The 72089-nt window shown below is 47.1% G+C and overlaps 1 protein-coding gene across 1 annotated transcript; it reads left to right on the top strand.

Moving 5' to 3' along the window:
• Window positions 1–39013: 39013 nt before the first annotated feature.
• On the top strand, window positions 39014–61560 carry SLC30A8 (solute carrier family 30 member 8). The gene is made up of 8 exons (XM_066578881.1): window positions 39014–39033; window positions 39088–39269; window positions 43160–43306; window positions 51265–51418; window positions 53137–53320; window positions 55471–55576; window positions 58611–58745; window positions 61415–61560. The coding sequence occupies exons 1-8, from the start codon at window positions 39014–39016 to the stop codon at window positions 61558–61560; spliced, it is 1074 nt and encodes a 357-aa protein (XP_066434978.1).
• Window positions 61561–72089: the final 10529 nt, after the last annotated feature.

Here is a 72089-nt window from a genome sequence, read left to right as displayed (position 1 = left end):
CCAATTTGGCAATGGGAGTGAAGCTAGTTAGGCCACTTTTGGTGCCATCTGCTATGATTAATATACGGCCTGCTGCACTGGCAGCCGATCGGCCAATCAGGTGATCGCTGGGGAACCTGTGAAGCAAATAGTTTTTGCCCAGGAAACCCCTTTAACTTAAAGTGTCTGACATGTCTGAAGTTTTGATCGATGACCTCTGAGAACTGAGACGCCCCCACCAATTGATAAAACAAAGGTCCAGAAGCTCTCAGCTGAGCGCTGCGCCCCTTTGACTGTACCTGGTGAGTGATGTGTAAGCCGTGTACCGGGGTGGGCTCCCCAGGATACAGCGAAGTCACAAACAAGAAAAACAACTCTGACACCAGTTCAGGTGCAAACCAAATTTTACTAAAGCTCTGTGGCCCACGTGACCACAAACAATGGGTAACCCAACAAAACTCACATACACTCAGCCAGATGGCTGAGGCCCTTGTGCTGTACAGCGCTGTACTCCCCAAAGGGCGCTACTATAATAGACTATGCTTTTCTCTAACGGGCAGGCCTAAATAAACCGGCCCCTTGTTACCTATTAATACCGCTACTAAGGAACAAAGGAAAGGGAGAGTGATCTGAGTACCGGCGGTGCAGCACAACAGCTTACAAACTTACCCACACTGACTCTATCCCCACAAACCCAATATAATAAGGGATATGTATAAATAACAGCGGCTATATAGCCAGGGGGATGTTCTCCAGAAACTTCTTAGTGACGGCTGAAGTGTGGCCTACCAGCCACTATGCCGATCCCGCTGAAGTGTGGCCTGACACGGTCCATAACCCTACCTAATCTAACTACAGGCCAAGATGCAGTCCCAAGTAACTTGGCGCCAAAATATGGTGTCTTGCGTGCACGTAGACCAGTCTGCTGTTTGATCAGCCAAAGAGTCTAGACTGATGAGGGGCTCCTCCAGAAAAGCGTGCGGTACCTCAGAGAGCCGTTACTCACTTCCTCAGCGGCATCCAATATTGTCCACACAATATCCAGTCTCGCTCCGGTTGTTCAGCAACATCCCCGGCAGCAAGTCTTCTCCCATCCAGCGGGCATCTGGTCGAAATCTGAATCCGCTGCAGCTCCGGTCCCTTCAGGATACGACCTCCTTTCCTCTTCCGTAGCTCCACTCAGATCGCTTCCTACACCAACTGACACCTCACAGTGTACGCACGCTTTTAATTTTCTCTCCTCCCGTGCGCACGCTGTAACCAGGCAACGGGTTCTCCAATCACAGGCTACCATGGTCCTGTCACCTCACAGCTTGACCATCATCTTTTCTGCAGAACAGCGACCTCTTGTGGACAAATAATAAAACACACAGTAGTGGACTATTTACAGTAACAAGAGCAATGTACACATATTGGAGGCTGTCTCACCCTCTCACATGCCACCCCACTAGAGGTTGACGCCCCCGGCAACCTTCCCCAAACAAACTCGTCCTGCGCATAGCGCAGTGGAGGTACGCCAGCGTTGGACCTAGTCGTCCTACGCAGAGTCGTAGAGTCGAGGGAGTTAGGCACAGTCACTGAAGGATGCACTGCTGATTGTGTAGCTCCCTCCCTGGGTGTCAGATTTGTCTCAACTGGAACCTCCGCTGGAATAGGGACTGAGATGACCCAGCTTTCTTCTTCTAAGGGAGGTTCCCTAGTACTCATGGCGGGGGTAGACACCTCCTTCTCAGCTGCGGCCTCTTCAAAGTTACAACGTCTCAACATATTACGGTGCAGACTCCGCGAGGGTCCCCCAGTTCCTACTGGCTCTACTTCATAAACTGGTATGTCAGGATCTACCCTTCGCTTCACCATATACGGAACTGCCTCCCACCGCCCATCCAACTTTCCAGATGGCCTCTTGGCCCTGACTAACACTCGGTCACCCGGAGTGAACTCATCTCTCTGCACTGGTCTTGAGTTTGGATGCACCACTTGCCTTAGGCGTTCTCCCACAACCCTGTGCACCGCTCTCAACCGACGGCGGTGTTCTTGTACCCATGCTGTAGTATTCCTCGGGGGTGGCCCCATCGGGTCGGGCATGTGGAGATCCTCAATCTCCTGGCCTGCTCTCCCGAACATCAGCATATGGGGAGAGTAACCCGTGGTGTTGTGTACCCTGTTATTATAAGCCCACATCAGTTCGGGCAAATACTCTGGCCAACGAGCCTTTTGGCTATCCTCCAAAGTTCGCAGCATCTGGATCAAGGTGCGGTTGAAGCGTTCGCACGCCCCATTTCCTTGGGGGTGGTATGGGGTCGTGCGGGAACGTTCAATCCCATAGAGCTGATACAACTCGCCCATCAGAGTACCGTGGAAACAAGCCCCTTGATCGGAATGAATTCTCTGTGGACACCCAAACACCTGTATAAAATGTTTACAAACTGCTTTTGCGGCCGATTCTGCCGTTTGATCTCTGGTGAGTATGGCCACCGCATATTTAGTGAAATGGTCTGTCATGACTAAACAGTAGGAATGTCCTGATGTAGAGTACCCAATCTGCACATAGTCAATCATCAAAATCTCTAGGGGGGCAGATGTACTGATAGTTTGTATAGGAGCCCGTTCCTCGGGACCCTTGCTCAGTCCACAGGGCCGACACTTGAGACAGGCCTCAGTCACCATGTCTCCCAAGTCAGGGCAATACACCAATCGCTGGAGCCATTTGTATGTCTTATCGCTCCCAAAATGGGCACCCCTGTCATGGGCCTCCCGGGCTGCCGCCGGCCCCAGCAACATGGGAATGACAATCTGTTGTCGGTACTGCAACTCTGACTGTAGGTATATGGTCCTGCACAGGACCCCCTGGACAACGCTCAATTTATCCCACTGTCTTAGCAGCCTTTGACCCTCTGGAGTTAAGCTAGCCCGCCCTTCAGGCCGAGGCCATATTTTGCTCCGGACCCACTGCTTGACTTTCTTTAGGTCCGGGCAGCTGTTTTGGACTGTCTCCCAATCTGCTAACGTCTTTCCCAACACCATCGGCATTCCCGAAGCCACCCCACTTGAATGTGTTATGTTCTGAAAAGTGGGCGCCCTGCCGAGATCCGGGATTTCGATGTCCTCTAGCTCCTCATCACCACTCTGGGTCGGCAATCCTACGGGAACTCGGGAAAGCGCATCCGCGTTGCCATTTTCTCTCCCCGACCGGAACCGGATACGATATTGGTACTTGGAGAGGCGAGCCATCCATCTCTGTTCAAGAGCCCCTAGCTTGGCATTCTCCAAGTGCGCTAACGGGTTATTGTCCGTCATCACAGTCACTTCGGCACCCATCAGGTACTCCGCAAACTTTTCGGTCATGGCCCACACCAGTGCCAAAAGTTCCAACTTAAAAGAGCTATAGTTGTCGGGATTGCGCTCTGACTCCCTTAAAGACCGGCTGCCATAAGCAATCACTCTTTCATGTCCATCTTGAATTTGAGACAGCACGGCCCCCAGACCATGCAGGCTTCCGTCAGTGTACAACAAGAACGGGGTGTCAAACCGTGCATAAGCCAGGATCGGGGCACTGGTTAGAACCTTCTTTATCGCCTCGAAAGCCTCTTGTTGCCGTGACCCCCACTCAATGGGGCGATTCTTGGGTCCTCCGGCCGTGCCTCTCAGCAGCTCATTTAGCGGACTAGCCAGGTGAGCAAACTTGGGTATGAACCTTCGGTAATACCCGGCCAACCCCAGAAAAGCCTGCACCTCCCGTAGGGTCTTTGGTCGGGGCCACTGTTGGATGGCCTCCACCTTACTGGTAGTCGGCTGCACCCCCTCTGGGGTAACCACATGCCCAAGGTACTCTATCTGCTGCTTGAATAGTTGGCACTTTTTGGGCTTGACTTTAAGCCCATGGTCTCGCAGCCGTCCTAGGACCTGTCGCAGCTTCTGAAGATGGTCTTCAAAGGAGGTCCCAAACACTACCACATCATCCAAGTAGATCAGTACCGACTCAAAGTTGAGGTCGCCCAGACAATGCTCCATCAACCGCTGAAATGTCCCCGGGGCATTAGTCAGGCCGAACGGCATCCTGTTAAACTCATAGAGTCCCATAGGTAGGATGAAGGCTGTTTTTGCCTTGTCCTTTTCGGCCACGGGCACTTGCCAATACCCGCTGGCCAAGTCGAGAGTTGAAAAGAACTTGGCATGACCTAGGGAGGACAGCGACCCTTCAATCCGCGGAAGAGGGTAGGCATCCCGAATGGTCTGTGCATTTAGCTTCCGGTAGTCTACACAGAACCGAAGACCCCCGTCTTTCTTCCGCACCAGGACCACTGGGGCAGCCCAAGGGCTCTGACTCTCCTGTATCACCCGGGTTTCCAACATGCTGGCCACCATCTCTTTCACTTCCTGGTAAATCTTGGGTGGGATCTGTCTGTACCGCTCCCTGATTGGCACGGCATCGCCAGTAGGGATTTCGTGTTTGATACCAGAAGCACACCCGAAGTCCTCATCATGCCTTGAGAATGCCTCCTGGAATTCCCACAGAGTCTCCTCCAGAAGCGTCTGTTGCCCCGGAGTCAGTGCCCGGAGATCCACCCCCATCAGGGCCATAATCACTCGACCGTTCCACTCCGACGTCGGGGCCTCTCTTTGCTTGACCTCTACTGCAAAGGTCCAAGCTGACCTTCTATCTGGCTGTAGCGTGAAGCCTCTCCGCCGAAGGATGTCCCCCTCAGACACATAAACTTCGGCCAACAGGGTATTTCCAGGAACAGTCAACCCACTGTCTGAAACATTGATGCAGCGTACTGGCACACATCCATCTTTAACAGTGGCAAGAGCCCGAGCTACCAGGGGACGGGCTGATCTTTCTCCTTGGGGGGCGGGCTCGATTAAAACCTCCAGCCCATTCAGCTTCCTCCCAGCTCCTACCGGCAGCATCAAGATTTGTTCCTGTCGTGGAGGGATCTTCAATGGGGCCCTCTGTGGTACCTTCACTCGCCCAATAGCCTTATCGGACATGGTGCTCTTTTGCAGACTGCAGCTCCTCACCATATGCTGCAAAATCTTCTGAGTCGGACGATGTGAGGTGGCCCGCTGCCAGTATTTAGGCCCTTCCTTGGCATAAAGATGTTGGTCTAGGTCTCTCAGCACGTTCATTCCCAGCGTTACATCTAATCCTTTCCTCGAGGGGTGATCCACCAGTACGACCCCCTTCCTCCCAATATCCTGGCCAAACAGGCGGACCCGCATCCAGACTATGCCTCGTACATCCATCTCCCCGTTATTTGCAGCCGTCAATCTGATGACACTCCCATCTTCCGGCTCTATCATGTGGCCGAAGTGTCTCTCAAAGAACTCCAAAGGCATTAGGGTGCACTCCGACCCAGTATCAACTAGGCAGCGTACTTTCTTGCCTTCCATCTCAGCTTCCATAACAGGGCTGTTAGCATACAGATCGCGATCATCGCATACAGGACTTAGACCTTGATGAACCGCCGCAGGACGCCCTGTTACTGCAGCGGTCGGGAGTTTTAACGGCGGCTCGGGCTCCACCTGCATCATGCACTCTGTGGCGATATGGCCATACTGTCGGCAATACCAGCAGAGGGGTCCCCGCGATCTTCGAACACTAGAAGGACCTCTGTTGGTGAACCCACGCACCTGGCTTATCCTTGATGGAGCTAGGTGGGGTGGTGGGACCATTTCTGGAGCCTGAGGTGACCCCGCTTTCATATGGGACACTTCTACTCGGAGTTCTCTCAACTCTGTCCGCAGGGCCTGGACTATATCCTTCAGGGACTCCGAGTTTTCCAGACCCGATCGACCTCTGGTCACTCCGGTGCTACTTACTGCTTTCACAGCCACAGGCATGGGCTCCTCTTCCCTCTCTACTGCAGCCAGGTAAACCTGGTAGAACGTCAGTTCAGGCGTCGCCCAGGCTATCTCTTGCATCTTGTCCTGCAAGAACTTATTGGATAACCCTATTATGAACTGGTCGCGTAATAGCCGGTCCACCCCCCGGAAGGCTCCCATAGCCTCTGGGTCCCGCCGCTGCACTTCATTCAATGTCTCCTGTAGGGCGTTAGAATATTGCATCAAAGTCTCGTCCTCCCGCTGTGACCGATTGAAGAACTGGCTTCGCAATTGTGCTACCTTGGTGCGTCCCCTTTGAGCTCCTTCCAGCAGGGACAATATTTTGTCTACGGTGTCCCTTTCTGACTCGGGCCGCACCATTACAGTCCGTCTTACGTCACCCTCTAAGGCCCCCAATGCTATTTCCGCATGCAGCTCAGGGGTTAGGTTGCACATTTTAACCATGCTCCGCACCCTTTCGGCCCAGTCCTGCAACGTCATGTTTTTTCCATTGAATTTGGGGAGTTGCTGCATTAATGCCCCAACTGACAAGTATCCTACCTGGGCTAAAGTAACAGGCGGGGGCTGTAATGGCAGTGCTGGGGCACCCTGAGCTGAACCCTGGGTCGGCGCCACTGGATTAATTCCCGCCGCTTTTCCGTCCATAACGGTCGCTGTATCCTGCCGACTACGCCAAGTTGTAAGCCGTGTACCGGGGTGGGCTCCCCAGGATACAGCGAAGTCACAAACAAGAAAAACAACTCTGACACCAGTTCAGGTGCAAACCAAATTTTACTAAAGCTCTGTGGCCCACGTGACCACAAACAATGGGTAACCCAACAAAACTCACATACACTCAGCCAGATGGCTGAGGCCCTTGTGCTGTACAGCGCTGTACTCCCCAAAGGGCGCTACTATAATAGACTATGCTTTTACCTAATGGGCAGGCCTAAATAAACCGGCCCCTTGTTACCTATTAATACTGCTACTAAGGAACAAAGGAAAGGGAGAGTGATCTGAGTACCGGCGGTGCAGCACAACAGCTTACAAACTTACCCACACTGACTCTATCCCCACAAACCCAATATAATAAGGGATATGTATAAATAACAGCGGCTATATAGCCAGGGGGATGTTCTCCAGAAACTTCTTAGTGACGGCTGAAGTGTGGCCTGACACGGTCCATAACCCTACCTAATCTAACTACAGGCCAAGATGCAGTCCCAAGTAACTTGGCGCCAAAATATGGTGTCTTGCGTGCACGTAGACCGGTCTGCTGTTTGATCAGCCAAAGAGTCTAGACTGATGAGGGGCTCCTCCAGAAAAGCGTGCGGTACCGCAGAGAGCCGTTACTCACTTCCTCAGCGGCATCCAATATTGTCCACACAATATCCAGTCTCGCTCCGGTTGTTCAGCAACATCCCCGGCAGCAAGTCTTCTCCCATCCAGCGGGCATCTGGTCGAAATCTGAATCCGCTGCAGCTCCGGTCCCTTCAGGATACGACCTCCTTTCCTCTTCCGTAGCTCCACTCAGATCGCTTCCTACACCAACTGATACCTCACAGTGTACGCACGCTTTTAATTTTCTCTCCTCCCGTGCGCACGCTGTAACCAGGCAACGGGTTCTCCAATCACAGGCTACCATGGTCCTGTCACCTCACAGCTTGACCATCATCTTTTCTGCAGAACAGCGACCTCTTGTGGACAAATAATAAAACACACAGTAGTGGACTATTTACAGTAACAAGAGCAATGTACACATATTGGAGGCTGTCTCACCCTCTCACAGATGTACAGACTCATAGGCTTTCTATTGAGCCTATACACCACACCAGAGCTGAAAGGGGACAATTGGGCACAGGGTCAAATCAAAAGTTTTTGAAAGTTTACTTGTCATTTATGCTAGCGATACTCTACAGATTTTGAATAGCTGTAAACACCAATTTAGATCATTTTGTGCTGAGCCAGCGGTGTAGCTAAAGGCTCATGGACCGTGGTGCAAAAGTTTATCTTGGGGCCCCCCAACTTCTCTTAACCCCTTACCAACGGTAACTTTTTCATGACATGAGTGTTCTCAAGGGGCCGATGGCAGAATCATTACTCAGCTTTATTAATGAGCCAGATACATCTTATTTCTAACACTGTAGGGCATCATACACAGCAGAGTTGGTTGCACGAAGCCTGTATGGTGGCTTTTTCTGTTCTGGGTGACAAAGCCCAGTACCATAAAGCAGGGGTTCATTTTGATCCTTGCTATGGGGTCTTCTTGCTGTACTATACACCACTGTATTAAAGATCTCTAGGCAAGATCTCTGTAAGGCGCTATAGTCAACCAAAGAAGAAATCTATCACACATTAAAGCGACCCTCTGGTTTTGGGAGAAAATTCTGTTGTCCTAAAAGGACAGAACTGCACTCAATATATAAACGTGGAAAACACAATATATTTATGATGAAACCATAAAAGTAGGGGAATAGGAAATCTGACCTTAACCTGCTAATGCAATGGGACTAACTAAAAGTGAAGGACTCGCCCTGAGGAATGCGACCCCACGTCAAGAACTTGGGGCGACCTTGACTCTCCCTAGCTGGAAAGAGGCATATAGTTTGATACAATAAACAACAATATTATGTACTCTGGATGTAACAAGCATGCAATGAAGCAGATGAAATACCAAAGTAGAGATTGCAATAAGTTAGATGAAAGATGTTTCTGACCCTCAAATATCCTTAACATCAAATAGACTTATCTGACAGCCAAGGAGGACAGCAGCCGCCGACTTGACCCAAAACATTTTTAGTCTAGAAATATAAAAGACATCGTCAGTGAGGAGACAGTCACTGATTAGACTGCTGGGACACACACCTCTCAGCCGACCGATCCATCCACACACCGTCTGAGCAGTGCTCACGTTGGCATCCCATACCAGAATACTACTGAGCATGTGCCAGTGATTGGACCACATGGGTCGGGGCTGGTGCTGTGATGACACCCCCTTCCCGATCTGACGCAGCCAGGAAGTAGTGACATCTGATCTGCTGGTTCGGAGTCCCATTTTGAGCTGTAGAAGATGTCTGATAGAATCTTCAGGTTACCTAATCCTCGCAGTGCATAGACTACCAATGCACCTCTCTGTAATTGGGCAGGGCTGCTTCCATGAGCAATGCTGGCCAATCATAGAGCAGTATACAGTGTACAGTAGACAGGTAGGAATTTGCTGCAGTGATCTCAGATGGCCGAAAGTGGGACCCCGGAAGCAGTGAATTGGAAGACCAATAGAGTAAAACAACTAAAGGTAATACACCCCCTTTGGTACTGGAACAGAATTGTATTCCGAATCTAGAGAGTCACTTTAATGATATTTTTAGTCATACAAAATTAATTTAATTAATTTAGATAAATTTAGGTGGCTGCATTATAGCTGTGACTGCCTGATCTCCTACTGGGTCTACAAGAACTGCATTTCATGCAGTGTTTTAAATGGTTCTACACAGAGTTCAAGTATTCTACCCTTACATCTCCTAAGCTGCCGTCTAAGGCAACATCTGACCTTTTAGCAGGGCTTGTATATGACGAGATCTAAAAGTCACCCAGTAAACATATTCACTTACACAAGTGCTGTGGATGCTTCACTTGCACAGCACTGTATATTGTGTAGTGGCTGTACCTGGTATTGCAGTTCAATCCCATTTGCTTGAATGGGAGTGAACTGCAGAAAAGCCATGTGACATTATAAACTGAAGACTACCATACAGTGCTTGTTTGAGGTCCCTTGAAACAGCTGATTAGAGGGAGTTCTATGAGTCGGATCCTCATCGAAAACACTATTCAGTCACTTTTATCAATTGTATAACTATTGATAAGGTTTTTGCTTTGTAATATAGTAATTACCTAACAGCTTTTCATGTGGCCAGTGTAGAGTACTGAAGCCCTATGACAGGAGGACATAGTACATATTAGTCACTCAATATAAAAAAACGCAAAGCTTATGAACTAGTAATGAAATGTATGCTTGGACAAGAAGGCATTTAAAGTGATATATTATATTCTCATAATTATGGGGACCCATCTAAGTGTCTGTGGGAAACATCAACATTACCCCACAGGCTTAAACTACATCAAATTCTTCTGCATGAGTAATAATTAAGATTGGAAGATGCAATATACTACGGAATACCCTCAGAAATTGTTACGTATGAGTCTGTGCCACCCAAAGTGCTGTTGGCATATATTGACATCTTTTGTAGCCATAGGTATATGTTAGAGGGTGTGTACGGACATTTAAAGTAATATATATGTATTAGGCCTCATGCACAGGGGCTTTACATATAAGCCCTTCCCTGAAAATAAATCCTAGTTGTAGTAAAAAAATAAAATACATACTTACCTCTCCGCCGGTGCCGGGGCTTAGGCGCTTCTAGCCGCTTGGGTCCCATCACTGCAATGAATGCAGGGTAAGTAAAAAAGACTATCCGCGCTCCAAGGGAATACAGGGCTTCGGTACAGGGAAACAATATCCTTCTTTATTAATATTCGTGAGCAACGCGTTTCGGTAGGAACACTACCTTTTTCAAGCTCTATACATTTACAAATGACTAACACACATAAATAGGCACTCACATGTCCTCGGAGTTGTCTACAACACGGTGCAGTGCAGCTCCGTAATTAGCGGGGGCGTGGTACACACCTCCCAGGTAGGTCGAACGTCATACAGGTAAGACACCTGGAACGCTTCAGTCTGCGTTCCACGGTCTTCAATAAAACTTTATTTGGGTTGCTGGGAAACAGCAACCTTCATCCAAGTTCTGTGCACACCCGCTATCCGCTGGTTATAAATTAGTTAAAATTTCAGGAAATATACTTGAAGATATACAATATTCAATTCAGAGATTGAATGAATAAAATTTGCATAAATAGATAATAAACACAATGCATTCTTACTCACTAAAAATATAAAGATAATTTCTCGCTCCAAAATACATATTAGCGCAATGCTCCTCTACATATACATTATCACTAAATCTCATATAAACATAAAAGACAGTGTAAAAAACAAGACCCCTATTAATACAATGAATACAACCATAAAAAAAAACGGGGATAGTCATCTTGGTAGCGTCTCACCTAATAACCAATCCCCGACGGTGTCTTTTTTAGGGGCACGTCCAAAAATAAAACAAAAATTCAATAAACAACCCCGAAACAATACCAATAAATAAAAAAAAAAACGACCAATGTAATCATAACACCTCCCATAACGAGATCCAAAATAAGTCAGTACCTTATACCTTTAGTACAGAAAACACCAATCAAACAACAAAAAAACATAGGAGAGGAAAAAGAGGGGGGAAAAGAACCAATAAAAAACAAAAGGGTTACATCGATCAAAATAAAGAAATAGATAGAACCACAGCACAAATGCAAGGTATCTTTAATCTATCCAGTCATATATTAGTGAAAAAAGAATTAGATTTATTATCTAAAGCAGGGGTCCCCAACCGCCGGGCCGCGGACCGGGGCCGGGCCGTTGGGTGTTTAGCGCCGGTCCGCGGCACCGCCGGGAACTTTTACTCTAAACACAAGGCCCGCGGGCCGAATCCGGCCCGCTGCCTTTTGCTATGTGGCCCGCGGCGTGCCGACGCCGCTGACCACCGAAGCGATTACCAGCGAGGGCGCCGCAGCTCCCCGCTGGTAATCGCGCTGATGCCGGCGCACACTGACGTCTGTGCAGCCAGGATACTCTTCCCCGAGTCCCCTGCTCATTAGTTCCGCAGGAGAGGACTCGGGGAGGAAGCGTTCCGGGCTGACGTCAGGGCAAGCAGACAGAGAGCGACAGCAGGGAGGAGGTAAGTATATGGGTTGGGGGGCTACTTATTACAGGGGAAGGGGCTGCCAATTACTGGGAGGGCTGGTTATTACTGGGGGAGCTACTTACTACTGGGGGACCTGCTTATTACAGGGGGGATCTGCTTATTACTGGGGGGTTGCTTATTACAGGGGAAGGGGCTGCTTATTACTGGGGGGGGGGGGGGGTGCCTATTACTGGCTGGGGGGACCTGCTTATTACTGGGGGGGCTGCTTATTACTGGGGGGGGGGTGTTCTTATTACAGGGGAATGGGGTTGCTTATTACTGGGGGGGGCTGGTTATTACTGGGGGGGGGGACCTGGTTATTACTGGGGGGGGGGATTGCTTACTGGGGGGGCTGCTTATTACTGGGGTGGGCTGGGGGCTACTTATTACAGGGGAAGGGGCTGCCTATTACTGGGGGGGCTGCCGCCTAGTACTTGGGGGGGGGCTGCCTATTACTTGGGGGGGGGGGGGCGCTGCCTATTACTGGGGGGGGGGGCGCTGCCTATTACTGGGGGGGGGACCTGCTTATTACTGGGAGGGGGACCTGCTTATTACTGGGAGGGGGACCTGCTTATTACTGGGGGGGGGGGGACCTGCTTATTACAGGGGGAGGGGCTGCTAATTACTGAGAGGTGGGGGCTGTCTATTACTGGGGGGGGGGAGATAAATTATATGCTGCCCTATGTGTGTGCTGGGGGGGGGGGGGAGATTATACACTGCCCTATGTGTGTACTGCCAGGACATTCTAATGTCATAACTAAATAAGAATGCACTAAACTCCAACCCCCTTCATAACCCCGCCCCCTATAACCAAAACCCCGCCCATGTCCCGCCCAACCCTGCCGGGCCTTGTAAAAATGGTCTTGCTTGAAGCCGGTCCCTGGTGCCAAAAAGGTTGGGGACCACTGATCTAAAGGACTATCATTCTGCCCGTCATCTAAATCTAACCTATTCGAACTATTCATTGATCTAAATAATTTTGTACGCAAAATAACCTTAAATAAATATTACATCATGCACGAAAAAGACACACTTTAAAGAAACAACAGTAGAATTTGATATCAATGAACCTATTGGCTCTGATCTCAAACCAAAAAGCAAATTTTATCCAATTGATATTAGAGGACCTTTTATAGAACTGTTTTATAATAATATTTTAAAAGATTTGACAGAGATGTGCGACAAAAATAAAAGTATAAACAAATTGATATCTCCCCAAAATTTAACCTTATCCGAAAGAAATATTTTAAATAATTTTAGCGATAATGATAAATTAATAATTAAACGAGCAGATAAAGGGGGTGGGATTATCCTTATGGACTATAGTCGATATGATAGAGTAAATTTAGAAATGCTAAATAATAAAACTAATTATAAAATCATTCCGAGTGATCCAACAAGAGAGATTACTAGACAATTAAAAAATCTTTTTAACGAGAATATCAAATTAAAGGGACTAAACAAAAAAGAAGGTAGTTACATTATATCTATAGAGCCTAAAATACCATTCATGTATCACCTCCCTAAAATTCACAAAAATCAATCCGACCCCCCTGGCTGCCCTATTATTGCTGGAATAGATTCAGTCACCAGTAGATTAGCCGAACATGTAGATAGGATCTTACAAAAATACGTTTTAACATTACCAACTTATCTTAAAGATACAGGTCACCTTTTGGAGCTTTTAAATAATTTTAAATGGGAAAGTAATTATTTTTTATGTACCCTAGATGTTGAAGCTCTTTATACGAGTATCCCCCATGATCTTGTAATTGTAGCCACACAAGCATATCTGAATGAAGATATGCTGATGCCCCCTAACCAAAAGAATTTTATATCGAAAGCTATAGAATTTATTTTAAAAAATAATTATTTTTTATATAAAAAAACATTTTATTTACAGACCCATGGAACGGCAATGGGATGTAAATTCGCCCCGGCTTTCGCTAACTTGTATATGGGCCACTTTGAACAATTCTTTTTATCACACGAACATCTAGCTTTTTATAAACGTTTTATAGATGACATTTTAATAATTTGGAAGGGCCCTCTTAAGGCCTTAGTCAGACGGGCGATTTTTCGCGCGATTTGCGGATCGCATGACGGATGCGCATCCGCAAATCGCGTGACCGGTGCGCGCAAGTCGCCCGCAAATCGCCCGAAAATCTGCTCCTAGCCGCGTTTCATTAGAAACGGGCCGGAGCTGTCCAGCGCATTGCATTCAATGGAGACGGCAATACAGCCGTCTCCATTGAAAGCAATGCGCTGCGGGCGAGTGTGGGATGAATTGTCGGTAAGGGCTTAAATATATAAGCCCTTCCCTGCAATCCATCCTAAAATGTGTTAAAATAAAAAAAAATTGTATACTCACCTTCTGCCGGCAGCCGGAGCTCCGTGCGGCCGTCCTGCAATGGGTGTGAAGGGGGTGTGAGTCAGACCTGCCCCCTGATTGGCTCAGCGCTGAGCCAATCAGAGGCATGCCTCACTCACACCCATTCATGAATTCATGAATGGATGTGAGTCAGACCTGCCCCTGATTGGCTCAGCGCTGAGAGGCAGCAGTCACTCACCCATTCATGAATTCATGAATGGGTGTGTGAGTGTTTTCAGCCTCTGATTGTTCAGGGCTGTGACCAATCAGAGGCAGATCATTCAGCAGGCGGGGATTTTAAAGCCCCGCCGGCTGAATAGTGCCAAGAAGCAGTTCAGGAGAACTGACAGCGGCCGCGGCTGGACTCCGGCTGCAGCGGAAAGGTGAGTATACAATTTTTTTTTATTTTAACACATTTTAGAATGAATTGCAGGGAAGGGTTTATATATTTAACCCCTTCCCGACAATTCACCCTGCACACGCCGGCAGCCCATTGCTTTCAATGGAGCGGCTGTATTGCCGCTCCATTGAATTCAATGGGCAAACATCGTTCTTCTCTGCCACAGCTGTTACAGCTGTGGCAGAGAAGAATGATTTGTCTTCTATATGTTCTCAATGGGGTCGGCGCTGCTGCCGCCGGCCCCATTGAGCGCATATAGAGAGGAGAACAGGAATCGCAGATCGCAGATGGGTGCGATCTGCGATTTTTTGTTCTATAATTTATCGGACGAGCGCATAAAAAGCGCTCATGTGTCCGATACCATTGCAAAGCAATGGTTTTTTAAAATCGCCGGCCGCATGCGCATGCGCAAATCGCGCGAAAAATCGCCCGTCTGACTAAGGCCTGATAGTCTTTTAGAATTTATTGAAATTTTAAATAATAATAACAATAATTTAAAGTTTTCTAGTAATATTAGTCAAGAAAAAGTAACGTTTTTAGATCTAGAATTAATTCCTATTGATAATAAAATCACCACCAAAACACATTTTAAAAAGGTTGACAAAAATTCATACCTAGACTACAGAAGTTGCCATGCCAAACATTGGCTTAATAATATACCCTACGGGCAACTAAGAAGAATCCGGAGAAATTGCACTTTAAATAGTGATTATGAAGACCAAGCAGCCTTAATAAAAAATAGACTTAGAGAGAAACACTTTCCCGAAAAAATCCTTGAAAACGCATACAAAAAAATAACTAATGAAATAAACCCAATTAATAATAAAAAACTAACAAAAAAGACGGGAAAAAATCCCAGAAATTTATCCTTTATAACTAAATTTAGTACAGATAGCATGAAAATTAGAAATATAGTCAAGAAACACTGGCCAATATTATTCCAGGATCCCTTCCTATCGAGAGATCTTGAAAAAAATCCCGTATTAGTATTTAGAAAAAACAAGACCATCCAAAATATCATATCTCCATCTAACCCGGATAAAAAATGTACTCAACATAAATATAAATGTAATAAAACATCGGGAGTATATAAATGTAGACACACTAAATGTAAATGTTGCCAAGTTATCACCAACAAAAGAACGGAAATTAAATATGATGAGAGCGATAATAGTAAAAAAATTTTCATTAGTCAATATTTGTCCTGCGATACAACTAAAGTCATCTATTTAATTGAATGCCCGTGCAACCTGAAATATGTTGGTCGTACGAAAAATAAACTAAAAACGAGAATAAATAATCATAGATTAAATATTAAAAATAATTTACGTACCCACAGCATATCGAGACTAGAGATGAGCGAACGCGTTCGTCCGAGCTTGATATTCGTGCGAATATTAGGGTGTTCGGGATGTTCGTTATTCGTAACGAACACCATGCGGTGTTCTGGTTACTTTCACTTCCTTCCCTGAGACGTTAGCGCGCTTTTCTGGCCAATTGAAAGACAGGGAAGGCATTACAACTTCCCCCTGTGACGTTCAAGCCCTATACCACCCCCCTGCTGTGAGTGGCTGGGGCGATCAGGTGTCACCCGAACATAAAAGTCGGCCCCTCCCGCGGTTCGCCTCAGATGCCGTGTGAGTTAGATGAGGGACAGTGCTGTTTGTACCGGAGCTGCTGTAGGGAAAGAATTGGTAGTTAGTGTAGGCTTCAAGACCCCCCAAAGGTCCTTATTAGGGCCACTGATAGCTGTGTGTTGGCTGCTGTTAGCAGTGGCATTTTTTTTTTTCTCAAAATCGGCTCTGCAGAGCGTTGCACCTGGCATTAGGGACAGAAGTGCTGCATAGGCAGGGAGAGTGTTAGGAGTGAGTGTAGCCTTCAAGAACCTCAACGGTCCTTTCTAGGGCCATATTTATCCGTGTGCAGTACTGTCCAGGCTGCTATTAGCTGTGCTGCATTTTTTTTGGGCTTCTCAAAATCGCCTCTGCAGAGCATTCCACCCTCCATTGATACTTCAGGGAAAGAATTGTATAGGCAGGGCCACAACACAGTTGTTATTCATTGAATATACGCAGTGCTGCCTTTTGGTGGAAAAACAAGTGGAAACAAATCTATTTGTCCTGCCTCTGTCCGTCCTAACGCCGGTGGACACGTGTGAGCTGCGTGAACAACATTGCTAAATCATACGCACCCAGCTACGCTTTACTGCTGGCTTCGCCATTTGCTTTCCTTAATTGGGAAAAAAATACCTGCTCTGCCAGAGTTATAATAACTCTGCTACCCTCACGTTCTGTGACACATAAGCAGGGACACAGCACAGTTATTAAACTTCTCATGTTCATAGAATATACGCAGTGCTGCCTTTTGGTGGAAAAAAACTGAAAACAAATCTATTTGTCCAGCCTCTGTCCGTCCTAAGGGCGGTGGACACGTGTGAGCTGCGTGAACAACATTGCTAAATCAGACGCACCCAGCTACGCTTTACTGCTGGCTTCGCCATTTGCTTTCCTTAATTGGGAAAAAAATACCTGCTCTGCCAGAGTTATAATAACTCTGCTACCCTCACGTTCTGTGACACATAAGCAGGGACACAGCACAGTTATTAAACTTCTCATGTTCATTGAATATACGCAGTGCTGCCTTTTGGTGGAAAAAAACTGAAAACAAATCTATTTGTCCAGCCTCTGTCCGTCCTAAGGGCTGTGGACACGTGTGAGCTGCGTGAACAACATTGCTAAATCAGACGCACCCAGCTACGCTTTACTGCTGGCTTCGCCATTTGCTTTCCTTAATTGGGAAAAAAATACCTGCTCTGCCAGAGTTATAATAACTCTGCTACCCTCACGTTCTGTGACACATTAGCAGGAAAACAGCACAGTTATTAAACTTCTCATGTTCATAGAATATACGCAGTGCTGCCTTTTGGTGGAAAAAAACTGAAAACAAATCTATTTGTCCAGCCTCTGTCCGTCCTAAGGGCTGTGGACACGTGTGAGCTGCGTGAACAACATTGCTAAATCAGACGCACCCAGCTACGCTTTACTGCTGGCTTCGCCATTTGCTTTCCTTAATTGGGAAAAAAAATACCTGCTCTGCCACAGTTAATAACTCTGCTACCCTCACGTTCTGTGACACATTAGCAGGAAAACAGCACAGTTATTAAACTTCTCATGTTCATAGAATATACGCAGTGCTGCCTTTCGGTGGAAAAAAACTGAAAACAAATCTATTTGTCCAGCCTCTGTCCGTCCTAAGGGCGGTGGACACGTGTGAGCTACGTGAACAACATTGCTAAATCAGACGCACCCAGCTACGCTTTACTGCTGGCTTCGCCATTTGCTTTCCTTAATTGGGAAAAAAATACCTGCTCTGCCAGAGTTATAATAACTCTGCTACCCTCACGTTCTGTGACACATTAGCAGGGACACAGCACAGTTATTAAACTTAGATTATTCATTCACTAGAGGCAGTGGGGCCTTTCGTTTTCCAAAAAGGGCAAAAATTATATTTGGCCTGCAGTCTTGCGCCAATTTATTTCCTGCCTGTGAAATCAAATCACTGGTAATACAGCATGCTGAGGGGTAGGGGTAGGCCTAGAGGACGTGGACGCGGCCGAGGACGCGGAGGGCAAAGTCAGGGTGTGGGCACAGGCCGAGCTCCTGATCCCGGTGTGTCGCAGCCGACTGCTGCGCGATTAGGAGAGAGGCACGTTTCTGGCGTCCCCACATTCATCGCCCAATTAATGGGTCCACGCGGGAGACGGTTATTAGAAAATGAGCAGTGTGAGCAGGTCCTGTCCTGGATGGCAGAAAGTGCTTCGAGCAACCTATCGTCAACACGCAGTTCTGCGCCGTCCACTGCTGCAAATCCGAATCCTCTGTCTGCTGCTCCTCCTTCCTCCCAGCCTCCTCACTCCACTACAATGACACCTGCTCAGGAGCGGGAACACTCCCAGGAACTGTTCTCGGGCCCCTGCTCAGATTGGGCAGCAGCGGTTCCTCTCCCACCAGAGGAGTTTATAGTGACTGATGCCCAACCATTCGAAAGTTCCCGGGGTCCGGGGGATGAGGCTGGGGACTTCCGCCAACTGTCTCAACAACTTTCTGTGGGTGAGGAGGACGATGACGATCAGACACAGTTGTCTTGCAGTGAGGTAGTAGTAAGGGCAGTAAGTCCGAGGGAGCAGCGCACAGAGGATTCGGAGGAAGAGCAGCAGGACGATGAGGTGACTGACCCCACCTGGTGTGCAACGCTTACTCAGGAGGACAGGTCTTCAGAGGGGGAGTCAAGGGCATCAGCAGGGCAGGTTGCAAGAGGCAGTGCGGTGGCCAGGGCCAGGGGTAGAGGCAGGGCCAGACCGAATAATCCACCAAGTGTTTCCCAAAGCGCCCCCTCGCGCCATGCCACCCTGCAGAGGCCGAGGTGCTCTAAGGTCTGGCAGTTTTTCACAGAGACGCCTGACGACCGACGAACTGTGGTGTGCAACCTTTGTCGCGCAAAGCTCAGCCGGGGAGCCAACACCAACAGCCTCACCACCACCACCATGCGCAGGCATATGATGGCCAAGCACCCCGCAAGGTGGGACGAAGGCCGTTCAGCGCCTCCGGTTTGCACCGCTGCCTCTCCCCCTGTGCCCCAACCTGCCACTGAGATGCAACCCCCCTCTCAGGACACAGGCACGACCGTCTCATGGCCTGCACCCACACCCTCACCTCCGCTGTCCTCGGCCCCATCCTCCAATGTCTCGCACCGCACAGTCCAGCCGTCGCTAGCGCAACTGTTGGAGCGCAAGCGCAAGTACGCCGCCACGCACCCGCACGCTCAAACGTTAACCGTCCGCATAGCAAAATTCATCAGCCTTGAGATGCTGCCGTATAGGGTTGTGGAAACGGAGTCCTTCAAAAGTATCATGGAGGCGGCGGCCCCGCGCTACTCAGTTCCCAGTCGCCACTACTTTTCCCGATGTGCCGTCCCAGCCCTGCACGACCACGTCTCCCGCAACATTGTACGCGCCCTCACCAACGCGGTTACTGCCACGGTCCACTTAACTACGGACACGTGGACAAGCACAGGCGGGCAGGGCCACTACATCTCCCTGACGGCACATTGGGTGAATTTAGTGGAGGCTGGGACAGAGTCAGAGCCTGGGACCGCTCACGTCCTACCCACCCCCAGAATTGCGGGCCCCAGCTCGGTGCTGGTATCTGCGGAGGTGTATGCTTCCTCCACTAAAGCACCCTCCTCCTCCTCCTCCTCCTCCTCTGTCTCGCAATCAAGATGTGTTAGCAGCAGCATGTCGCCAGCAGTCGGTGTCGCGCGGTGTGGCAGCACAGCGGTGGGCAAGCGTCAGCAGGCCGTGCTGAAACTACTCAGCTTAGGCGATAAGAGGCACACGGCCCACGAACTGCTGCAGGGTCTGACACAGCAGACCGACCGCTGGCTTGCGCCGCTGAGCCTCCAACCGGGCATGGTCGTGTGTGACAACGGCCGTAACCTGGTGGCGGCTCTGCAGCTCGGCAGCCTCACGCACGTGCCATGCCTGGCCCACGTCTTTAATTTGGTGGTTCAGCGCTTTCTGAAAAGCTACCCACGCTTGTCAGACCTGCTCGTAAAGGCGCGCCGCCTCTGCGCACATTTCCGCAAGTCCCACACGGACGCTGCCACCCTGCGCGCCCTGCAACATCACTTTAAGCTGCCAGTGCACCGACTGCTGTGCGACGTGCCCACACGGTGGAACTCTACGCTCCACATGTTGGCCAGGCTCTATGAACAACGGAGAGCTATAGTCGAATACCAACTCCAACATGGGCGGCGCAGTGGGAGTCAGCCTCCTCAATTCCTTTCAGAAGAGTGGGCCTGGTTGGCAGACATCTGCCATGTCCTTGGTAATTTTGAGGAGTCTACCCAGGTGGTGAGCGGCGATGCTACAATCATTAGAGTCACCATTCCTCTGCTATGCATCTTGAGAAATTCCCTGCAAACCATAAAGGCAGCTGCTTTGCGCTCGGAAACGGGGGCGGGGGAAGACAGTATGCCGCTGGATAGTCAGGGCACCCTCCTGTCTATTTCTCAGCGCGTACAGGAGGAGGAGGAGGAGCATGAGGAGGAGGAGGAGGGGGAAGAGACAGCTTGGCCCGCTGCTGACGGTACACCGGCTGATTGCCTGTCATCCTTTCAGCGTGTATGGCCTGAGGAGGAGGAGGAGGAGGAGGAGGATCCTGAAAGTGATCTTCCTAGTGAGGACAGCCATGTGTTGCGTACTGGTACCCTGGCACACATGGCTGACTTCATGTTAGGATGCCTTTCTCGTGACCCTCGCGTTGCACGCATTCTGGCCACGACGGATTACTGGGTGTACACACTGCTCGATCCACGGTATAAGGAGAACCTGCCCACTCTGATTCCCGAAGAGGAAAGGGGTTCGAGAGTGCTGCTATACCACAGGACCCTTGCGGACAAGCTGATGGTAAAATTCCCAGCCGACAGCGCTAGTGGCAGAAGGCGCAGTACCGAGGGCAAGGTAGCAGGGGATGTGCGTAGATCGAGCAGCATGTACATCCCAGGCAGTGCAACAGTCTTTAAGGGCCTGGCCAGCTTTATGGCTCCCCACCAAGACTGTGTCACCGCTCCCCAGTCACGGCTGAGTCGGCGGGAGCACTGTAAAAGGATGGTGAGGGAGTACGTAGCGGATCGCACGACCATCCTTGGTGACGCCTCTGCCCCCTACAACTACTGGGTGTCGAAGCTGGACACGTGGCCTGAACTCGCGCTGTATGCCCTGGAGGTGCTTGCTTGTCCTGCGGCTAGCGTCTTGTCGGAAAGGGTGTTTAGTGCGGCTGGGGGAATCATCACAGATAAGCGTAGCCGCTTGTCAACCGACAGTGCCGACAGGCTAACACTCATCAAGATGAACAAAGGCTGGATTTCCCCAGACTTCTGTTCTCCACCAGCGGACAGCAGCGATACGTAAGCAATACGTAGCCTGCACCCGCGGATGGAAGCTACGTTCTCTCTCACCATCCAAAACGGGGACATTTCTGCTTCATCAATCTGTGTCTAATATTCCTCCTCCTCCTCCTCCTGCTCCTCCTCCTGAAACCTCACGTAATCACGCTGAACGGGCAATTTTTCTTAGGGCCACAAGGCTCAGTCAAATAATTTTTCAGAACAATTTTTATAAGTTTCAATGCGCTTAAAAGCATTGGAACTTTAACTTGAACCAATTTTTCGTTACACTGGGCTGCCTCCAGGCCTAGTTACCACTTAAGCCACATTAACCAAAGCGATTAATGGGTTTCACCTGCCCTCTTGGCTGGCCATGGCCAATTTTTGGGATGTACATTAGTACTGTTGATACAGCAATTTTTGTGGGCCCTCGCCTACAGTGTAATCAAATTAATTTTTAGCCCACCTGCATTACAGCTGACGTTACCTCAGCTGTGTTGGGCAATGCAATGGGATATTTCTGTGTACCGCCGCTGGCTTCCTGGCACCCACCCAGGCAGTGGGTCCACAGGGAGTTTAACCTACATGTGTCCACTTGTAAAGAACCCCAGTCTGACTGGGGCATGCAGTGTGGGCCGAAGCCCACCTGCATTAAGCACGACATTACTACCTCAGCTGTGTTGGGCAATGCAATGGGATATTTTTATGTACCGCCGGTGGGTTCCAGGGAGCCACCCATGCTGTAGGTGCACACGGAGTTTTTAATACATCTGTACACTTCTAAAGAACCCCAGTCTGACTGGGGCATGCAGTGGGGGCCGAAGCCCACCTGTATTACGCACAACATTACTACCTCAGCTGTGTTGGGCAATGCAATGGGATATTTCTATGTACCGCCGGTGGCTTCCTGGCACCCACCCATGCTGTGGGTCCACAGGGAATTATAAATGCATCTGTTTCCACTTATAAAGAAACCCAGTCTGACTGGGGCATGCAGTGTGGGCCGAAACCCACCTGCATTAACCCTTTCCAGTCCACTGTGTGACCTGTGAAGACATTAGGGTTTAAGGCTGTACAGCTCCGTTGTTGGTAGACGTCCGTCGGGGTTCTCTTACTGTATATTGCCAGCCTCTCTGCTGTCGGAGCCTATCCTACGTGTCAGCTCATGCAGTACTGGCTTTAGCCAGCATATAGCGCCGTTGTATAACGGCAGAAAAAGAGTAAGCCCCCTAGGAAAACCATATACAAATTGGATTGGAAAGGGTTAAGCACAACATTACTACCTCAGCTGTGTTGGGCAATGCAATGGGATATTTCTATGTACCGCCGGTGGCTTCCTGGCACCCACCCATGCTGTAGGTGCACACGGAGTTTTTACTACATCTGTACACTTATAAAGAACCCCAGTCAGACTGGGGCATGCAGTGTGGGCCGAAGCCCACCTGCATTAAGCACAACATTACTACCTCAGCTGTGTTGGGCAATGCAATGGGATATTTCTGTGTACCGCCGGTGGGTTCCAGGGAGCCACCCATGCTGTGGGTCGACAGGGACTTCACAATAGGGAGTTGTACCTGCCTGTGTCTATGAATTAAAAAGCCCGGTCTGACTGGGGCATGCAGACACCTTGACAGAATGAATAGTGTGTGGCACATAGGTTCCCCATTGCTATGCCCACGTGTGCAGCTCCTGATGGCGGTGGCACAGGATTCTATTTCTCATTGCTTCTGTACAGCATTGTGGGCTATCGCTCCGCCACTTTTAAAGAGGGTCGCTGCCTAGCCGTGCCAACCTCTGCAGTGTGTGCCTGCGGTCCCTCGTCATGGCAGACGCAATTCTAAATAGACATGAGCGTGGTGTGGCATGAGGGCAGCTGAAGGCTGCCCAGGGACACTTTGGTGTGCGCTGGGGGGGGGGGAGGGGGGGCGGTTGGTTAGCATGTAACCCAGGAGAAGTGTCAGTGGAGTGTCATGCAGGCAGTGATTGTGCTTTGTTGGAGGTAGTGTGGTGCTTAGCAAAGGTATGCCATGCTAATGAGGGCTTTTCAGAAGTAAAAGTTGTTGGGAGGGGGGGGGGCCCACTCTTGCCGGTATTGTGGCTTAATAGTGGGACCTGTGAACTTGAGATGCAGCCCAACATGTAGCCCCTCGCCTGCCCTATCCGTCACTGTGTCATTCCCATCACTTTCCTGAATTGCCCAGATTTTCACACATGAAAACCTTAGCGAGCATCGGCGAAATACAAAAATGTTCTGGTCGCCCATTGACTTCAATGGGGTTCGTTGTTCGAAACGAACCCTCGAGCATCACGGGAAGTTCGTTCCGAATAACGAACACCCGAACATTTTGGTGTTCGCTCATCTCTAATCGAGACATTTCAGCGATGTTCATGGTGCCGACTTTTCAAAAATGTCTGTAACCCCCCTGGAATATATAGAAACAGATTCAGTTAGCGAACTGAGAAGACGCGAGATGTTCTGGATCCACAGACTTAATACCCTATGCCCATATGGCTTAAATAAGGTATTAGAAAAAATATAAAATCTAATATTTAATATCTAAATTAATGTAAAGAAAATACTGCTAGAACTGTTACATGCGGGGTTAATGATCTTTATATGAGATTTAGTGATAATGTATATGTAGAGGAGCATTGCGCTAATATGTACTTTTGAGCGAGAAATTATCTTTATATTTTTAGTGAGTAAGAATGTATTGTGTTTATTATCTATTTATGCAAATTTTATTCATTCAATCTCTGAATTGAATATTGTATATCTTCAAGTATATTTCCTGAAATTTTAACTAATTTATAACCAGCGGATAGCGGGTGTGCACAGAACTTGGATGAAGGTTGCTGTTCCCCAGCAACCCAAATAAAGTTTTATTGAAGACCGTGGAACACAGACTGAAGCGTTCCAGGTGTCTTACCTGTATGACGTTCGACCTACCTGGGAGGTGTGTACCACGCCCCCGCTAATTACGGAGCTGCACTGCACCGTGTTGTAGACAACTCCGAGGACATGTGAGTGCCTATTTATGTGTGTTAGTCATTTGTAAATGTATAGAGCTTGAAAAAGGTAGTGTTCCTACCGAAACGCGTTGCTCACGAATATTAATAAAGAAGGATATTGTTTCCCTGTACCGAAGCCCTGTATTCCCTTGGAGCGCGGATAGTCTTTTTTACTTACCCTGCATACTGTGATCTAAGCCCTGGTTATCCGGTGGAGCTTATCTGAAACGGTCCTGCTGCTCTCCGAACAAGGTCGGATGGAACAAAAAGGCTTAACTATAAGCGAACGTGGATTATGGTGTCAGCGAGGTGCCTTGTGAAAGGTATCCTCGTTTGACACCAGGTGAGTTAACACTCATTTTCTGTTAATTTTGTTATAGTTATATAACATATTTTGAAAAAAACATCAAGGCGCCTTCCCATAACACATTTGTATCACTGCAATGAAGTTCTTTAAGCAGGCAGGGATTTAAAATCCCCGCCTGCTGAAAGGGCTGCGTCTGATTGGCTGAGTGCTCAGCCAATCACAGGCAGCGCTCAGCCATTCATTGAATGACATGATCGGTCACAGCGCTTAGCCAATCACAAGCAGCGCTCGTTCATTCATTGAATACATTCAATGAGGCCTTACTCTAGGTCTATGCATAAGATGTAGAGCTTTGTATCACAAAAAAATGATGTTCTAATGACTAAAAATCATATTAGAAATAATTAGAGATGAGCGAACACCAAAATGTTCGGGTGTTCGTTATTCGGAACGAACTTCCCGTGATGCTCGAGGGTTCGTTTCGAACAACGAACCCCATTGAAGTCAATGGGCGACCAGAACATTTTTGTATTTCGCCGATGCTCGCTAAGGTTTTCATGTGTGAAAATCTGGGCAATTCAGGAAAGTGATGGGAATGACACAGTGACGGATAGGGCAGGCGAGGGGCTACATGTTGGGCTGCATCTCAAGTTCACAGGTCCCACTATTAAGCCACAATACCGGCAAGAGTGGGCCCCCCCCCCTCCCAACAACTTTTACTTCTGAAAAGCCCTCATTAGCATGGCATACCTTTGCTAAGCACCACACTACCTCCAACAAAGCACAATCACTGCCTGCATGACACTCCACTGACACTTCTCCTGGGTTACATGCTGCCCAACCGCCCCCCCCCCCCTCCCCCCCACAGCGCACACCAAAGTGTCCCTGCGCAGCCTTCAGCTGCCCTCATGCCACGCCACACTCATGTCTATTTAGAAGTGCGTCTGCCATGAGGAGGAACCGCAGGCACACACTGCAGAGTGTTGGCACGGCTAGGCAGCGACCCTCTTTATAGCCCACAATGCTGTACAGAAGCAATGAGAAATATAATCCTGTGCCACCGCCATCAGGAGCTGCACACGTGGGCATAGCAATGGGGAACCTATGTGCCACACACTATTCATTCTGTCAAGGTGTCTGCATGCCCCAGTCAGACTGGTAATATGCACCTTAACAGTAACCGCGTTGGTGGTAATGTGGTGGTGACTGCGGACCTAGTAGCACGGTTGTATTTTGTTGGTTTTCGGAATGTGGCCAGGATTAAGTAGGCCGTGGCGGGGGGATGGTGGGGGGGCTCTCTTGTAGTGTCGGTAAAGGTGAAATTCTTGGACTGCCACCAGACGAACCAATGCAAAGGCATTTGCCAACAATGTTTTCCCTGTTGGAGGAGGAGGGGGATGTTTTTGAGGCACTACGTGTACTCTCCACGTGTCCGTGGTTATATGCACCTTAACAGTAACCGCGTTGGTGGTAATGTGGTGGTGACTGCGGACCTAGTAGCACGGTTGTATTTTGTTGGTTTTCGGAATGTGGCCAGGATTAAGTAGGCCGTGGCGGGGGGATGGTGGGGGGGCTCTCTTGTAGTGTCGGTAAAGGTGAAATTCTTGGACTGCCACCAGACGAACCAATGCAAAGGCATTTGCCAACAATGTTTTCCCTGTTGGAGGAGGAGGGGGATGTTTTTGAGGCACTACGTGTACTCTCCACGTGTCCGTGGTTATATGCACCTTAACAGTAACCGCGTTGGTGGTAATGTGGTGGTGACTGCGGACCTAGTAGCACGGTTGTATTTTGTTGGTTTTCGGAATGTGGCCAGGATTAAGTAGGCCGTGGCGGGGGGATGGTGGGGGGGCTCTCTTGTAGTGTCGGTAAAGGTGAAATTCTTGGACTGCCACCAGACGAACCAATGCAAAGGCATTTGCCAACAATGTTTTCCCTGTTGGAGGAGGAGGGGGATGTTTTTGAGGCACTACGTGTACTCTCCACGTGTCCGTGGTTATATGCACCTTAACAGTAACCGCGTTGGTGGTAATGTGGTGGTGACTGCGGACCTAGTAGCACGGTTGTATTTTGTTGGTTTTCGGAATGTGGCCAGGATTAAGTAGGCCGTGGCGGGGGGATGGTGGGGGGGCTCTCTTGTAGTGTCGGTAAAGGTGAAATTCTTGGACTGCCACCAGACGAACCAATGCAAAGACATTTGCCAACAATGTTTTTCCTGTTGGAGGAGGAGGGGGATGTTTTTGAGGCACTACGTGTACTCTCCACGTGTCCGTGGTTATATGCACCTTAACAGTAACCGCGTTGGTGGTAATGTGGTGGTGACTGCGGACCTAGTAGCACGGTTGTATTTTGTTGGTTTTCGGAATGTGGCCAGGATTAAGTAGGCCGTGGCGGGGGGATGGTGGGGGGGCTCTCTTGTAGTGTCGGTAAAGGTGAAATTCTTGGACTGCCACCAGACGAACCAATGCAAAGGCATTTGCCAACAATGTTTTCCCTGTTGGAGGAGGAGGGGGATGTTTTTGAGGCACTACGTGTCCTCTCCACGTGTCCGTGGTTATATGCACCTTAACAGTAACCGCGTTGGTGGTAATGTGGTGGTGACTGCGGACCTAGTAGCACGGTTGTATTTTGTTGGTTTTCGGAATGTGGCCAGGATTAAGTAGGCCGTGGCGGGGGGATGGTGGGGGGGCTCTCTTGTAGTGTCGGTAAAGGTGAAATTCTTGGACTGCCACCAGACGAACCAATGCAAAGGCATTTGCCAACAATGTTTTCCCTGTTGGAGGAGGAGGGGGATGTTTTTGAGGCACTACGTGTCCTCTCCACGTGTCCGTTCCATGTCAGCAATAGTAGCACTCAAGACAGGCCCCAGTAACAATTCTGAAGCAGCAGTATAGCGGGAGCGCAGTCTTCGTTCCATGTAAGCAATAGTAGCACTCAGGACAGGCCCCATTAACAATTCTGAAGCAGCAGTATAGCGGGAGCGCAGTCTTCGTTCCATGTAAGCAATAGTAGCACTCAAGACAGGCCCCAGTAACAATTCTGAAGCAGCAGTATAGCGGGAGCGCAGTCTTCGTTCCATGTAAGCAATAGTAGCACTCAAGACAGGCCCCAGTAACAATTCTGAAGCAGCAGTATAGCGGGAGCGCAGTCTTCGTTCCATGTAAGCAATAGTAGCACTCAAGACAGGCCCCAGTAACAATTCCGAAGCAGCAGTATAGCGGGAGCGCAGTCTTCGTTCCATGTAAGCAATAGTAGCACTCAAGACAGGCCCCAGTAACAATTCCGAAGCAGCAGTATAGCGGGAGCGCAGTCTTCGTTCCATGTAAGCACTAGTAGCACTCAAGACAGGCCCCAGTAACAATTCCGAAGCAGCAGTATAGCGGGAGCGCAGTCTTCGTTCCATGTAAGCAATAGTAGCACTCAAGACAGGCCCCAGTAACAATTCCGAAGCAGCAGTATAGCGGGAGCGCAGTCTTCGTTCCATGTAAGCAATAGTAGCACTCAAGACAGGCCCCAGTAACAATTCCGAAGCAGCAGTATAGCGGGAGCGCAGTCTTCGTTCCATGTAAGCAATAGTAGCACTCAAGACAGGCCCCAGTAACAATTCCGAAGCAGCAGTATAGCGGGAGCGCAGTCTTAGTTCCATTTCAGTAGCCTTAGTATAGCCAAGGCACAAGTGACATTTATGTAGCTAAAGTGTAGGCCAACCCCACACACCTTTCTGTACCATGAGTGCAGGCGAAGAACATAGAAATTACTATGATTACACTGTAGGTGAGGGCCCCAAAAAATTGGTGTACCAACAGTACTAATGTACCTCAGTAAAAATTGGCCATGCCCAACCAAGATGGCAGGTGAATCGCTTTGGTTAATGTGGCTTAAGTGGTAACTAGGCCTGGAGGCAGCCCAGTGTAACGAAAAATTGGTTCAAGTTAAAGTTCCAACGCTTTTAAGCGCATTGAAACTTATAAAAATTGTTCTGAAAAATTATTTGAGTGAGCCTTGTGGCCCTAAGAAAAATTGCCCGTTCAGCGTGATTACGTGAGGTTTCAGGAGGAGGAGCAGGAGGAGGAGGAGGAATATTAGACACAGATTGATGAAGCAGAAATGTCCCCGTTTTGGATGGTGAGAGAGAACGTAGCTTCCATCCGCGGGTGCAGCCTACGTATTGCTTACGTATCGCTGCTGTCCGCTGGTGGAGAACAGAAGTCTGGGGAAATCCAGCCTTTGTTCATCTTGATGAGTGTTAGCCTGTCGGCACTGTCGGTTGACAAGCGGCTACGCTTATCTGTGATGATTCCCCCAGCCGCACTAAACACCCTTTCCGACAAGACGCTAGCCGCAGGACAAGCAAGCACCTCAAGGGCATACAGGGCTAGTTCAGGCCACGTGTCCAGCTTCGACACCCAGTAGTTGTAGGGGGCAGAGGCGTCACCAAGGATGGTCGTGCGATCCGCTACGTACTCCCTCACCATCCTTTTACAGTGCTCCCGCCGACTCAGCCGTGACTGGGGAGCGGTGACACAGTCTTGGTGGGGAGCCATAAAGCTGGCCAGGCCCTTAAAGACTGTTGCACTGCCTGGGATGTACATGCTGCTCGATCTACGCACATCCCCTGCTACCTTGCCCTCGGTACTGCGCCTTCTGCCACTAGCGCTGTCGGCTGGGAATTTTACCATCAGCTTGTCCGCAAGGGTCCTGTGGTATAGCAACACTCTCGAACCCCTTTCCTCTTCGGGAATCAGAGTGGGCAGGTTCTCCTTATACCGTGGATCGAGCAGTGTGTACACCCAGTAATCCGTCGTGGCCAGAATGCGTGCAACGCGAGGGTCACGAGAAAGGCATCCTAACATGAAGTCAGCCATGTGTGCCAGGGTACCAGTACGCAACACATGGCTGTCCTCACTAGGAAGATCACTTTCAGGATCCTCCTCCTCCTCCTCCTCCTCCTCAGGCCATACACGCTGAAAGGATGACAGGCAATCAGCCGGTGTACCGTCAGCAGCGGCCCAAGCTGTCTCTTCCCCCTCCTCCTCATCCTCCTCATGCTCCTCCTCCTCCTCCTGTACGCGCTGAGAAATAGACAGGAGGGTGCCCTGACTATCCAGCGGCATACTGTCTTCCCCCGCCCCCGTTTCCGAGCGCAAAGCAGCTGCCTTTATGGTTTGCAGGGAATTTCTCAAGATGCATAGCAGAGGAATGGTGACGCTAATGATTGTAGCATCGCCGCTCACCACCTGGGTAGACTCCTCAAAATTACCAAGGACATGGCAGATGTCTGCCAACCAGGCCCACTCTTCTGAAAGGAATTGAGGAGGCTGACTCCCACTGCGCCGCCCATGTTGGAGTTGGTATTCGACTATAGCTCTCCGTTGTTCATAGAGCCTGGCCAACATGTGGAGCGTAGAGTTCCACCGTGTGGGCACGTCGCACAGCAGTCGGTGCACTGGCAGCTTAAAGTGATGTTGCAGGGTGCGCAGGGTGGCAGCGTCCGTGTGGGACTTGCGGAAATGTGCGCAGAGCCGGCGCGCCTTTACGAGCAGGTCTGACAAGCGTGGGTAGCTTTTCAGAAAGCGCTGAACCACCAAATTAAAGACGTGGGCCAGGCATGGCACGTGCGTGAGGCTGCCGAGCTGCAGAGCCGCCACCAGGTTACGGCCGTTGTCACACACGACCATGCCCGGTTGGAGGCTCAGCGGCGCAAGCCAGCGGTCGGTCTGCTGTGTCAGACCCTGCAGCAGTTCGTGGGCCGTGTGCCTCTTATCGCCTAAGCTGAGTAGTTTCAGCACGGCCTGCTGACGCTTGCCCACCGCTGTGCTGCCACACCGCGCGACACCGACTGCTGGCGACATGCTGCTGCTAACACATCTTGATTGCGAGACAGAGGAGGAGGAGGAGGGTGCTTTAGTGGAGGAAGCATACACCTCCGCAGATACCAGCACCGAGCTGTGGCCCGCAATTCTGGGGGTGGGTAGGACGTGAGCGGTCCCAGGCTCTGACTCTGTCCCAGCCTCCACTAAATTCACCCAATGTGCCGTGAGGGAGATGTAGTGGCCCTGCCCGCCTGTGCTTGTCCACGTGTCCGTTGTTAAGTGGACCTTGCCAGTAACCGCGTTGGTGAGGGCGCGTACAATGTTGCGGGAGACGTGGTCGTGCAGGGCTGGGACGGCACATCGGGAAAAGTAGTGGCGACTGGGAACTGAGTAGCGCGGGGCCGCCGCCTCCATGATACTTTTGAAGGACTCCGTTTCCACAACCCTATACGGCAGCATCTCAAGGCTGATGAATTTTGCGATGCGGACGGTTAACGTTTGAGCGTGCGGGTGCGTGGCAGCGTACTTGCGCTTGCGCTCGAACACTTGCGCAAGCGACGGCTGGACGGTGCGCTGAACTACACTGCTGGATGGGGCCGAGGACAGCGGAGATGAGGGTGTGGGTGCAGGCCATGAGGCGGTAGTGCCTGTGTCCTGAGAGGGGGGTTGCATCTCAGTGGCAGGTTGGGGCACAGGGGGAGAGGCAGGGGTGCAAACCGGAGGCGCTGAACGGCCTTTGTCCCACCTTGTGGGGTGCTTGGCCATCATATGTCTGCGCATGGTGGTGGTGGTGAGGCTGTTGGTGTTGGCTCCCCGGCTGAGCTTTGCGCAACAAAGGTTGCACACCACTGTTCGTCGGTCGTCAGGCGTCTCTGTGAAAAACTGCCAGACCTTAGAGCACCTCGGCCTCTGCAGGGTGGCATGGCGCGAGGGGGCGCTTTGGGAAACACTTGGTGGATTATTCGGTCTGGCCCTGCCTCTACCCCTGGCCCTGGCCACCGCACTGCCTCTTGCAACCTGCCCTGCTGATGCCCTTGACTCCCCCTCTGAAGACCTGTCCTCCTGAGTAAGCGTTGCACACCAGGTGGGGTCAGTCACCTCATCGTCCTGCTGCTCTTCCTCCGAATCCTCTGTGCGCTGCTCCCTCGGACTTACTGCCCTTACTACTACCTCACTGCAAGACAACTGTGTCTGATCGTCATCGTCCTCCTCACCCACAGAAAGTTCTTGAGACAGTTGGCGGAAGTCCCCAGCCTCATCCCCCGGACCCCGGGAACTTTCCAATGGTTGGGCATCAGTGACTATAAACTCCTCTGGTGGGAGAGGAACCGCTGCTGCCCAATCTGAGCAGGGGCCCGAGAACAGTTCCTGGGAGTGTTCCCGCTCCTGAGCAGGTGTCATTGTAGTGGAGTGAGGAGGCTGGGAGGAAGGAGGAGCAGCAGACAGAGGATTCGGATTTGCAGCAGTGGACGGCGCAGAACTGCGTGTTGACGACAGGTTGCTCGAAGCACTTTCTGCCATCCAGGACAGGACCTGCTCACACTGCTCATTTTCTAATAACCGTCTCCCGCGTGGACCCATTAATTGGGCGATGAATGTGGGGACGCCAGAAACGTGCCTCTCTCCTAATCGCGCAGCAGTCGGCTGCGACACACCGGGATCAGGAGCTCGGCCTGTGCCCACACCCTGACTTGGCCCTCCGCGTCCTCGGCCGCGTCCACGTCCTCTAGGCCTACCCCTACCCCTCAGCATGCTGTATTACCAGTGATTTGATTTCACAGGCAGGAAATAAATTGGCGCAAGACTGCAGGCCAAATATAATTTTTGCACTTTTTGGAAAACGAAAGGCCCCACTGCCTCTAGTGAATGAATAATCTAAGTTTAATAACTGTGCTGTGTCCCTGCTTATGTGTCACAGAACGTGAGGGTAGCAGAGTTATTATAACTCTGGCAGAGCAGGTATTTTTTTCCCAATTAAGGAAAGCAAATGGCAAAGCCAGCAGTAAAGCGTAGCTGGGTGCGTCTGATTTAGCAATGTTGTTCACGCAGCTCACACGTGTCCACAGCCCTTAGGACGGACAGAGGCTGGACAAATAGATTTGTTTTCAGTTTTTTTCCACCAAAAGGCAGCACTGCGTATATTCAATGAACATGAGAAGTTTAATAACTGTGCTGTGTCCCTGCTAATGTGTCACAGAACGTGAGGGTAGCAGAGTTATTATAACTCTGGCAGAGCAGGTATTTTTTTCCCAATTAAGGAAAGCAAATGGCGAAGCCAGCAGTAAAGCGTAGCTGGGTGCGTCTGATTTAGCAATGTTGTTCACGCAGCTCACACGTGTCCACAGCCCTTAGGACGGACAGAGGCTGGACAAATAGATTTGTTTTCAGTTTTTTTCCACCAAAAGGCAGCACTGCGTATATTCAATGAACATGAGAAGTTTAATAACTGTGCTGTGTCCCTGCTTATGTGTCACAGAACGTGAGGGTAGCAGAGTTATTATAACTCTGGCAGAGCAGGTATTTTTTTCCCAATTAAGGAAAGCAAATGGCGAAGCCAGCAGTAAAGCGTAGCTGGGTGCGTCTGATTTAGCAATGTTGTTCACGCAGCTCACACGTGTCCACAGCCCTTAGGACGGACAGAGGCTGGACAAATAGATTTGTTTTCAGTTTTTTTCCACCAAAAGGCAGCACTGCGTATATTCTATGAACATGAGAAGTTTAATAACTGTGCTGTGTCCCTGCTTATGTGTCACAGAACGTGAGGGTAGCAGAGTTATTATAACTCTGGCAGAGCAGGTATTTTTTTCCCAATTAAGGAAAGCAAATGGCGAAGCCAGCAGTAAAGCGTAGCTGGGTGCGTATGATTTAGCAATGTTGTTCACGCAGCTCACACGTGTCCACCGGCGTTAGGACGGACAGAGGCTGGACAAATAGAATTATTTTCACTTGTTTTTCCACCAAAAGGCAGCACTGCGTATATTCTATGAATAATAACTGTGTTGTGGCCCTGCCTATACAATTCTTTCCCTGCAGTATCAATGGAGGGTGGAATGCTCTGCAGAGGCGATTTTGAGAAGCCCAAAAAAAATGCAGCACAGCTAACAGCAGCCTGGACAGTACTGCACACGGATAAATATGGCCCTAGAAAGGACCGTTGAGGTTCTTGAAGGCTACACTCACTCCTAACACTCTCCCTGCCTATGCAGCACTTCTGTCCCTAATGCCGGGTGCAACGCTCTGCAGAGCCGATTTTGAAAAAAAAAAAAATGCCACTGCTAACAGCAGCCAACACACAGCTATCAGTGGCCCTAATAAGGACCTTTGGGGGGTCTTGAAGCCTACACTAACTACCAATTCTTTCCCTACAGCAGCTCCGGTATAAACAGCACTGTCCCTCATCTAACTCACACCGCATCTGAGGCGAGCCGCGGGAGGGGCCGACTTTTATATTAGGCGAACACCTGATCTCGCCAGCCACTCACAGCAGGGGGGTGGTATAGGGCTTAAACGTTGCAGGGGGAAGTTGTAATGCCTTCCCTGTCTTTCAATTGGCCAGAAAAGCGCGCAAAAGTCTCAGGGAAGGAAGTGAAAGTAACCAGAACACCGCATGGTGTTCGTTACGAATAACGAACATCCCGAACACCCTAATATTCGCACGAATATCAAGCTCGGACGAACGCGTTCGCTCATCTCTAGAAATAATAAATAAATTCAGACATATTTATTAAAAAGAAAGAAAAACTTTAAGAAAATGGCATTCAAGGGTGAGCATTTGCATTAGGCCTGTTTCACACGCCGAGAAAATCGCACAATTGTCTCACAATGCGACAATGCTACAAATCACATGTATGTGAAGCCCATGCTTTCCAATGGGTTCTACAATTGGAAACCATTGTTTCCAATTGTAGAACCCATTGGAAAGCATAGGCTGCTACAATGCGAGAATACAAAATCGTGCGATCTGCAAGGTTTTCTAGCTTATGTTTCGCTATGGACCTTTCCTATGTGTTGCATCACATCGCCAGGAAATGCTGGCTGTTATTGGTTCTCGAGTACTGTGGCTTAGACAATCAGAGTCAGCATTCGATGAACCAATCACAGCCATAGCATTGAATGGCTCTGATTGGTTGATTGAGCGCTGCAGTGATTGGCTGAGCTGCGGCACTCAAGAACTAATCACAGCCAGCACTTCTGGGAGGGGGGATTTTGAACCTCCAAACCAGGAAGCACTTGCGGAAAACCACAAGCAAGTCTGACAGAGCTGCAGAGGAGACGTGCGATGGAGTTAACAGCGCCTCTTAGGTGATGTATTCTTTTTTTTTTTAATGCCTTATTTTCGGGATAAGGCTTATATTTCAAGCCCGCCCCCCTGAAAATACCAGAAAAGTTGGGCGACTTTGTAGCGACACAAATTCACTATATCGCCACGATAAAACGCAGCAATACTGCACCAAACACAGTTGTGATATCAATTTTCTCGCAGCGATATCGCTGTCGCCCGTGTGAGCGAAGCCTAACTTTACATGTCTTTTTATTCTAACTGGTGTAACCCGTTGATATCCTTTATCATTATAGTGTTTTTCAAAATTTGAATGGGGTGGAATAGTTTTGTTCCTTCACGTTTTCATAAACATAATAGTCAGCATCATTCTTTTTTACATATCTGTATTTCTTAATGAGAGACTCTAGCACTGAGAAGAAGTTGCAGAATGTTAATTATTAAAGCTGATTGCCTCGTTATTATTTCCTGATTGTGATTTATATTGTGTATTGTAAATCCAAACCTTCCCTTTGGAAGGTTGCCCGGGTGTTGCAGTATCACAGAGGACCAGTTCTATTACTCTCAATGCCCTTTGTCAAAGGAATATTCTTAATTCTTTCTGTAAAGTGCTTGTGAGGATTATTAAGAGGATGAAAAGAACGGCCATTGAGATCATATATCGTGTTCAAGGAAACACTCTGAACTTATGAAACGATTGCAGGTGCGGAATATCAGGCCGGTGATGGAGAGGCTTCACACCAGTTCAGTTGAACAAACAGTCTTTATTATACATTCAGTAAAGTATTACTATGGCAATAACATTAATCGGTATTATTTGGATACAATTAGAGATGAGCGAGCACGCTCGGATAAGCCAGTTACTCGAGCAAGCCTCGCTCTTCTCGAGTAACTGCATTCTTGTCCGAGCGTGCTCGGGGGGGGGGGGGGGGGGGGGAGTGGGGGATAGCGGGGGAGAGAGTGAGAAACATCTTTCTCTCCCCCCTGCTAACCAACCGCCACCCTCTGCTCATCCCCGCCACCCCCCTCACCCCCCCCCCGAGCTCGCTTGGACAAGAATGCAGTTACTTGAGAAGAGCGAGGCTCGCTCGAGTAACTGGCTTATCCAAGTGTGCTCGCTCATCTCTAGATACAATGCAAATAGTTTACTAACATTTGAGTAACGCTATAACTTGATCTGTACCTTGCGAACAGGCTGTCCTTAATATTGTGCACACAACATAGAATCATCGCAGTCAATAAATAGTTAACCCTGGCCAGAGGTAATTAGTTCCACAGACAATGGTTGAAAATAGGAGTTTCTCTGAAGTACCTTAAGGCCTATTTAGACACAGCGATTATCACTTAAAATTTCCTCAAAAGCCATCTTTTGAGCGATAATGGTTGTGTGTGAATGTGCCCATTTTACACTTTTCTGCCAAATGATGGATTTCACTTCTGCATGAAATCCATCGTGCCGCAGAACCGCTGATAAGACAGACCGCACGCGCACGCTGTATTCTGCCAGGGGGAGTGCTGATTACATTGTCTCAGCTGTTACCCCCGTGGCAGAACAAAGAGAATTTATTCAGAGAACGGCAGGTGGTCTGTTCTCTGAAAACAGCTCCCGATGGCTCACACGCTACTAATTGGTACTAATAGGCATTTAGTACCAATTAGTAGTTTATGCAAAATAATCCCTCAAACGCCATCTTTTGAGCGATCATCTTTGTGTGTAAATGCACCTTTAGTCTTGCAGAAAGTTTCTTCAGCCATATCAGTTAACTTAAATATGCAGTCTCTGTGCGCTAATAAATATTGTTACCGCAGTGCGCTGGGGAGGCTGTATGGTGATGAAGTCAAAATACTCCATTTTACTGGTGAAGAGCCACAAATGGTACTCTCGGTTACAAATCACTAGTGTTAAGTGAATCGAAACAATCAAACCCTGTTTCAGGTCAAGCTTTGCTAAAAGTTCGCTTTGGTGTGAATTGTAACCTTGGGTGGTTCATCTCAGCTGAACCCACTAAAAATTCTTCTTCTCCTCTTCCTTGTTCGGTTTGAACTAATTTGAACCAAACTGAGCTTTTTGCCCAAATTCAGCTAAACCGACCTTTTGAAAAGTTCTTGAATATTTGGATACTGACTTACAGTCTATCTGCTCTCGCTGGAGGTCCCTCTCTTGGTGACAGCTTACCATTTGACAAGACCTGCCAGTTATACCTAGTTCCTCAGCCAATCAATGCTCAGGTCATGTTAAGCCACAGCAACAAAATTAGAGTAAAAACAGTCATGTGACCTCTTAAGGTTCGAGAGGGAACAATATAAAGTCCGGCAATTATATAATATAATGTATTCAATCCCTTACAGTTACATGACCATATCTATTTTATTAGTCAGACTTATTAAATAATGAGGAATGAAGTAACAACAAAAAAATCCTCCACTCATACAATAGGGGCCAAAAAAATCGAAGGCATTAAATTTCCATGGTGTTGTATATATGCCATGTCATTTACATAAAGGACCATGACATGCTCACACTTCCAGGACCTGACAGTGCACTGCACGCAGCGTAGCTTCTCTCCTCCACCCATCTCCAGACACACAGCGAGGAGAGCAAGAACCACGGGAAAGGAGTGAAGCTACACTGTGTGATACAGTAAGTGTGATCACACCACAGTGCCTTTACTGCACATGAAAGTACTTAGTGGAGTAGGGGCATTGTAAGTGGGGCCAAAGGGGGTCACTATAACTAAGAAAGGACACAGAAGGGGTACTATAACTAAGAAGGGCCACAGGGGAGCAATATAACTAGGGGGCACTATAACAGAGCTCATGGAGTGGGCATTGTAACTAAGTGGAGTTACAGATGGGGCACTATTACTATGGGAGAGTTAATAGGAGTGGCATTGAGGATAGTGAAAAGATGGGGAGAGTGTGCAAAGATGAATCATGGCTGGAAAAAGTCTTCATGGCAGTGTAGGCTCAGAGAGAAGAAAAACAAACATCAGGCAACATCAGGGGCGACCAAATAACTATATATATATAAATACATAAGAGGACATTACAAGGATCTCTCCCATTATCTGTTTATACCCAGGACTGTGATGGTAACAAGAGGGCGCCCTTTACATCTAGAGGAAAGAAGGTTTCATCACCAACACAGAAGAAGGTTCTTTACTGTCTGAGGACGTGGTGATGGGAAAATCCATAGAGAAATTTAAGAGGGGTCTAGACGTCTTTTTGGAGTGCTACAGCATTAAAGGATATAGACATGAACCCCTTAAGGATATGGCCCCCCTTTTTTTTCTCCATCTTCATTTTTTCCTTCCCCCCTTTTAAAAAATCGTAAGGGTGCCTACCTACTAGTGATACGTTTTCTTGCGATGCGAGAGCGAATGAAATCACATGATTATGAAACCAATGATTTTCAATGGTTTCATACTCATTTGCGATTTTTCACTCAAGCCTCGCAGCACTAAGGAAAATCTGCGCCAGCCCCATTGAAAATATAGGGAGTACATCGAGGTATTCTGCCACAGCTGTGACAGAAGTAAGTGATGCTATCCCATTGCTTTCAATGGGACTGGCGCTGCTGCTGCCCCATTGCAAGCTATGGGTTGCAGGCAACCCCCACAGCAATGCTTTTCCAGGAAGGGCTTGAAATATAAGCCCTTCCCTGAAAATCAGCCCTAGCTGTAAAAAAAAGTTTAAACATTTTTTTTACTCACCTAGAAGAGCAGTCTAGCTCTTCTCTCTGACCCCGGCAGTTGTCTTTCTCTGATTGGCTGAGCACTGTGACCAATCAGAGGCAGCACCCAGCCGTCATTGAATGAAGGAATCCCCTGCCATAGCTGTCACAGCTATGGCAGAAGTCCATGATGTACTCCCTATGTTCTCAATAGGGCTGGCGCTGCTGTCGCCTGCCCCATTGAAGACAATGAGCAATATTGCAGACTTTTCTTAGCACTGCGAGGCTTGAGTGAGAAATCGCAAATGAGAATGAAACCATAAAATGGCATGATAACTTTATTCTATGGGTCAGTGCGTCTACTACGATATCAAACTTATATTTACACCCTTGCTGGTGACATCATCCCTCAGTACTCCTTACCCAGAAAGTCTTTACTATGTGTCCTTAGAAACTGTTGTCTAACAGCAAAAGAAAAGGAAGAAAAAAACTTGTGGAGCAGTCTGATCTGTGGGGGTAGCGTATGACAATAAAATGAGCATGAATAGAAGTTACAATGAACATCATGCTATTAAGGTATCGTCTACTTTCTGAAGTCTTTTACAGTTTATACTTTTATTTTTCAACCAGTGGAGAACAAAGAAACAACATTAAGGAAAAACATCAAGATGAAGAATCAATCATCCCGTACCACTGTCACAGCGATAACACAAAGGCTTATGATGCCAGGCAGAAAGAACAAAACATGGCCAAAAAGAAACTTTATGTCGCAGCCGCCATTTGCCTGGCGTTTATCGTGGCGGAAATTGCAGGTAACTTTAAGGCACTTTAAATTGTGTTAATTGGGTTATACTTTCTAATACTAAGATGGGTTTGATCTGGTTACCTAATTTCTAAGCAGACCGGATCACTAGAATACAAGAATGTGTCCAGAAGAAGACACCACGCTTGGGATGGACTTTGTAGCAGTCATTTGCCATAAGGGTCTATTCCTTATCTTTAATTCACAAATAATGCATTAGATCTTATTGATCGTCTCCTGTGTAGAATATAAACAATGAAGATTATGATGCAATTAAAAATGACCACACACATGTTGTGTAGGTGGAAGGGGAATCTCTGAATTATCTCCTCCGGTGAGCCAAGTACAATAATACACCGAATGGCCAACTTTTTTATAACCCCTGGACCTCTCACGATTGGAGCTTCCCTGTATGAAAATTATTCCCGTGACCCCAGAGCATAAAGCCAAGTGACAAGTTTTCCGTGGATCAGTTTCAGTGTGAATCCACATTAGAATTGGAAAATTCAGCAATCTAAGCAACATCCAACGAAGCCTGGTCATCGGTGCTTGCGTTGTGGGTGGTGGTGCGACACTGGTTCGGGATGGCGCAGATGGAGACGGAGACCAGATTAAAAAAAAATAATAATATAACTTTACTGAACTGTAAGCAATGTTTTCGCTCCATTGGAGGGTACTGGTACTTTAAACGTTGCAAGTTAACTTTAACCAGAAGTCACATTTACAATTTATAGCTGTTTCGGAATGGCTAGGCACTTGAATCTCTCTCATAAGAGTCTGACATCATAGTACTCCATACTTCATTACCGGAGGTCAGTGGCATTACACTATCATCGCGGCTTCATGTTCCAAAATACATCAAAACAGTGAACAATGAATGCAGTAAGTGACTTTTGTCAACCATAACTTCTCTTTGGTGCGTAGTGTCTCTGTACGGTGCCTTGCCACCCCGGTACAAATATATTACATGTAACATCATTTCACTTACAAACTCTGTTAACCAGCTTATTGACTCTATTTAACATACTGTAATTACCAATCATACTACTATAACCATATGTCACCATCCCCGTATAACACGGTCCCTTATGGGGAGGTACTCCCTAGTCCATGTTATTCACACAGTCATTGTTCATCAAGTGCGCACACACTGAGTTGTCGGAGGCTAGCCTCACATGTCTAGCAGCTTTGGCTATACCCTGGCTCGGGTCCATGATGCCGTTAGCATCGTCTAGGATAGAGTCCCATGTGGGTAGGGAGATTACCACTTCATCAATGCGCTGTAAGGTCCTTCGCCCTAGCAACCTCTTGTTCCAATCCACATCTGGCAGTGCCTCTTCGGCCCTCAATCATCAGGGCCCTTGTGATAGCCTTCTTGTCTTTGGCGCTACTCCCCCGGCATGGAGACAGCGCTCTAGTCACAGTTCTCAATGTCTGCTATCATGTTCTTAGCACCCCTCTCTGGCCCATCCTCACTCTCTCTTGCTGGATGCTGCCACTGTGACGCAGCTACACAAACCAATATGGCCATCGGTAGTAACATTAGAGGCCATACATAGCCCTCACACTATTCCCTACTGCGGCCGCATCTTCACAGCGCTGACACGCTAGTCGCATCAGCGCTGACATTACCGGGAGGTAGAACCACTTTGTCCACAGCCAGGGCCAAGATTTCACTGTCAACCTTGTGGGGTTTTCTTGTGCAGCCAGGTGGAGAGCATACCGAGCATGGTGTGATGGGGAGAAAGCATCCAGCAGAAGGGCATCCTGTGGACATAAGCAACTTGTTGATAGGAGTCAGAGGAGGAATCAAGAATCATTCTGATGAACAGGTGCTGCACAGTCAAGCAAATTTCAGCATGGTGCTCCAAACAAGGATAGATCATAATAATAATAATAATAATCTTTATTTGTATAGCGCCAACTTATTCCACAGCGCTTTCAGGCATGGATAAATGCAAAACAATACAACAATTACAATATAAGGTACATTGGGTTAGACACAAATGGGTTGAGGGTGGTACAGGAGGTGCAGGGGGTGGGGAACACAGGCAATAGGAAATTTTATGTACAGATCATTTATCAGAAGGCAAACAGGGTGGAGCACCATAGGGAGGGGCGGGGGACTAGGTCAGGAGATTTGGTATGCTTCCCTGAAGAGGTGTGTTTTTAAGGCACGTCTGAAATTTCGTGCATCGGGAATTGTCCGGATGCCTTGGGGTAGAGCATTCCAGAGGATGGGTGCTGCTCTGGTGAAGTCTTGTAGGCGAGCATGAGAGGTTCGTATTACAGGGGTGTTTAGTCTGAGTGTGTTAGCCGATCGGAGTGAGCGGGCTGGGTGGTGTACTGACAGTAGGGAGGCGATGTATGGTGGCGCAGCGCCATGCAGAGCTTTGTGAGTGAGGTAGAGGAGTTTAAATTTAGTTCTGCAGTGGATGGGCAGCCAATGCAGCGACTGGCATAATACAGAGGCGTCTGAGTAACGACTGGATAGAAAAATGAGCCTAGCTGCTGCATTTAGTATGGATTGGAGTGGAGCGAGTCTAGTGCGGGGGAGGCCAATGAGTAGCGAGTTGCAGTAGTCAAGCCGGGAGTGGATGAGCGCCACCACGAGCGTCTTTAGCGTGTCCGTGGTTAGGAACGGACGTATTTTAGCAATATTTCTGAGGTGCATGTGGCATGTTTGGGCCAGAGATTGGATATGGGGGGCAAAGGAGAGGTCAGAGTCCAGTGTGACCCCAAGGCATCGGGCATGCCGTCGGGGGGTTATGATGGTGCCAGACACTGGAATGGAGATGTTGAGGGGAGGTCGGTTAGAAGGTGGAAAGACAAGGAGGTCAGTTTTAGAGAGGTTTAGTTTGAGAAAAAGGGAGGACATAGTGTTAGAGACAGCGGACAGACAGTCGGTGATATTTTGGAGGAATGGTCCAGAGATCTCACGAGAGGAGGTGTATAGTTGGGTGTCGTCAGCATAGAGATGGTATTGGAGGCCGAATCTGTGGATTGTTTGTCCAATTGGGGCAGTATAGATAGAGAAAAGAAGGGGACCAAGGACCGAGCCCTGGGGTACCCCGACAGCGAGAGGAAGTGGAGCAGAGATAGAACCAGCAAAGGAAACACTGAAAGAGTGGTCAGAGAGGTAGGAGGAGAACCAGGAGAGAGCAGTATCCTTTAGACCAATAGAGTGGAGCATAGTGAGAAGGAGATTATGGTCGACAGTGTCAAATGCAGCAGACAGGCCAAGGAGGATTAGTAGAGAGTAATCACCTCTCGACTTTGCAGTCATCAGGTCATTTGTTACTTTTGTAAGGGCAGTTTCGGTCGAGTGTAGAGAGCGGAAACCAGACTGGAGGGGGTCGAGGAGTGAGTTGTCAGAGAGAAAGCGAGTAAGCCGGGAGTAGATCATCAATAGTTCCCAGAAACCGTCTGTTTTGACATGACATGGACACGATTCGCCATAACCAGAGTTTCTCTTGCAGAGCAGCTATTAGTTTTGGTCATGAAGGGGGTCCCAAGTAGAGGACTCTGCTCTATAGCATACATATGCACTAATGGGACATATAAACAGGGGTTCTCTTCTTGACGCAACACCTTTTATAAAGATAATGGTTGGCTCTTATGGGCCTATGGGCTTGTTCTGGCACTGACTTTAGGGCAGTGCTTGAGGTCCCATGGCCAGAACAGGCCCATAGTGCCTTAGTCATATGTATTATAGTTCAGTGTGAATAAAATAGACATTAAATAAATGCTGTTAACCTCTCTGAGACGTAATATAACGAATATAGTTGATAAGGGGTCCATGGCCATTATTATCCTGGGGCCACTCTCACTCTGTCCCTGAGTATGAATCACATTCTTCTTGCTTAATCACAAAGTTTTGTTTGCTTGCCTCTGTTTCAGGGGGTTACATTGCAGGAAGTCTGGCTGTTGTAGCCGATGCCGCGCACCTTTTTGTGGATCTTTCTAGTTTCCTAATAAGTCTCTGCTCCCTGTGGTTGTCATCAAAGCCAGCAACAAGAAGACTTACCTATGGCTGGTACAGAGCAGGTAACAGATTGTACTCAGTTTCCAGGTGAACATTAAAGGGGTTATGTCAGATTTAGAGATGAGCGAGCATACTCGCTAAGGACAAATACTCGAGTGAGTATTGTGCTTTTCGAGTACCTGCCCGCTCGTGAGAAATGATTCGGGTGACGGCGGGGGTGAGCGCTGCGTTGCGGGAGTGAGGAGAAGGCAGCGGGGGGGAGAGAGAGAGATCCCCGCTGGCACCCAAATCTTTTCTCACGAGCCGGTAGGTATTAGAAAAGGACAATACTCACTCAAGTATTTGTCCTTAGCGAGTATGCTCGCTCATCTCTAGTCAGATTAGAAAAACATAGTTACTCTCTTCCAGAAACAGCCCCACTCTTGTCCATGGGTTGTGTGCGCTACTGCAGCTGATGCTCATTTGTTTGAATGGGGCTATGCTGCATGCAGTACCAGGATAGACTCTGCTTTTGTAAGAAAGCAGCCATGTTTTTCTAATCTGAAAAACCCTTTAAACAAATGTCTTAAAGGGGATGTCTCGTGATCATGAAAATAGTGATATGGACACGAAGGAGAGTCATCTGCTTAGAACTCTAACCTTTGAGACAGTTTGTCTCGTGCTATGCCTGTTTCACATGGATGGCCACTGTAAGAGAAATGCCTGGCTTCTCCTAGCAAAATCAGGTTTGTCAGGCGCGTTGAGAGCTGGGCCATCAAGTGAGTACTACATTGGTCACATTTTTAAATGCGTCATCTCTGACGCAGGAGGTATATTTATAGTATAGTTATATCCTGGGTGTGCAGGGTATGCAGGATCCGGAGGCTGTTAACCCTTTAAATGCCCAAATGGACCTCCCTGTAATGACATCACCAGCTTGTCAGGACCTTCTCAAAACCCCCAGTACTACCATATATGTCTGTCTATTTACACAGGACTGTACCCTTTCTTTAATACAATGCCTTCAGAAATACCATATACTTCAGTACTGAAGTATTGCAATATATTTTATACGCAATCAGACAATCACAAATTCAAGCCCCATGGAGATAATAAAAAATAAATAAATAAATAAAAAGAAATAAAGAAAAAGTGTATTATTGTAAAAATAAAGGATTCTAAAAGTTAAAAAACCCTTTTCCTGTATTTCTAATTAATGCTGAATAACTTGGCGCTATACAAATAAAGATTATTATTATTATTATGGAAGAAAAAAATGTGATACTCCATAAAAATCTGATTTATTAGAATAATACATTAATTTATGCCACTCGGAGAACGGTATCAGAAAAAATACTCAACGCCAGAATCATATTTTTTTTTCTCACTGTCTTCAAGAAAACATGAACTCCAAAGTGGTACCAAGAGTAACGAGAGATTTTCCTGCAATAAACGAGTCATCACTAGAGATGAGCGAGCACCAAAATGCTCGGGTGCTCGTTACTCGAGTCGAACTTTCAGTGATGCTTGAGAGTTCGTTTTGAGTAACGAACCCCATTGAAGTCAATGGGCAACTCGAAGTGATGGGAACGACACAGAAACGGATAGGGCAGGCGAGGGGCTACATGTTGGGCTGCATCTCAAGTTCCCAGGTCCCACTATTAAGCCACAATAGTGGCAAGAGTGAGACCCCCCCCCGCACTGTCAGCATAAAGATCGTTCTCCTCTGCCACAGCTGTAACAGAGTTACAGAACGTCGTTCTGTTAACTCTGTTACAGAGTTAACAGAACGATGTTAGCCCATTGAATTCAATGGAGCCGGCAATACAGCTGGCTCCATTGAAAGCAATGGGCTGCCCGCGATCACGGGATAAATTGTCGGGAAGGGCTTAACCCCTTAGTGACCAAGCCTGTTTGCGCCTTAATGACCAGGCCAAATTTTGCAAATCTGACATGTGTCACTTTAACATGGAAAAACACCAGAAAGGTTTTGCATATCCAAGCGATTCTGACATTGTTTTTTCGCCACATGTTGTGCTTCATTTAGGCGGAAAAAATAGACCGATAGAAATTGTGTTTATTTATTAAAAGCGCCAAAATTGGGAAAATTTTGAAAAAATCGTCATTTTTTCACATTTCCAACTGCAATATCTTAAATATGTGCAAACATAATATAGAAATTTTTGCTAAGATTTATATTTCCACCCGTTTACTTTATTTTGGGCGCACATTGGAAAAACTTTCGTTTTTTTTTTAACTATTTAGGAGACGTACAAATTTAACATTACTTTTTAGCATTTTGAGGAACACTTTGTTTTCCTATACCAAGCCGAGATTGGAAAGGCTCATGAGTGTCAGAATAATAGATACCCCCCCAAATGACCTCATTTTAAAAACTACACCCCTTAATGTATTCACTGAGGGGTGTCATGAGTATTTTGACCCCACAGTTTTTTTTCAGGAATTAATTCAATTTAGAGGAGAAAAAGTAAAATTTCATATTTTTGCAAATCTGTCATTTTAAAGACATATTTTTTTCCTATAGTTTACATGAAAATCAGGATTTACACCCCAAAATGGATACCCCTATTTCTCCCGTGTTCAGAAATATACCCATTGTGGCCCTATTGTTATATCTGAGTCCACAACGGGGCCCAAAATGAAAGGAGTAGTCAGTGTCTTTCAAAACAGAAATTTTGCTTGAAGTCCTTTTAGGCCCCATAGCACACATGTAGAGTTCTTGAGCGCCCAAAACCATAGAAAACCCCCACAAATGACCCCATTTTGAAAACTAGACCCCTTAAGGAATTTATCTAGGGGTGTACTGCATATTTTGACCCCACAGTTTTTGAATGAATTCAAACCAAGCAAAAGGAAAAAATTGTGATTTTCGTTTTTTTGGCAATTCTGTCATTTTAAAAACAGCTTTTTTTGTACAGCACACATATGAAGGAAGACTTGCACCCAAAAATGGATACCCCTGTTTGTCCCGTGTTCAGAGACATACCCATTGTGGCCCTAATCTTATGTCTGGATACACAACGGAGCCCAAAATGAAAGGAGCGACCGGTGGCTTTCGGAACACAAATTTTGCTTGAAGTCCTTTTAGGCCCCATTGCCCACTTGTAGAGTTCTTGAGCGCCCAAAACCATAGAGAACCCCCACAAATGACCCCATTTTGAAAACTAGACTCCTTAACGAATTTATCTAGGGGTGTACTGCGCATTTTGACCCCACAGTTTTTGAATAAATTCAAACAAAGCAAAAGGAAAAAATTTGGATTTTTGTTTTTTTGGCAATTCTGTCATTTTAAAAACAGCTTTTTTTGTACAGCACACATATGAAGGAAGACTTACACCCCAAAATGGATACCCCTGTTTGTGCTGTTTTCAGAAATATACCCATTGTGGCCCTAATCTTATGTCCGCATGCACAACGGGGCCCAAAATAAAAGGAGTAATCGGTGGCTTTCAGAACATAGATTTTGCTTGAAGTCCTTTTAGGCCCCATTGCCCACTTGTAGAGTTCTTGAGCGCCCAAAACCATATAGAACCCCCACAAATGACCCCATTTTGAAAACTAGACCCCTTAACGAATTTATCTAGGGATGTACTGCATATTTTGACCCCACAGTTTTTGAATAAATTCAAACAAAGCAAAAGGAAAAAAATTGGATTTTCATTTTTTGGGCTATTGTGTCAATTTAAAAACAGTTTTTTTTGTACAGCACACATATAAATGAAGGCTTTCACCCCAAAATGGATACCCCTGTTTGTCCCGTGTTCAGAAACATACCCATTGTGGCCCTAATAGACTTACAGGACCCATGGCTAGGCCTACAATGAAAGGAATACCCGTTGGATTTCAGGGTACCACTGAATAAATTTCAGGCCCCATTGCCCACTTATAGAGCCATTGAGCGGCCAAAACTATAAAGAACCCCCTCAAATGACCCCATTTTGAAAACTAGACCCCTTAACGAATTCATCTAGGGGTGTACTGCGTATTTTGACCCCACAGTATTTGAATGAATCTAAGCAAAGCAGAAGGAAAAAGTTACGATTTTCAATTTTTTTGGCAATTTTTTCAATTTAAAAACAGTTTTTTTGTACAGTGCACATAGGAATGAAGACGTTCACCCCAAAATGGATACCCCCGTTTGTCCCGAGTTCAGAAACATACCCATTGTGGCCCTAATCTACTTACAGGACGCATGGCAAGGCCTATAAAGGACGGAACACCTGTTGGATTTTAGGGCACAACTGAATAAATTCCAGGCCCCATTGCTTATTTGTACAGAATAAAGATTGACTCCCTAAAAATTCCCCCCCTCCCCCTCCACGCCCTTTTTGGCGTTCGCAAATCTTAGATAAAAGTTAAAATGTGAACTGTGTAGTATTTCCGAAGACAAGGGTAATTACGGAGGCTGGTTGGAATGGGCCCATGGGGCAATAAAACCGGGTATCCCCCCCCCCCTCCTCTCATGCTTTTTGGGGGTATTTCATGACCTCAGTGGCGGGTATGGGGTGTAAAAAGTGGCGTTCCGTGAGTCTCCGTAAGCTTGATGAGGTGCGGCGGTCTCACACAGAAGGCGCTCAACAAGGTGCTCCTGGAACTGCAGGAAAGCGAGCGTTCCCGGGGCTTCTTGTAAAATACGTATCACAGGTAGCGGTCTGAATAACGCCGGGCTCACGCGGGTGCAGGCGGAATCCGCTTGCGGAGGCCCACAGCGGATCCCATCTGTGAGCCCGGCTGTGACCCTGCGTACGGCTGCGTAATGTACTGCGCATAACTGCCTACTCACACAGGCGGTCATGCACAGTACACCTTTGTTTGTATTTCCCGCACCATCGCTTAGCGATGACGCGGGTACCCGCAGCCCGTATACAATGTAGTTGCGTATGGGCAGCGGGTATATCCGCGACCATGGAGCACAATGGGCTCTATGTTGCCGATATCCGCAGTAAAATAGAACCTGCTGCGTTCTCTTTTCTGCGAGTGGATTACGCAATTCTGACCCGCTAATGTGAGCGGAATTGTGTAATCCAATGATCTGCGTATTACCACGGATCAGACGCATGCGGAATCCGTCATTCCTATCCGGTCATGTGAGACCGGCCTAAGGTAGATCGCTACCTTTTTATCACGTGACCGGGGACCGCTCAACGAGGCCCCTGGTCACTGCTCCAGGCTCTCTGTGACCGTTGGTCGCTGGGAGCAAGGAGATTTTAAGTTTCCTGGGCTCCCTGACTCCTGCGCATGTGTCCGGCTTTTTGCCGGCAATCGCATGTGCAGAATCCTGGAAGGTCCACGGAGGAAGATCGCGTCGGGATTCAAATACGCAGGCCTCCGGTAAAAAGATTCATCTCCTCTCACCGATCGCATCAGTGAGGGGAGATGAAACTTCAAATTTTTTTTTTTACTTTTACGTGATCGCCATTATTGGATAATGGCGAACACGTGACCAGGAACCGCTCACCGCGGACCCCCATTAAATCTCCATGCTCTTGGCTACGTTTTGTAGCCAGGAGCAGGGAGAATTTAAATTATCCTGGCAATCCACAGCTTTTGCGCATGCGCCCGCCATTTTGGCGACGGGCGCATGTGCAGAAGCTGTGGTAAGGTCCGCGGATAAATCTGGGGGCCTTAGGTACGTACTTTCATCCTCCCTCACGGATATGATCCATGAGGGGAGATGAAACGTACGCTTTTTAAACTTTTAAAAACTTTTTTTTACTTTTTTTTTTTTTAACTTTTTTACACTTTTTTTTCACTTTACATGATCACTGTCATCCATTGGATGACAGTGATCATGTCCCCGGTATAATCTCTCTGCTCCTAGCTACACATGGCAGCCAGAAGCAGAGGGATTTTAAATTCCCCGGGGCTCGAGCCCGTCTGTGCACGCGCCCGATGTCAATCATCGGGCGCGCATGCGCAGACGGGGATTCGGGTCCCGGGACATCGGGACACCGCTGAGGACTGGGGGTGAGTATTTTCACCTCCCCTCATGGATCCGATCCATGAGGGGAGGTGAAACTGACTTTTTTAAAACTTTTTTTTAACTTTTTCGCGATCGCCGCTAACCATTGGATAACGGCGATCGCGGTACCGGGGACCGCTCACCGCAGTCCCCGCTGACATCTCCTGCCTCCCGGCTACCTACAGGAGCCGGGAGCCAGGAGATTTTAAATCTCCCGCGCCGCCGGGCCTTCTGCGCATGCGGCTGACGTAATGCCGCCTGGCGCGCATGCGCAGAAGACCGGCTTCGGGCCCCGGAGCGGCAGGAGAGCGGGGAGCAGCGTGCCAGACCTCGGTGAGTAATTTCAGCTGCTCCGATGGATCCGATCCATCAGAGCAGCTGAATCTTTAACTTTTATGTACTTTTATTTACTTTTTTTGCGATCGGCGCTATCCATTGCATAGCGCCGATCGCAATGCCGGGGGGGGCTCCGAACAGCCCGGGATGACAGCTCCATGCTGTCAGCTACCTGCGGACACCGACAGCATGGAGCTGTCACGTCCACAGCCCGAGGGGCACTATTCTCTGCAGGAAGCATGTTTTTACGTCCTCAGAGAATAGAGCCCACTTCGGGAGGACGTAAAAACACTATGGGCTGGTCGTTAAGGGGTTAAATATATAAGCCCTTCCCTGCAATTCATCCAGAAATGTGTAAAAAAAATAATATATATATACTCACCTTGTCCCGGCAGAACGATGTTAGCCCATTGAATTTAATGGAGTCGGCAATACAGCCGGCTCCATTGAAAGCAATGGGCTGCCGGCGATCACGGGATGAATTGTCGGGAAGGGCTTAAATATATAAGCCCTTCCCTGCAATTCATCCAGAAATGTGTAAAAATAAAAAAATATATATATATACTCACCTGGTCCCGGCAGACGGAGTTCAGCGCGGCTGGCGGCAGTCCTCCTGAACTGCTCTGAACAGATGGGTCCCTGCGCTGAGCCAATGAGAGGCAGCAGTCACTCACCCATTCATGAATTCATGAATGGGTGTGTGAGTGAGATCTGCCTCTGATTGGTCAGGCTGTGACCAATTAGAGGCAGCTCATTCAGCAGGCGAGGATTTTAAATCCCTGGCTGCTGAATACTACTCACAGCTGTTCAGAGCAGTTCAGGAGGACTGCCGCCGGCCGCGCTGAACTCCGTCTGTCGGGACCAGGTGAGTATGTATTTTTATTTTTATTTTTACACATTTCTGGATGAATTGCAGGGAAGGGCTTATATATTTAAGCCCTTCCCGACAATTCATCCCGCGATCGCCGGCAGCCCATTGCTTTTAATGGAGCCGGCTGTATTGCCGGCTCCATTGAATTCAATGGGCTAACATCGTTTTGCCGGGACAAGGTGAGTATATTTTTTTTATTTTTACACATTTCTGGATGAATTGCAGGGAAGGGCTTATATATTGAAGCCCTTCCCGACAATTCATCCCGCGATCGCCGGCAGCCCATTGCTTTCAATGGAGCCGGCTGTATTGCCGGCTCCATTGAATTCAATGGTCAGTGCTCGTTTAATCGAGACGAGTACCGCGTGGTGCTCGTCTCGAGTAACAAGCATCTCGAGCACCCTAATACTCGAACAAGCATCAAGCTCGGACGAGTATGCTCGCTCATCTCTAGTCATCACACAATCCCATGGACGAAAATTCATGGAAGTCAGAAGATAGCGACAAAAAAATATATTTAAAAAAAAATTTTTTTTTTAAAGTAGTACAGCAAAAAAAAAGTACAGAAAAATAAAAAAGTTCAACCAAAAATTGAATAAAAAAGGGGGCGCATCCCTAAGGGGTTAACATTCTAACTTACCTTCTAGTGTTACATGTAAATAATATATATCTCTAGAAATGTTAGTAAATTCCCAATTGGACCTTAGCTTTTAGGAATATGTGGATGTCCGAAGCCAAGCGAGCAGGTTTTCTCTGTTGGACAGTGTAAAAAGTTGTTTTCCAGCCTACATAACATGCACGTTTATTGGAGCTGTTTACCCAGAAAGCATTTTGTTTTTCTATCTCTTTAGAAATTGTTGGTGCCTTGTTATCCATGATCACCATATGGGTGGTGACGGGAGTGCTGGTCTATCTGGCATGTGAGCGGATCCTCCATCCTGATTACACCATTGATGGTGCTGTTATGCTCATGACATCTGCCTGTGCATTGGGTGCCAATATAGTGTGAGTTCTGTTATTATGTTACAGATCGGTTGGTTCTTTTTACCGCTGTGTATGCAAAAATAATCATCAAAAACAAATGTCACAAAAGTGAGATTTTTACCTACATCACTTTGCAGCACCAAAACCAAAGCCCAGAGATAACCAAATTCTATCTCCCCCCAGTCCTTAAGGGTATGTTCACATATTGAGATTTTTCACTATGGGCTTTGCTTTGAGTCCATGCTGTGGCTTTGCTGGGGTCTATGGAAGCTGCAACCACCGCACATATTCTTGTTAAGTGGGGCCGGCCCCAGCTCAGAGTAGGGGCAGATATGAACTATTCTGCAGTTCTGCTGCAGCTGCACCTAAGGACATTTGAACAGAGAGACTGTACTGTAAGGAACATGGCACAAACCCCCGAGAGCCATTCACAACAGTGGGACAACTAATAGTGCCGAGACTCGAATATTTCACAAGGGCAAATAGAAAACACTCTTGGAAGAGAAAGAGTGTAACCCCTTAGGGGAAAATGGCTAGTGTGCTCTGATATTTGTATTTCCTTGAGACTGCAACAGTAGACTCATAGAATGGTAGTGTTGGAAGGGACCTCCAGAGTCATCTGGTCCAACCCCCTGCTCAGTGCAGGATTCAGTAGATTCCCAACTAGAGATGAGCTAACGTACTCTGTTCGGGTGTTTTTGAACTCGAGCACCGCTTTTTCCGAGTAACTCACTACTCGGACGAAAAGATTCGGGGGGCGCCGGGTAGGAGTGGGGAACAGGGGGGAGCTCTCTCTCTCCCCTCCCCCACTCCCCTCTGAAACCCCCTGCTCACCCCCGCCGCCCCCCAAATCTTTTCGTCCGAGCAGTGAGTTACTCGGAAAAAGCGGTGCTCGAGTTCAAAAACACCCGAACCGAGTAGGTTCGCTCATCTCTATTCCCAACCTTTTTTAACCTTGGAGCACCCCTGGGAAAAAAAATGTCATCGCAGGGCGCCTTACTAAAAGGGGGTGTGATTAGAGGCATGGCTAGGCATGTAGCTTATCATGACGTATGATTTTTCCTCCAGTATTTTAGTAGCCCCTATAGTAATAGCGCCCCCTCTCAGTGGCTCTAGTAGTATGCCCTCATCAGGAATAATGCTCTCCCTTATTGTCCAATCATTAACAATGCTACCCTTTGTTCCCCCTGTCAGTAGTAATAATCCCCCCCTCTTTGCCCCGTCATTAGTAATGCTCCCCCTTGTTGCCCTATCAGTAATAATGCTGCTCCTTGTAGCCCTCTATTAGTAAAAATAGTCCCTCTAACTTGTTGTTCCCATCAATGGGGAAAATTGGCTTTTGACAAATGGCTTTTTTCAGCCTAACATACTATGTTATGGTAACCATGTCTAATGGAGACAAAAGTTTGTACCTTTGGTCTCTGTTTGACTCACTATAGTCATTGGTCCCAATTTGCATTCCATTTTTGGCTCTTCACATGGGACTACAGGATGGACAGACCGAGCGTGGCTCGACATGCACTCTGAACACAGTCTTATAAATCTTTATCAATGTACAGACAATAGGGAAATATATAGTACCGATGATTAAAAAAATACTGTAGAAATGAAATCTTCTGACTTGCAGTCACATGTTCAGATCAATTTTCCAAATTGTCTAGAAAACTTTTTCTTCTAATCTTGACATGCGGCTCCAAGTTTTTTGCTTATTTCTGCTTCTCCTTGTTATGCCTTGACAGCTTGGCTTTGGTCCTGCATAATACAGGACATGGTCACAGTCACTCAGGAGGTCAACACCAACATATGGCACCTGATTACAAGCCACAGACTAATGCCAGTATACGTGCCGCCTTCATCCATGTCATAGGAGACCTGTTTCAGAGCATCAGTGTGCTCATTAGCGCACTCATCATATACTTCAAGGTCAGTGTATAATAGCTCATGATTAACAGAAATGACTTCAACATCCTCTATGCTTCAGTAGTATGCCTACTCTCTGTAACCAGCGGTCATCCATATACCTACATATTTCTATGCACTTATTCTTCTTGTAATATCATTTTGCATTGAGAGTTGACTATTTGAGTAAATATACATATGCGTTACATCATCCCAAAATGACATACAACTGTCTACATTGGAGCTCAATGGAAGTGGCGGGTTAAATATCCTTGCCTTTTTGTTAAAGGGTGGCTCTGCTGAATTTGCACCTGTAGACATGTTATCTCATGTCACTGCAAACTCTTGCAGATTCCTGAATGTGTCTAATCTAAGGCCATTGTATAGTAATAATCTAGGAATGCAGAGGGTGACGGCCCCAAATCATCCTAGCCCTGTAAATTCTTCTGTTGTATAGTAATTCCCCCTGGATCCTTCCTGTTGATGATGTAAGGCTACTGTCAATCCATCATCTCTGCTCCTTCCTTCAGGGGGCTGGAGTTTGCCTATTACCTGTGACATGCAGTATGCAGTCAGCAGTCTCTTCTGGGCCTTAGGACGGATTTCTGCATTGTGAGACGCACAAATCTCGCACAACTATGAACCCAATTCTTTTGAATGGGGTCATACACATGAGGATTTTTTTCCCTATCTTTGGGCGTGCCCTCACATCGCTTCGCCCATTGACTTCAATGGGGATGGCGGCAGCAACGCAACGTGTGCTAGGTGCACGCAAGTAGGATACGAGGTCTCCACATTGCAGCGGAGGATTGCTACTTCCCAAAAATGATTCGAGGCAGTTTTAATATAAAAATGCGTCACATCCATGGGGAAACCGCATGTTGAGAAGCACAATATCGGACCGTGATTCACGGCCTAATATCGCACTCGCCCCATGTGAAGTTAGCCTTAGAGTCCTTTTACATGGGATGACAGTCATCTCAATAGGTATTAGCCCAGTGCTTACTCACAGGAGTGATAATCGCTCAGTGAATGGAGGTGGAGAACGCTAGAGAGTAACGCTACATTCATATCGGTGACTGCGATATCAGGCCAAGAAATGCTGGCCGATATTGGTCTTGCCAACGTGCGTTGTTCATGCCAATGCGAGGCATCTTTTATTCAAAAATGGCTCACATCACTTCTTTGAAATTGCGATCATCAGGTGCATGTTTCACTTGTGTTGAAAAAATTTGCAAGCATTTCCCATTGATTTCAATGGGAAACATCACATCACACTCGCATGCACGTTACATGGCATGTGATTGCCATGCAACATTTTTTAAGGTCCCATTGAAAACATTGGATGTGGCGTTCCGTGTGTGTGAATAAGTCCATTCAAAAAAATATGCACAAGTTTTGTGTGAATCGCATTGCATAAACTTCGTGCTGAGAGCTGTGACCAATCAGAGGCAGCGCTCAGCCATTAAATGACAGCTGAGCCATTAAATAACAGCTGAGCACTGCCTGTGATTGGTCCCTGTGCTCAGCCAGTCAGAGGCAGCGCTCAGCCATTCATTGAATTCACAGTGCTGACACAGTGTTCAGTGATAAGGGGACTCCACGCAGCGATAAAGAAATCCTCTGCAACAGCTGTGGCACAGGAGCATGATCTTCTCTGTATGTTGTCAATGGGGCCATTGCTGCTGCCGACGTCCCCATTGACAACAAGGTGAAAGCCCTGGATGTGACAGCATCCAGGGGTTTCACATCCAAGGAAAAAATTCTTACCTGATTCCAAATCTGGGGAACAGAATAAATCCCTGGATCAACAACTCTTCTGAAGTAATTAGTGACTCTAACATGTAATATTGTAACTATCTCTACAAAAAAATGAAAAGTTATGACTTTTTGAATTAGGTAGGAAAAAACAAAAATATCTGTGTCCTTCAGGGGCTGACCAATAAATAATAATTATCACCGTTTACATTTCCACACGATAGGTGATAAATTTATTATTGCTGAAAGTCCAAATGCTGCAACCCCCACGGATCATGAGAACGGGGGGTCCGATTTCCCTGTGTGAATGGAGCAGTGATCTCATCAGAATGATGTGTGTGAATAAAGTTTTAAATAACTGTAAGATGATGATAATAATGATTATAACAATATTGTTAATAAATTTAATATTCCAGCCACAGTATAAGATAGCCGATCCAATTTGCACATTTATCTTCTCCATTTTTGTGCTGGCCACCACCATTGCCATTCTACGAGACGTTCTACTTGTGTTAATGGAAGGTAAGTGATAGTGTTTTTATCTTAATGTGCTTTCTATATTTAGGAAACTATAAACCAAACTTGAGGCATAAAGATTTAACTACCTACATTGTCCCTTATGTATGAAAATATCACCAAGGCTGCAATTTTCTGAGGTTTGCTTCTCTGAGGCCAGGGCTTGGTCAGAGCTGGTCACATGCCATGGCATGGCACATACACGTACCAGCGATAACCTGGAAGTAAGGAGGAGCAGTCTAGAGCAACTTTGAGAGTTTAACAGATGAATGTAGATATATTTGTTACCAACAGAAAAGAGGGCATGACTGCTTCTTACTGATTCTGCTGAAGTGGTGAGAATCGGTGTTGGGGGGGGGGGGGGGACCTCTCTCAGCTTGCTGGACAGCGGGCAGCTGGGGCCCCCTTAAATAATGGATATCACAGGGAGAGGGAGACAAGTCACTGCCAGACATCTCTGCCCTTTACCAGACATTTGCCCTTGGACACAGTCCAGTGACCTCCATATAGATCCAGCATAAATTGTTAGCGTTGGCCAACATTTACCTAATAGTAGATTGTCTATAGTAGACATCTCCTTTAATAGTCAGACCATTGACTTAGCCAAGAATATGGCTGCACATACAAGTTCACATGATGATAGCTTAAAGGGGTTATGCAAGCAGGGGAAATATCTGCTCCAGTGGTGTTGTAACTTTCACTACCAGCCTTGTTCTGACCCCAGGTCATATGGTATGGTCTTTCCATTGCTCATAATGTTATTGCAGAAGGTTGGCTATTCGACTCATTTCTATAGCCCCTTTCTCTGTCATGGCCAATGATGTCAGAACAGGCCAAAGGACTGAAAGAATTCCCCTCCCTGGACAATCCCTTTAAGCTACCATAATGCTAAGTTGCAGGTATGATGCAGAGACAAAGAAGAAGTCTGGATTTCATATTGAAATAAGCTGAACAATCAGCCCCCTATGATGACATCACAGGCAACAGAAAGTCCATACCACATGATTCAGTGTTGTAAGCAGTGTCGAGGTGCCGACAATGGTGGAGTGGGTAAATATTTCCCCTCCCTGGACAACTTCTTTAATCATTCTAGCAGATTATGTAGTTGCCATGGGGCCTTTGGAAAGAAAGGGCTGAACTCTGTTGATTGAGAACCCAAGCCCTTCTTCAAAAGAAGTGGTCGAAGAGTCATAGAGGGGGAAACAAATACCCTTCCATCCTGGGTTGCAAAATCCAACACTGTAATGGGGGAAGGTTTTGATCTTTGCTATGGGGTCCCCTCTGTATCTTAGTGATGTTTTCAAAGTTAGTTGTTATTCCCTTCTTATAATCTGAAGGCATATCACTAGGATTTTCCAACACTTTATGATAGATGGGAATCAAATCTTTGGGACCACCACCAACAGTAAGAATTAAGGTGATGCAGTACTGGTGTATTGCTGTGTCCACTACTAAATTTACTCTACACAGTGGTGTTTCAGGTTCCTGGCTGTACAGGAAACCCCAGCTGGACCCATCCACTAGAATGGAGCCACACCAGTTGTGTGCACAGCAGGTGGCAGAGGCACCACTGCATGTAGCTCTGTGTCCCCTTCTAAGGAGAAGTTAGGAGGGGACGCAGCACTACATTCACTCACAGAATTGGTGAGATCGAACCCCCCATCAATCATAAAGTGATGGCTATCACGTTTTAAGATCGGAATACTCCTTTAAACTACATGCACACTAAACGATCACTGCATTAGTAACAGCAGGCATTGTGATTCAGTACTATGTACTGGCCACATCACGATCTGCTCTCAGATAGTATGCTAACCTCTCCTCTTTGCAGCAGAAGGCAACATTTACCAGTCCTGGGTAAACATAAGGACTTGAGTGCTGCCTGGAAGTGTTATACCATTTTTTCTGAGACAGTCACACTTGTTGGCTTTTCTTGAACCACAGTATCAAAACTGTGCCAAGACTGGATGAACCATGAACAGAAGACCCCACACAGCATGTGTGGTTGATCCTACAGGCAAGCGTCAGATGGTATGCCTAGTATCTCAGCAATGACGTGCCATAGTGGACCAACTGATGCAGCAGTAGAATTGTGAAAGTTAGACAAATTTTCACAATGGCCTTGTGTCATACTTTGTATTAACTGGGGCTTAATTACTAAAGTCTGACAAGGATGCCCCTGATGACCAAATGTCATCAACAACAATACCTCGCATGGGTCCAGGAAACATATGAATAGACTTTGGACAAATGGCAGAAGGTGGTCAAGAAAGACAGGTCCCATTTCTTGTTGAACCATATGGATTTCCAGGTCTGCATTTGGCGTAAGCAACATGAAGCCAGTTCCCCTGGGTGCACCATTGGGGGGTACCAGGTGGTGCTGGCAGTGTCATGGTCTGAAGTGCAGTTTCCTGGCATGATCTAGAATAGTTGGTCATCCAGCCACAATCCTTGAATAGTGAACACTATATGGACCTGTTAGCCAACCATCTCTACTCATATCTTCCGGAAATCTTTCCCAACCATAGTGCCATATTTCGGCAGACAATGATCCATGTCTTTGGGCTTGGATCACTAGAAAGTAGTTGGAGGAACACAACAATGAATTCTCCACACTGCCTTGGCCCCCAAACTCACTACACTGTAACCCCATTGAACATCTTTGTGATATGCTCAAAAGTGCTGTGACATCTGCTCCCTCTTATCCACAAAATATGTGCCAACTGATAGCTTCTGCAGTGGGCACGGGTGGACTATGTGGAATCTATTCCCCAATGTCTGAAACCCGTGATCCCTCAAAAAGGTTGCCTACCTGTTATTGAGTAGGTTTTCCTAGTGTAGTGATCGATCAGTGTATAAGAAGTAACATAAAGGGTAGATCAGGTAAATGTGCTATTTGACCCTGTGACTTGCATGCTGTTTGCTACATTTACCTGGTAGAACCTTTTATGAACAGGTAGCTGATATTAAGCTCCATGACCGACCCATTAAACATGTTATTATCACTAAGTATCTTACAGGACATCATTTTGCCCTACAGGAGTCCCACGAGGGATTAATTACAGTGTTGTAAAGCAGAGTATTCTTGCAGTGAATGGGGTTAAATCAGTACACAGCCTACATCTCTTGGCGTTAACAATGAACCAAGTCATCCTTTCAGTTCATGTTGCCACAGGTCAGTAAATGTATGTGTGTCTGGAACAAAAGTTCAATTGTTGGGCAATAAAGCCATTTTTGTGCTTTTATTACGATGCTTTACCTGTCATTCAAGCCTACAACAGTTTTCATCACAATGTGCTTTACTGCTGAGGCTGGCTGCTCCGCTATGGGATTTTTCTTTTCACTATACAATGGCTTAGGTTCTGAGTGACCTGTCTGCCACTGCAAAATGTCTGTAGCTGGCAAGTCATCGCTCATATAGACTGTACATAAGAGGCTTTATGGAGTCTGAAAAGCCAACTTCTACAGCAGTATCCTGCAATGCAACTGGAAAGTATACTCTACAAGAGTGTTCAAGGAATAGCACCGGAGTTCACTGTTATATCCAATATTTATATAGAGGGGTTGTCTGGGATTAGAAAAAAAGGTGTGTGGGTTTTTTTTGTTTTTTTTTTACCAGAAACTGCGCTATTCTTGTTTATAGGCTAGGCCTGGTATTGCAGTTTTTCCCAGTTTCTTTCTTAAAATCCAGGATTATTAATATTACAGTAGTTCTAGTACCACATTTTTCATCCATTGACCTCCGTTGCTGTCATCAATCATCTAAGGCCTCATGTCCACGGGCAAATTATGAATTAAATTCTGGAGCGTTTTTCCTGCACGCAGATCCGCGCCCCATAGGGATGCATTAGACACCCGCAGGTAGTTAAATACCTGCTGATGTCATTTTTCCCTGCAGGTGCAGGTCCCGCGTGCAGGAAAAAATCTGGACATGTTCGATTTAGGTGCGGGTTTCCCGCGGGGACCGCTCCCGCAGGCTTCTATTGAAGCCTAAGGAAGCCGTCCGGATCCGCGGGAGACCCGCACCAGAATATAGCTCACCTGCTCCGGACAGTACGGGTCTTCCCTTCTTCGCGGACGGATCTTCTTTTTTCGGCCCAGTGGATGTGCCCGGCGCATGCGCGCGGCACGCAGCCGGCGTGCCAAGCACATCCGCCGGGCCGAAGAAAAAAGATCTGGCCGCGACGGAGAGAAGACCAGGCCGCGAAGAAGGGAAGTTCTGGAGCATGCGGAGAGGTGAGTAATTCTTATTTTCAGCCCTCATGTCCGTGGGGCAGGAGGGACCCGCTACGGATTCTCCATGGAGAATCCGTAGCGGGCCTGATTTTCCCCGTGGACATGAGGCCTAAGAGTTCTCTCTATTAAAGGAGTTGTCAGAGTAAGGTAAACCCCTGTCACCCAGTCCCCCATGGTATAAAATATTAAATGGGCAGTTAATCACCCCGCCACACTTCCCGTTCATCCTCCACCGCCGTCTCCAGTCTATGTTGTCTGTTTACAGACAGCTGTGACATCCTGTAAACCTACTGTAGCAGCCAATGACAGCACTCAGCCATGATCACTGAGCACTGTCATTGGCTGCTGTAGCTTGTTGGGTTCAGCCTGCAGAGTGACGTCACAGGGAGACTGGAGCTGGCGATGAAGGACAAACAGGGGAGGGGGGAGAGAAGAGTAACTGCTCATTTGTTATATTATATGATGGGTTTTCCCTTAACTTGGATAACTTCTTTAACCTTTACTTAGAACTCTACGTTGTGCAGTTCCTCTATTTGTATTCTTGGTAATGTAAGAATAAATTTACAACTGGGCTTTATCATTCCCCTTCTCAATGGGATGTGTCTCTCCACACTCTGATACTGCCAAATTAGTGCTGAGAGCATCAGAGTGTTAAGGGACGCATCCTATTGTGAAGGAAAAACATACATTTGTCAGTTTTTTCATACATTTCTAGGAAGAAAAATACAGAAACAGCACAGTGAAAATTACAAAAAATCATACTACAGAATTGCTAAAAAAAGACAGATGCGCTTTAAAGAGAACCTGTTGTGAAGATACATTGTCTATATTAATTATTATATTAATAAAGACAAAAGTTTAATGCGCTAATCAAAATACTATAAAGTGGGTGCAATTCTACCCACTAAGCAGCCACCAAAATGCACATGATGCCTACCAGTGGTGTTGATTGGCTGAGAAGGATCATATGACTCCATGATTCTTCTCAGTCAATCATTAGCACTGACAAAGATCATATGATATCGACTATAACCCCAACAAGCTAAAAAAAACTTGTTATTGTGCCCACTAACATACCTCCATTAAGGTCCATTTAGACACAAAGATGGTCGCCTGATTGCTCAAAAGATGGCTTTTGAACGATCATTTTGCATAAAACTGCTACTTAGTACTAATGCCTATTAGTACCAATTAATAGTGTGTGAGCCACCGGGAGCTGTATTATGGGAACAGACCACAGGCTGTTCGCTCAATACATCCCCTTTGTTCCGCCACGCTGATTACAGCTGAAACAATGTAATCAGCTGTTATCAGCTCTACCTGGGCAGAACACAGCGTGCAGTCCGTCTTATCAGCTGTTCTGCTGCACAAAGTATTTCAAGCCGAACTGAAATCCATCGTTCGGCAGAAAACTGAAAAATGGGCACATTTACACGCAACGATTATTGCTCAAAAGATAGCTTTTGAGCGATAATCATTGTGTCTAAATGGGCCTTTAGGGTTTTAGCATATCGTTAACTTAATAGGTCCCTCATAGTGACAGATTTCCCCTCTTAAGCTCTATTTACCCTATCTTTTGTTAATCTTTACTATTTATCACTTTTTAAGATGTCTCGGAAGAGTCTATGAGAATTTTAAAGGATGTTACCAGGAACATGTTTGACAACTTCCCTTTCCATTCAGTCACCATTCAAGTTGAACCATTCGAAGAACAGAATCCGGAGTGCATGTTTTGCTATGAGCCAGATGAATAAGTGGTGTCCTCTGTAGCCTCAGCCGCTATGACCCTAATGCTAGAAGATCAGGATTTTGCCAAGTGATCTTACAATAAATAATACACAGGAAATGGAAATTGGCGGCTGTCCACATTACAACCAATTTTCCTCTTGTGTCTCGCACCATATATAAATGGTCAGACGTTTTGAAATGTACCAGTAACCATGAACTGAATGCTAATATACTGAAGAAAAAAAGGAACTTCATGTCTCCTACTTGGATTTAGGAGATTCCTGAAATTCATGCAGTTACCTTCTACCACCAGAAACACCTAACCATATGTAATATCAGACAATTAACATGGACTCCTGATGAAGGTGGCAGTCTGTTAACATTACCTATTGGAACTATTAGTTGCTAGTCTTCTTCTTTTTAATATGATTTTCAGTTAAGAATTAAGATCCATCAAATAATTCGCGACTGGAGAAGATCCCGTACATTACTCATGATGACTTGATATGACCCATAACAAATAACCCATGATCAGGTATGATCTGTTATAATAAATAATCAATAATCAGATATGATCCTTTACAAATAATCCATGATGGGAGATGATCCAGAAAGTATCTCATGACAGGAGATGATCCTTGAAAACCTGTCACGACTGAGCTTGGACATCGAAGCCACAATCGGGATTTGATGGTCTGGAAAGGTTCGCAAATCAAACCACCCAATGAGGAACTAATATACATTCCGGTCACTGCTACAAAGAATACCATAATAGGACTTCAGATTTTATTCAACAAATGTATTCTTCAAGACTCATATAGCCCATGTCTGTGATTTACATGTCAACATAGTTCTAAGTGCCCTTTTCACAGCCCAATGATAGTCAGGCAAGAATGTTCACCCAAATGTGTAAAAGTGCAAACAACTAGCCATTGAACGTGCAACGGTTCATTTTTCAACTGATAGGCTTGCTTATGCGATCAAAAAATTGCTCACAATGTTTCTCTATGGGCAGCTAGAGCTGCGGATGTCCCGTGGACACTGGGCCTAAAGGCCTGATAGACAAATGCCAATCTTGCGGTTATAACACAAAAGGCTGTTTTTTTATTGCATCGCAACAAACTTGCATTGCGATGCGATTTGAACATTAGAAAGTCCTATTGACTTTTGCGATAAAAAAGCACGTTTTTAGGGCTCAGTCAGATGAGCGTGGTTTACACGCTGCTACAGCAGCGTGTAAACCATGCTTTCATAGCAACCAATACGTTGCTATGGAAGGACTTATGCGGACCGTTTTTACAAGTGCAGAATCTGTGCTTCTAAAAAAGAATGGACAGTGAGTGCTGACTCACCTGTCAGCTCTGTGGTGCGCACTGTCCAGGGTGCTTACCATAGGCTCCTATGGGAGCCATGGAAGCAGGTTGCCTGCACTATGGATCTGTGAACGGGCTGCTTCAGCTATAATTCCTGCATGTCAGCAGCATGGTTTACGCGTTGCTTAGCAGCGTGTAAACCACGCTCGTCAGACCGAGCCCTTATCACGCGCTTTTATCATGAGCAGCAGCAATGCGATGCGAGAGTATTAAAAAAAAGCATTGCTGACGCCCAAAATTCGCGAGTACAAAGGAGCAATTTTTTAACTTCACTGTATTTATCATAAATCATGTACAGTACAAGGTAAAAAGGATTCATTAAGGTACATAGCATATTGATTAAGCAGTATTATCCTATACAATAATTTGGTATTGCTATAAATTTCTATTTTCTTCTTACTGCATTGTTTCGAAGTTGTAACTGTAATGAACTTCTTATAACATAAACAACTTATGCTGGTTGGCGACATCTATGACAGGGAGTCGAAGGAGTGTTTCCCATCTTAAATAGACGACTAGGAGTGAGATATGCTTGGTGTATGATATAAAGCTGTATTCGTTTATTATTAACAGCAGGGAGAACTGTAAGGTGGGATTACAAAGAAGCGATCTTGTCGCGGTTTTCTCACGGCAAAATCGCAATCGCCCGTGTGAAACTAGCCTTACAGTGGAGAAGTTTTCTCTACAGAACAGGAAGTTTTAGACTCAGTGGTTATTGTGTGAACTGCAGGACATTGGAATGAAAAAAATTTAGATTGTGACATCGCACATTTAAAAAAATCATCAAGCATTCTTAAAACCTGAATATGTGTTAAGCAGAAAAACTTGATTTATGCAATAGGTCATTTTTTGATTAAACATTCCCTTTAAGGCTTTTACAGGGGTTAAATAAATTCAGTAATAATTCAAAAATTATGTCATGTTTTAACTCTTTGGCTGATGTTACATTTTGATTAGCAATCAGAAACATTCAGTTTGACAAATATTCAATTAAAAGGGGCATCTGACAGGGGCACATATTTTTATTTTTTCGTAGCACTTATATCTAGAGATGAGAGAGCGTACTCACTAAGGCAAATTACTCAAGCGAGTATTGCCATTTTCAAGTACATGCCTGCTCGTCCCAAAAGAATCGGGGCCGGTGGCGGGGGGTGATCTCTCTCCCCTCTGCTCCCCCATGCTCACTCCCCCAACTCACCGCTCACCGCCGCCGGCCCCCGAATCTTTTGGCATGAGCGGGCATGTACTCGAAAGTGGCAATACTCGCCTGAGTAATTTCCCTTAGCGACAGGATGGAGCTAGGATATTTTTCAAAGTTTTTGTTCAACCGAAAATCAAGTTCAGTTGCTTTGCAATCTTAGATTGCAAAAATGCATCGCTCTTCCTCATCCCCCAATGCTTTTCTAAAAAAAAAATTAAACTCACTAGATTGTGTACTATAGATCATAATAAAAGCTGCTTTAAAATCAGATATATCGTTATATACTCTTTTTGGCTCCTTATAATTGTTTTTTCTGCTATAATTTAATGCTTTTCGGTAGGCTCCTTTTCTTAGTGTGGTAGATAGCCTTTTTTACGGAACCTCTCCTTTAATAATTTAGATTGTTCCTTAAAATCCTCAATAAAGCAACAGTTCCGTTTAATCCTAACAAATTGGCTGAACGGTATATTTAATTTTCACTTTTTTCATGACAGCTACGAAAGTCTAAGTAGCTGTTAGCATCTACTGCTTTAACCCTTTCCAATCCACTGTCTGACGTCTAAAGACATTCTGATTGAAGGCTGTACAGCTCGGATGTCAAAAGACGTCCAGCGGGGTATTCTTACTGTAGATTACAAGCTTGACAAAGTCCGCTGCGCCGGACGAAACGTCGCAAAGCTCTGTAACCAATGGAGTTTTAACCAATAAAGCTGGAATTTTGTTTTCAATTCAACTAATGGCTGTCTGAAAAAGATTCCTACGTGGTGCTGCTTGCATATTGCATTCTGTTCGTTGCTTCTTAGGATCCCTGAACTCCGGACCCTATGGTGAGCGCGCACCCTCATAATTTCATCTTTATCTCCCCCACTGCCGTGGCTATTTGGTGTGCTGCTGAGACCTCGTTTGGTTAAATACTAGAGATGAGCGAACACCAAAATGTTCGGGTGTTCGTTATTCGTAACGAACTTCCCGTGATGCTCGAGGGTTCGTTTCGAACAACGAACCCCATTGAAGTCAATGGGCGACCAGAACATTTTTGTATTTCGCCGATGCTCGCTAAGGTTTTCATGTGTGAAAATCTGGGCAATTCAGGAAAGTGATGGGAATGACACAGTGACGGATAGGGCAGGCGAGGGGCTACATGTTGGGCTGCATCTCAAGTTCACAGGTCCCACTATTAACCCCTTAGTGACGAAGCCTGTTTGCGCCTTAGTGACGGAGCCAAACTTTGGAAATCTGACATGCGTCGTTCAACGTAGCATAACTCCGTAAAGGCTTTACATATCCCAGTGATTCTGACATTGTTTTTTCGCCACATGTTGTACTTCATTTAGGTTGTAAAAAGAGACCGATATAATTTGTGTATATTTATTAAAAGTACCAATATTGGAAAAATTTTGAAAAAATTGTCATTTTTTCACATTTTCAACCGTAATAGCTCAAATATGTCCAAACATACTGTACAAATTTTTGATAAGATATATATTTCCATCTGTTTACTTTATTCTGAATGCACACTTGAAAAACTTTTGTGTTTTTTTTAACCATTTAGAGGACATACAAATTTAACATTACTTTTCAGCATTTTGAGGAACACTTTGCTTTCCTGCACCAAACCAAGTTTGCAAAGGCTCATAAGTGTCAGAATAATAGATACCCCCTCAAATGACCCCATTTTAAAAACTACACCCCTTAGTGTATTCACTGAGCGGTGTCATGAGTATTTTGACCCCACCAGTTTTTTTCAGGAATTAATTCAATTTAGAGGAGAAAAAATAAAATTTCATATTTTTGCAAATATGTCATTTTAAAGACATATTTTTTTCCTATAGAGCCCATGAAAATGAGGATTTACACACCAAAATGGATACCCCCGTTTCTCCCGTGTTCAGAAACATACCCATTGTGGCCCTAATCTTATGTCTGGATGCACAACGGGACCCAAAATGAAAGGAGTAGTCGGTGTCTTTCAGAACATAAATTTTGCTTGAAGGCGTTTTAGGCCCCATAGCACTTTTGTAGAGCTCTTGAGCAGCCAAAACCAAAGAAAGCCCCCACCAGTGACCCCATTTTGAAAACTAGACCCCTTAACAAATTTATCTAGGGGTGTACTGCCCATTTTGACCCCACAGTTTTTGAAAGAATTGAAGCAAAGCAAAAAGAAAAAATTGTGATTTTCATTTTTTTGTCAATTCTGTCATTTTAAAAACAGCTTTTTTTGTACAGCACACACATGAATGAAGACTTGCACCCCAAAATAGATACCCCAGTTTGTCCCGTGTTCAGAAACATACCTATTGTGGCCCTAATCTTTTGTCTGCATGCACAACGGGGCCCAAAATGAAAGGAGTAATCGGTGGCTTTCAGAACAGAAATTTAGCATGAAGGTGATTTAGGCCCCATTGCCTACTTGTAGAGCCCTTGAGCGGCCAAAACGACAGAGAGCCCCCACAAATGACCCCATTTTGAAAACTAGACCCCCTAACGAATTTATCTAGGGGTGTACTGTGTATTGTTACACTAAAATTTTTGAATAAATCTAAGCAAAGCAGTAGGAGAAAAATTACAATTTTCATTATTTCGGCAGTTGTATCAATTTAAAAACAGTTTTTTTTGTACAGCACACATAGGAATGAAGACTTTCACCCCAAAATGGATACCCCCGTTTGTCCCGTGTTCAGAACCATACCCTTTGTGGCCCTAATCTACTTAAAGGACACATGGCTAGGCCTATAATGGATGGAGCACCCGTTGGATTTCAGGGTACAACGGTATAAATTCCAGGCCCCATTGCCCAATTATAGAGCCATTGAGCGTCCAAAACGATAAAACCCCCCCACAAATGACCCCATTTTAAAAACTAGACCCCTTAATGAATTCATCTAGGGGTGTATTGCGTATTTTGACCCCACAGTATTTGAATAAATCTAAGCAAAGCAGAAGGAAAAAATTACGATTTTCTTTTTTTTGGCAATTTTGTCAATTTAAAAACATTTTTTTTTGTACAGTGTACATAGGAATGAAGACGTTCACCCCCAAATGGATACCCCCATTTGTCCCGTGTTCAGAAACATACCCATTGTGGCCCTAATCTAGTTACAGGAAACATGGCAAGGCCTGTAATGGAGGGAACATCCGTTGGATTTCAGGGCACAACTGAATAAATTCCAGGCCCCATTGCCCACTTGTACGGAATAAAAATTGACACCTTAAAAAAATATCCCCACACACACACCCCCCCCCCCCCCCCCCCGCCCTTTTCGGCGTTACCCAAATCTTAGATAAAAGTAATAATGTGAACTGTGTAATATTTCCAAAGACAAGGGTAATTACGGAGGCTGGATGGGTACATGGGGCTATAAAACCAGGTATCCCCCCTCCTCTCATGCTTTTTGGGGGTATTTCGTGACCTCAGTGGCGGGGATGGGGTGTAAAAAGTGGCGCTCTGTGAGTCTCCGTAAGCCTGCTGAGGTGCGGCGGTCTCACACAGAAGGCGCTCAACAAGCTGCTCCTGGAACTGCAGGAAGGCGAGCGTTCCCGGGGCTTCTTGTAAATTGCGTATTACAGGTAGCGGTCTGAATAACGCCGGGCTCACACGGCCGTATGCAGAATCAGCTTGCGGAGGCCCGCAGCGGATCCCAGCTGTGAGCCCGGCTGTGACCCTGCGTACGGCTGCGTAATGTACTGCGCATAACTGCCTACTCACACAGGCGGTCATACGCAGTATATATATATTTTTTTGTTTGTATTTTCCGCACCGTCGCTTAGCGATGACGCGGGTACCCGCAGCCCGTATACAAGGTAGTTGCGTATGGGCTGCGGGTATATGCGCGACCACGGAGCACAATGGGCTCTATGTTGCGGATATCTGCGGTAAAATAGAACATGCTGCGTTCTCTTTTCTGCGAGTGGATTACGCAATTCCGACCCGCTAATGTGAGCGAAATTGTGTAATCCAATGCGATTGATCTGCGTATTACCGCGGATCAGAAGCATGCAGAATCCGTAATTCCTATCCGGTCATGTGAGACCGACCTAAGGTAGATCGCTACCTTTTTTTCACGTGACCGGGACCGCCCAACGAGGCCACCCGTCACTGCTCCAGGCTCTCGGCGACCGTTGGTCGCTGGGAGCGAGGAGATTTTAAATTTCCTGTGCTCCCCGACTCCTGCGCATGTGTCCGGTGTTTTGCCGGCGGTCGCATGCGCAGAATCAGGGAACGTTCACGGAAGAAGATTGTGTCGGGGCGCAAATACGGAGGCCTCCGGTAAAAAGTTTCATCTCCTCTCACCGATCGCATCGGTGAGGGGAGATGAACCTTCACCTTTTTTTTACTTTTACGTGATCGCCATTATCCATTGGATAACGGCGAACACGTGATCAGGAACCACTCACCGCGGTGAAATCTCGTGAAATCTCCAGGCTCTCGGCTAAGTTTTGTAGCCAGGAGCAGGGAGATTTTAAATTACCATGGCTTTTGCGCATGCACCTGCCATATTGGCGACGGGCGCGTGCGCAGAAGCTGGGGTAAGGTCCGCGGATAAATCCGCGGGCCTTAGGTACGTCATTTCATCCTCCCTCACGGATATGATCCGTGGGGGGAGATGAAACGCAAGTTTTTTAAACTTTTTAAAACTTTTTTTATTTAACTTTTTGCACTTTTTTTTTTTACTTTTTACCCCTTTTTTATTTTTATTTTTTAACTTTTTGCACTTTTTTTTTTACTTTAAATGATCACTGTCATCCATTGGATGACAGTGATCATGTCCCCAGTGACATCCCTCTGCTCTTGGCTACACATGGCAGCCAAGAGCAGAGGGATTTTGAATTTCCCGGGGCTCGAGCCCCTCTGTGCACGCGCCCGATGTCAATCATCGGGCGCGCATGCGCAGACCGGGATTTCGGGTCCCGGGACATCGGGACATCGCAGAGGACCGGGGGTGAGTATTTTCACCTCCCCTCATGGATCCGATCCATGAGGGGAGGTGAAACCTTACTTTTTTTTTACTTTTTCAACTTTTTCGCGATCGCCGCTATCTGATCGATAGCGGCGATCGCGGGCCCGGGGACCGCTCACAGCGGTCCCCGGTAACACCTCCTGGCTCCCGGCTACCTTCAGGAGCCGGGAGCCAGGAGATTTTAAATTTGCCGGGGGCTCCCGGGCTTCTGCGCATGCGCGTGACGTCATCGTCTGGCGCGCATGCGCAGAAGGCCGCCGGCGGGTCCGGGAGGACGAGATCTCCGTGGGACACCGCCGACAAGCCGGGTAAGTAATTTCAGCTGCCCTGGTGGAGCCGATCCAGCAGGGCAGCTGAAGAACTAACTTTTTTGACAGTTTTCTTTACTTTTTTGCGATCGGCGCTAGCCATTGGCTAGCGCCGATCGCAATGCCGGGGGGGACTGCCCGCATCCTGGGATGACAGCTCCATGCTGTCGGCTACCTGCGGGCACCGACAGCATGGAGCTGTCACGTCCTCAGGCAAGTGGGCATTAATCCAAAGAGGATGCATAAAACTACGTCCTCTAGGATTTAGGCCCACTTTCTGAGGACGTAGTTTCCCGATGGGGCAGTCGTTAAGGGGTTAAGCCACAATAGCGGCAAGAGTGGGCCCCCCCCCCCCCAACAACTTTTACTTCTGAAAAGCCCTCATTAGCATGGCATACCTTTGCTAAGCACCACACTACCTCCAACAAAGCACAATCACTGCCTGCATGACACTCCACTGACACTTCTCCTGTGTTACATGCTGCCCAACCGCCCCCCCTCCCCCCCACAGCGCACACCAAACTGTCCCTGCGCAGCCTTCAGCTGCCCTCATGCCACACCACCCTCATGTCTATTTAGAAGTGCGTCTGCCACGACGAGGGACCGCAGGCACACACTGCACAGGGTTGGCACGGCTAGGTAGCGACCCTCTTTAATAGGGGCGGGGCGATAGCCCACAATGCTGTACAGAAGCAATGAGAAATAGAATCCTGTGCCACCGCCATCAGGAGCTGCACATGTGGGCATAGCAATGGGGAACCTATGTGCCACACACTATTCATTCTGTCAAGGTGTCTGCATGCCCCAGTCAGACCGGGCTTTTTAATTCATAGACACAGGCAGGTACAACTCCCTATTGTGAAGTCCCTGTCGACCCACAGCATGGGTGGCTCCCTGGAACCCACCGGTGGTACACAGAAATATCCCATTGCATTGCCCAACACAGCTGAGGTAGTAATGTCGTGCTTAATGCAGGTGGGCTTCGGCCCACACTGCATGCCCCAGTCTGACTGGGGTTCTTTATAAGTGTACAGATGTAGTAAATTCTCCGTGTGCACCTACAGCATGGGTGGGTGCCAGGAAGCCACCGGCGGTACATAGAAATATCCCATTGCATTGCCCAACACAGCTGAGGTAGTAATGTTGTGCGTAATACAGGTGGGCTTCGGCCCACACTGCATGCCCCAGTCAGACTGGGGTTCTTTAGAAGTGTACAGATGTATTAAAAACTCCGTGTGCACCTACAGCATGGGTGGCTCCCTGGAACCCACCGGCGGTACACAAAAATATCCCATTGCATTGCCCAACACAGCTGAGGTAGTAATGTCGTGCTTAATGCAGGTGGGCTTCGGCCCACACTGCATGCCCCAGTCAGACTGGGGTTCTTTACAAGTGGACACATGTAGGTTAAACTCCCTGTGGACCCACTGCCTGGGTGGGTGCCAGGAAGCCACCGGCGGTACATAGAAATATCCCATTGCATTGCCCAACACAGCTGAGGTTACGTCAGCTGTAATGCAGGTGGGCTAAAAATTAATTTGATTACACTGTAGGCGAGGGCCCACAAAAATTGCTGTATCAACAGTACTAATGTACATCCCAAAAATTGGCCATGGCCAGCCAAGAGGGCAGGTGAAACACATTAATCGCTTTGGTTAATGTGGCTTAAGTGGTAACTAGGCCTGGAGGCAGCCCAGTGTAACGAAAAATTCGTTCAAGTTAAAGTTCCAATGCTTTTAAGCGCATTGAAACTTTTAAAAATTGTTCTGAAAAATTATTTGACTGAGCCTTGTGGCCCTAAGAAAAATTGCCCGTTCAGCGTGATTACGTGAGGTTTCAGGAGGAGGAGCAGGAGGAGGAGGAGGAGGAATATTAGACACAGATTGATGAAGCAGAAATGTCCCCGTTTTGGATGGTGAGAGAGAACGTAGCTTCCATCCGCGGGTGCAGCCTACGTATTGCTTACGTATCGCTGCTGTCCGCTGGTGGAGAACAGAAGTCTGGGGAAATCCAGCCTTTGTTCATCTTGATGAGTGTTAGCCTGTCGGCACTGTCGGTTGACAAGCGGCTACGCTTATCTGTGATGATTCCCCCAGCCGCACTAAACACCCTCTCCGACAAGACGCTAGCCGCAGGACAAGCAAGCACCTCCAGGGCATACAGCGCGAGTTCAGGCCACGTGTCCAGCTTCGACACCCAGTAGTTGTAGGGGGCAGAGGCGTCACCAAGGATGGTCGTGCGATCCGCTACGTACTCCCTCACCATCCTTTTACAGTGCTCCCGCCGACTCAGCCGTGACTGGGGAGCGGTGACACAGTCTTGGTGGGGAGCCATAAAGCTGGCCAGGCCCTTAAAGACTGTTGCACTGCCTGGGATGTACATGCTGCTCGATCTCCGCACCTCCCCTGCTACCTTGCCCTCGGTACTGCGCCTTCTGCCACTAGCGCTGTCGGCTGGGAATTTTACCATCAGCTTGTCCGCAAGGGTCCTGTGGTATAGCAACACTCTCGAACCCCTTTCCTCTTCGGGAATCAGAGTGGGCAGGTTCTCCTTATACCGTGGATCGAGCAGTGTGTACACCCAGTAATCCGTCGTGGCCAGAATGCGTGCAACGCGAGGGTCACGAGAAAGGCATCCTAACATGAAGTCAGCCATGTGTGCCAGGGTACCTGTACGCAACACATGGCTGTCCTCACTAGGAAGATCACTTTCAGG

The sequence above is a fragment of the Eleutherodactylus coqui genome, chromosome 9 (genome assembly GCF_035609145.1).
Source record: "Eleutherodactylus coqui strain aEleCoq1 chromosome 9, aEleCoq1.hap1, whole genome shotgun sequence".
NCBI classification, from domain to species: domain Eukaryota; kingdom Metazoa; phylum Chordata; class Amphibia; order Anura; family Eleutherodactylidae; genus Eleutherodactylus; species Eleutherodactylus coqui.
This window is presented reverse-complemented; position numbering and strand designations above follow the sequence as displayed.

Coding starts and splice junctions, on each gene's coding strand:
- SLC30A8 (XM_066578881.1), top strand. CDS start 39,014: ATGAACATCATGCTATTAAG. Junction 39,034..39,087: donor ATGAACATCATGCTATTAAG/GTATCGTCTACT, acceptor TTTTTCAACCAG/TGGAGAACAAAGAAACAACA. Junction 58,746..61,414: donor TTCAGTTCATGTTGCCACAG/GTCAGTAAATGT, acceptor TCACTTTTTAAG/ATGTCTCGGAAGAGTCTATG.